This window comes from Solanum lycopersicum, chromosome 1 (genome assembly GCF_036512215.1).
Source record: "Solanum lycopersicum chromosome 1, SLM_r2.1".
Lineage (NCBI taxonomy): Eukaryota > Viridiplantae > Streptophyta > Magnoliopsida > Solanales > Solanaceae > Solanum > Solanum lycopersicum.
In genome coordinates, this window is record NC_090800.1 from 35,997,669 (window position 1) to 36,069,757 (window position 72,089).

Here is a 72,089-nt window from a genome sequence, read left to right on the forward strand (position 1 = left end):
ATAAGTATAATTATATCTCTAATTCATATTAACGTAGTTTTATACTCTAAATATGGATTATAGATATTTTTTTATTTTTTCCACGAAGTCTAACTTTTTATTTATAAAAGTATACAAAATTGTTACACTTTTTGAACAATAAGTTTCAAATAAAATTTTGGTATTATGCTAAATAGCAAAATTATGATTAATAGAGATATTTTAAACAAATCAACCTCTGGATGTCACTTTTATTAAAAGAAATTAGATAAATAAAAAATATCGACCTCATGAGGTCGGTATCACATTAATTTTAAGATAAATAATAACTAATCATGTTAATCAAATAATATTGACATTGATATATATATAATTTAATAAATTTAATTTATTGATTAAGTTAATTCTAAAATTTAAATTATACACCTCCTAATTATATAAATTTAATTTTATCGATCAATAAAAGTTTATAATTATCAAATCTAATCTATAAATCTCCTTAAATTGATCATTGATATTTCTTAATTCTTAATGTATTTCATATATAATTAATTAACATATTTTATACTTAGATGAAGTATCGTTTCTATGTCAAATAATTAGGAAATGATCATTACACTTAACATACACTCAAGATCGAAAATATACATATAATAATGCTATCTCGCATTTCATACTCGAATGGATTATATGTTAGCTCTTGATCACCTCTACATCATAACATGAGATATTATGTTCATGATTAGACGACAAGACTGATAGATTTGTACATTACTCTAGAAATATAAGTATAATTATATCCTAATTCATATCAACATAGTTTTCTACTCTAAATATGGACTAAAGATACTTTTTTATTTATTCCACGAGGTCTAACTTTTTATTTATAAAAGTATACAAAATTGTTACACTTTTTGAACAATAAGTTTCAAATGGAATTTTAGTATTATGCTAAATAGCAAAAATTATGATTAATAGAAATATTTTAACCAAACCAACCTCCGGATGTCGTTTTTATTAAAAGGAATTAGATGTAATAAAATAATAATGACATCATGACGTCAGTATCACATTAGATTTTAAAATAAATAAATACTAATCATATTAATTAAATAATATTGACATCGAGATGTTGGTATTTTATATTAATTTATTTTTTGACTTATATAAAACCGTCATCCGGAGCATGATTTATTTAAAGTTAATTGAAAATATATTTTTTTAAAGCACGGTATAAATATTTGAATTAAAATTTATTTAATTTCATAATATTTAATTTTACCGACTTTGGAAAGTTGATAATATAATGTTTTTTGTTTTTCATTTTATGTAAAACCGTCCTCATGGGTCGATACTTGGATGAAATAAAAATACTCGCATCATGGGGTCAGTGTTTATATGATGTAATGTCACGACCCAAAAATGGACGTGATGACACTCGTCTTATCACAACAAGACAAGTAAGCCTAAAACATAAAACCATTACACTAAAATGCAGAAATTCTATAACAAACTCAAAAATACCACCAAAATCTGATTGTCACGTGTACAAGTCTCTAAAGTATTACAATTGATTCAAAAGAAAACACATGTCTCACATGACCTTGTTTCTAGAATAGAACAAGATCATAATTAAGAAGAAAGAAGGTCCGCTGAAATGACAAGCAACTACCTCACAAACCTCCAAAAGAAGCCTCGGACAAGGAGAAAAGGAAATATCACAAAGGTTCGTGCTTGTAACCTACAAAAACTTGTAGAAGCAACGGGTGAGTACGAAATCACGCAGTACTCAACAAGCAAACCTCTAAACACAAGTTAAGCGAATAAAATACGGGTACAACTTAATCCCCATCCAAACCCCCACAAATACAACCTGAATAAAACCAACTAAACCCAACACCTCAAAGTTTACATAACATTTTAGCTTAACATCAACAGTTAACAAATTACATATCCTCAACATCAATACTTTAACAAATTATGTGTCCTCAACAAAAACACTTTAACAAATTATATATCATCAACAACAAACTCAGTATTCATCTATCACAAGTTTCACAAAAGACACTTGCAAGATCCACAACACACAATATCACGTTCATTAATGATAAGTATGCGCAATGCACTAGAATGCAATGTCAAGTATAATGATGCATGTCTGAGCTAGCGATACACACCCGTTGTCTCTTAGTCCAGGACTTATGGGGGACATATCTGTCCATGCATCCATCGCGATGTGCAATATGACCCTGGATAATAGTAACAATCGCGGCGCGCGATTCGTCCCTTGAAATATAGTTTCCATCGCGGTGCACGATACGTCTCTATAAATGGTACATCTTCTTTAATTTATTATTCTTTATCAATTCACATATAAATTTTCACAATCTTGTCTTAGAACAATGCAAATGACATGTTCACAAAAATAACTAGGAGATGACTATTTTCATAACAACATCAACAATGATTGAACAAGTAATTCAAACCCTTCTCCCTTATCAACTAATCACACACAAGCATTTATTCACATTTCCTTTTATTTCCCTTTTTATTTCATCACTAGAATCAATCAATGTGGATAACTCAACCCATCACCAAGTCTGTAACGACCCATTTGGTCGTTTTGAGTACTGAAACTTTTTTTTTAATAAAAAATTTCCAATAGATTCTAAATAGGTATTTTGGTCTATTCGTAATTATAATTAGAAAATCAATGGAGTAGTATAATAATTAATTTTGTTAGTGGTTAAAAAAATACTAAAATTAGTAGGGGTCACTTTTATCCCTTTTATAATTAGTCTTTAAATAATTAGGGTAACGAAATTATTTGTAGAAGAAACGAAAGGAGGCGCATGATTCGACGCCACAAACAAAGCCACTGCATTCAGGTAGGAGCTTCAACTTTGAAATCTTGAAATACGTAATAAATATGTCGTCACGAGAGAATAAGGAGAATTATAGTGATTTAGAAGATATTGCTTCTTTTAATTAAATTATTAATGTTAATAATGTTAATGTACGTGAGTTGTTTGGATTTGGGCCAAGATTTAGTGGGTAATGTGAGGTAATTATTTTAAGGATTATGATCTTTGTCACAAGGTATTGAATTCAATTATTAATTAATTATGGAAAAGGAATTAAGGGTTGCAATTGGCCAGTGATGCTTGGGATTAGTATATAGGAATATATGGTATAGGGTATGAGGCACTCGAATGATTATCATTCCCGTGGATTGTTCATAGTTTGTAGTCATGGGTTCTTTTATTAGAGTTATTTTCTTATAGTTAATATATTATCATTCAAATTATGATATATTGAGATAGATAATTAAATTTTACGTGTATTAGATTATATGAATATTAGTAGATTATGTAATTTGGAAGAATTAGATCTTAACCATAGGTGTGAATTTAAAAAATATATGGTTTAACTTATTAATTGAGATTATGGTTGAAAACTTGATTATAAAGTTAAGTGTGTGTACTTACAAATTATACATACTTTATAGATTGGAAACATTCTGAGGCATTGAGAAAAACGAAAACATTGGGAATGTAGCTTGCTTGACATTGATTCTTCCGTGGAGGTAGGTTATGATTTATGCTATTTGATAGTAAACTCTTAATAGTAATTGATATGCATTGAATGATATTGTGAAGTTTTCTATGTACTTGATTGTGTGGTTGTGTTTGGTTGTGTCTTGTGATTGGTCTGAAATCCTGAGACCGTGAAATCTATATTCTTGAACCCTCTTTATCGAACTGATGCCTTGAATAAAGAAGGCTTGATGAAATATTATCAACGAATTGAAAGTGTTGATAATAAATGATAAATTAATTGTATAATTGGATCGGAGTGTCATGTTCCAACACAGTATTCTTGGATCGGAGTGTCACATTCCGACACAGTATTGTTGGATCGGAGTGTCACGTTCCAACACTGTATAATTGGATCGGAGTGTCACATTCCGACATGGTATAATTGGATCGGAGTGTCACGTTCTGACATGATAGTATTAAAGGAAAAACATATTGAATTAACGGAATGCACTCAATTTCAAAGAACTCAATTCTCAAAATGGTTTGGTTTGGAGGCATGAGTCCTCATAGATAATCTTGATATTTTTTGACTTATTATGTACTTACTTTAATGTTGTTGACACTTGTTCATGTTGTTTGTTGCTTATCACCTATTAAGTACTATAGTTGACTTTATACTATTATTCTTTGTATTTTAGTTACTATTTTGAGTTGACCGATGATACTTACTCAGTACATGTTGCCTCGTACTGAGCCCTACTTGTAATTTTCTTTGTTTTCCTTATATGGAGTGCAACAAGTGTACCGATGAATTTGAATTGGCCTCAGCTCCATCAAGTCTCGGCATATCAGGTTCAAGGGTGAGCTATTCATTTGAGACTGGGTTGGATTCTCTCAGTCATTACCTGATGTCCTTAGTTTCCGGACACAAATTACTTTTTTTCATTTTGATACTCTTAGACGTAGTAATTGGAGATTAGATGTCCTTGTTGTGATAACTTTCAGGTTTTGGAAAAATATATTTAGTAAGTTTTGAGCCTCCGCATTATGCTTGTAGTTTGTAAGTTGGGGTTAAATTCGTTGGTTCTCCCACTTAGGGGTTAAGTGTGGGTGCCAGTCATAACTCGTTTTGGGTCGTGACAAACTTGGTATCAGAGCATTAGTTTCGTTGATCTCATCACACAAGAACAAGTCTAGTAGAGTATTGCGGAACGGTAAAGGGAAATCTTTACTTTTCTTCGAGAAGCTATAGGACTTTGGGAAAGCTAATTTCTTTCTTTTTTTCGTGCTACTACTTGAATCCAATTGGTATCTAGGTGATACAAATTGGTATCTAAACTTCTTCACTCTATTTCAAATATAGGTACTACTAGAGTATTTGAAGTTGAAATAGCAACAGCAGAAAGTGAAAAAAATGTGTCCTTAGAAATAGATATATTTTCTTAATTGAAAAATATGATTGTAGTCTCATGTCGAGTGTCGATTAATAAAAACACTATTATGACTTCATAGAGTGAGGGTATATTAGAGAAAGACATCGATGCTTACTTGGTTAGAGTTAGGAAGTGTGTTATTTTTTTGTATTGAATTGATCTAAGAAGTAAAACAAATTGTTTGGTCTAGAGAGAGAACAAATTCAATAATGTTTTGCAATTATTCAATGGGTAGAAATATATGGGCTATTTGGGTACGATATTATGGATAGGTATGATGTGTTCTAGTGAGTTATCTAATGGACTTTGACGGTGTGGCAGTACTAGGGTTATATGGAAACAGGTACGTCGATTGTCAAGTATCAATACTAATCAGTAAAGGAGTTACCAGTTGTATGACAGGGTCAGATAATAAGATTTAGTGTTGCATTCACATTTGAGAAAACAACTAGTTTATTACTATAGGAACTTAGATTGAGCATTATTTTAAAGGAAAATTTTAGTGGTGGATCTTTGGTACAATATTAATACATTTAGATTGTGAAATGTATCTTGAGGGTTCTGAATGAGTAGTGATGATTTTATTTTAAGCTTCAAAAGGTAGATTGATACTAAAATGACAACCTTATAGGGAAAGAAAGTCCTAGTGGGTAATACTTGGGTGAAGTAAATTGAAGATTTAGCAAGAAAGTACATATAAATTGGGTTAGTCCCTTAAATTTGATTGGTATACCTAAGATTAAGGTGTCAGATCGAGGAAAAGGTTCACTTCATGGTGATAAAAAGGTTAACTGAGCATGATGGAAAAAAATCATGAGAAATTGTAATTGGGATGAAATTATATGATTAGGATTTGTTGGTTAAATAAATTTTGTATGTAATAAAGACTTGCAAGTATGTAAGTTTGTGATTTTCTACTATTTAGTTAGTAATGTGGGTGTATGACAAGTTTTAAGAGATGTTGGGCCAACGCTCGAATAGAATTTAAAGGAGGTGGAATCATAATTAAAATAAGAGAAAACTTGTGCGATGTGTAGCCTTGAGAAAATAAGTGAGAGCAGGAATATTTTCTTTGATTGTAAGAACTAAAAATGTATCTTCGAAGGGGTTGAGGATTGGGTTCAGAAATGCGTGATTTTATCTATTTTGTTTTGGTTAAGGTAATAGCATAACATGTTAATCAACTTGGTTAAAAGTTATTGAATAGAACTTAAGAAAGGAGTGTACAGACGTTCAACTTGAATGAGATGATAAGTTCTGTTGTACTGTTGAATTAGAAATGAGTAGGCTTGGATTTTTAGTGAAGCATATGGTATGGTTTATGGAGAGGCAATCAAATATTAAGCTAAGATAAAGTAATTATAAAAGTCTTCAAAGTATAAGCAAATGTAGATACATAAGGGAATTGGGTTACACAATTGGACTTAAAATTCAAACATTTCATTATAAGTCTCCATTCTTGGTGATATGTTTTTTTTCAAGGTATGAATTTGTAAGGCAATAAATAATTGATTGCATCGATATTAAGCATGTGAAAGAACTTATGCATGTTTTGGATCACAAAGTTTATTACTTTTGATTTTTAAAGGATCTAAGAAGAGTTTCCTTCTGAGTTATGATTTAGAATGTGAAGTAAAATGTCACGGGTTGTTGGTAAAAGGGTGAGATCGATGAGTGAGCTAAAGAAACAAGAATATTGACATTTTGAAGGGTCGAATAGAATTTTGTAGAAGTTTACTTGGGGTTTTCTTTAATAGTTTATAATGATGGAAAGGTACTATCAAATTTTAAATATTGTTAGTAGACTTGTTTGGAACTTGTAATTGTCATGAAATGCTTAAATAGAAAGAGAGATAGCCATAGTTTGAACATATATTTTTATAAAAATACTTTGGTGATTGTGGGTAGTTAGAAAATCAAATAGATAGAGTCAGATGAATGAATATGTTTGACATGGAAACTATTGAAAAAAATATGTATTTGAAGTTATTCGACCTTGGTTATGTACATTCTTACGTTCATTCTGGGTGTGGTTTAGAGTATGATTCATTTTCTACGTCAACATGTGTTTTCGCTTCTATCAGTGATTTCCCTCGTAGTGGATCGGGTGTACCATTTTTGTGATTGTTTTCTTGGCCAGAGGCAATGAGGAATGCATCATATGTCATGAACAAACATCCTCAACAAAGGTTAGGTTTTCTTTCACTTTTTGAGAAATTGTGGAATATGAAAGCTAATGTTAGTTATTTTCGAGTATTTGGATGTGTATGCTATGTTTTTATTCCTAATCAGTTATGTAGCAAATTGGGCAAGATTTTTAAATACATTTTTATACGCTATGATAATCAAATAAAAGGGTGTAAATGAGGTGACCCTACAACTGGAAGATTCTATACATCACGACATGTAGTATTTGATGAAACCTCGTCATAGTGGTCTGCAAAAAGGAGATATTACCAGACCAAACTTGTCACATTCGGGGAGTACCTCCTAGAAGTTTATGTAGACTCCTCGCATAAGAAGCACTACATAGGTTTCTACTTTTATTTCACATACATAATATAACAATATAATTTCATAGAAAGTCCAGGACAAGTCTCACATATAAACCATCTAAATCGAACAGAACAGTCGGGTATAACCCTTGCTTCATTACATCAAAGGCCACATATAGGCAAATATAAAACAATCGTCTTCAAATGAAAAGGACGGAACTAAATGACTTTAAACTAGAGCAACATCAATCTAGATAACAACACTATCCTTGGAAAGTGAGTACTTACCAAACTTGGAGAATGAGAGTCCAAGTTATCTTCAGATGGCCCTTCTAGAAGCTCAACGGCCGGAATCTACATAATAGTAGAAACATTGAAATATGGGTTAATACACCACTTGTATTAAGTATGAAAACATGCATGTAAAACATTTGAAAGATTGCTTGAGAAAAGGACATTTACCTTTTAGAAAACATGCTAAGTCATTTGGAACCTTTTGTGCACATACAAAAGAGCATATACCACATAAGGAATCACAATAGCATAAGTCATGTTCAGAATCAATACAACTAAACATAAGAACCATGTATAACGCAATACAACATCATCAATGCATCACAAAGTCAACTTGTATACTAGCATACTTGAGTACATAGTCAAAAGTACTCTAACATAATGCTATATCAACAAAGCACATATAAGAGTTTATATCATTACCACATATACAAGACCCTCACTCATAACCAATCATCGAGTCTATAAGTACAACGACTAAGTAAAGCCCCATAACCTTACTCAACCAACTAAACCAAATAAAGGATCATACACAGTGCCTAACATTACATAACATAACATCAAGATCATCAACATGTATAGTCAACATATGGATAACATTTACTTTATATGTCATAATAACAACCTTTTAGGAATTCCTTCAAAGCCAACTAGTGCAATGTATAGGTAGAATCCAATACCCTAGATAGACTAAGTCAACTCCTTAAGTAACCCTAGTTAGTGTTCAGTTTATTACTTCATTTTACTTTCGGGAACACTTGCCTTAACCGAAAATGACCACAAGAGCTAAATGTGGAATCTGGTGTCATGAAACCCTACACCGAAAGAAGGTTGACTACTTTCCAAAGTAGTACCAAAATATGAACATAACATTTTAGGTGGATCCACTAGCTAGTATTCCTATGGGGGCAACATAGTTCAAGAACTAGGAGATATAATAGGGACCCTCATTATGAACATTCCATTATAGTATCCAATCTCATGTGTACAATAGTGAACCTAACTTCCCTACTTGGGAAGGGACACTCCTCACTACTAGTTCACTCGGTGCTAAGCTAGAGTCCCTTTTTGAAATAAGTCATCTTTTGACAATCATAACTTAGGTCCATAGGATACTAACCCCTTGTATATTCATAGTCATTTTCTCATTAGGAGTTGCATGAGAATATCCTTTCAATGCAAACCTCATATGTGAGATCAACACATTATCATCATCATGTCATAATAAGGCACATAGGCAATTCATAACCAACCTTATATCATTTAATCTTAAACATATTCTCACATCTTCACATAATGAAGACATTTCAATTGCATCATCAGAGCAACACTTACTTATTATAATCATAAGACGTTCGTCAGTTTAACTTCATCATCAAATACAAGCCATCACAATTGAAATAAAGGTCCAAGATCACAAAGTCTTACCATTTCTCCTTCAAGCCATCATCATTGGTATTACCCTCAACCAATCCAATTTAATCCATCAATAGGTTTAATAACATCTTTCAGTAGTAATTAACACAAGAACTAAGTCAATTGCATCAATACTAATAAATTCAACATGAGGTCATAACCTAGGGTTAAGGAATTTGGTCAATTCATGATCTATTCCGCATACTAGGTTAAATCATCAAGAAGTAGCATAATTAAACAATAATAGATCATAATAACAAAAATAAACCATAAACAATTCAATTAGAATATCAAATTTGGATTAGAAAGAAACCTATATGAAATCATCTTTACGAAAACCAATTTTGGAAGAATCCTTTGGGGAAAGGAATCCCCAAAGGTGAAAGATTATCATAACTTGTTAATCCTTGAAAATGATGGATAAAAGTGACATTCTTGCTTCACTATAACCCTTAGACCTTGTTCTTTTATGGAGTCTTCTTTGAGAGAGAAAGTAGAGAGAAGGCAACACAACTTGGGTTCGGGAATTTATGGGGTGTTAAGTTGAGTTTAAGCTTAGGATATTTTATATAGTTGCTTACCTAACCTATTAAATCACCCCCTTGTACCCTATTAAACACCGAACTAACTAAATTAATCAAATGAACCATTTAAAATAAACAAAAAAAAGTTGCAGGCCTGACTACGAGACTTACGGATCGTAGGCCAGTCGATTCCTTTCCCCCCCAACCGTCCTGCACAATCGTTGTTTTGGTCAGACACCATGTTTTTGGCCACTTCATGAAAATGGATAAGTTTTCATCGATGGAGGCATCAACACCCCGTCGTTCAGCCTACGCCTCATCGAATGCAGGTGTATGTCGACATTGTCTTTGACTAGTTTTTGGCTAACTAGGGAGGGTCCTCCTCAAGGACCCTTAGAGTTGTCCTTGGGGACTCGTACCCAGATGTTTTGAGCCTAAACCTACTGTAATACATTTTTGACACCTTTCCACCAAATTTCATCAAATTTTGACTCCTAAGGCACACTAGCACCTCTTTTACTAGTCTCCAGAACCGATGTTAAAAACCTTAGACACTCATGTGAGGCTCTATATTAGGTCTTAGACTTTCGGAGTGTTACATTATCCCCCTCTTGGGAAACATTCTTCACTGAATGACATTAAAATCTTTTGAAGGGAAAAGATAGAGTCAATACTAGCAGCTCATCCAATCAACAACATATTAAAACATGATTTACAACTCAAATAAACATAAAAACATGACATTTAAACATAGCAATTACTTCATATAAGAGCTCAATATCACAACATAAAGAATTTCCTTATCAGCATCAACATGAGCTCAACAACACATAAGAGTCAGTTATGCAAAAACACATTTCAAAACACATCAACATGCTCAATATCTTATCATTAAGGCAATAACATATCAAATACACAAGTAATTGCAAATCAAGCAAAAGAACATCTCATTTTAGCAAAAAATTACCATATTTAGGCACATATTTACAAAACATGCCAAATTCAATTCTATTCATTATTTTAGTTATTAATAGGAACAACTAACCTCAATTAGTAAAAAAGATGATGATAACGGGAACTTACGTCGGTCTCGACCTCCCATTTTGCTCCCTCAATTAGATTGTTCTTCCATAACACTTTTACGGTAGCCACCTCTTTGTTCCTCAACTTATTCACTTGTCGATCAAGGATTTCCACCGGAACTCTTCATAGGATAGATTCTCATCCAGATTTAGACCTTCAATAGGAAGAATGGATTCGGGGTTATCAATGCACTTATTAAGAATGCAAATACCGGATGATCCAAAGCTAGCTCACTAGGTAATCTCAACTCTTATGCAACCTTACCAACCCTTTGCAAAATTTCATAGGTATACACATAAAGAGGACTTAACTTCCCTTTCTTGTCAAATCCTCATCACCCTTTTCATAGGCAAAATTTTCAAATACACTTTATCACATTTTTCAAACTTTAACTCTCTACTCCTATTGTCAAACTTTTGCGGGATATAGGTTGTTTTCAATCGGTTCCTTATGATATGAATTTTCTCTGAAGTCTTACAGACCAATTTGAGACCAAAAAGTGAAGACTCGCCAACTTTAAACCATCCAATCAGATATCTACATCTCCTAGCATACAAGGCCTGAAAAAGAGCCATGGATATAGTCCAATGGTAATTATTGTTATAAGATAATTCAACCAAAGGCAAGTATCATCCTAACTTCACTTGAAATCAATGACACAATCTCTTAACATATTCTCAAGGATTTTAATAGTACGCTTCGCTTGACCATCCGTTTGGGGATGAAAAATGATGCTTAACTTCACTTGTGTACCTAACCCTTTTTGGAATGACCTCCAAAATTGAGACGTAAATTGAGAACCTCTATCCGAAATAATGGATAAAGGGAAACCATGAAGACTCACAATCTCATTGATATAGATCCTTGCATACTCTTCCACCGAATAAGTAGATTTGACGCGGATAAAGTGTCGGATTTAGTCAACCTATCCACAACCACCCATATAGAGTCATTTTGCCTTCATGTCCGAGGCAAACCCACTGCCAAGTCCATGTGAACGCTTCCCACTTCCAATTGGGAACTTGTATATCTTGACGTAAGTCACCCGGATTTGGTTGCTCGTCTTTCAGTTGTTGCAATTTGAACACTTCACAACAAATTCCGCGATGTCCATTTTTAAGCCATCCAACCAAAATACTTTTCTAAGGTCATGACATAGCTTATTAGAACAAGGATGAATGGAATAACGGGAACCATGAGCTTTCTCTAGGATCCGATTTCTCAAATCATCCATATTGGGCACATACAACCTCTCTTGGTACCTCAAAACACCACCCCCTAAGGAGAATGATTCATTAATCTTACCATGAACTGATTCCTTTAACTCCATCAATGATGGAAAACAATGTTTCTTAGACTTCACCTCAACCACCAAAGACGATTTGGAGTTATGATGAACCATAAAACCACAATTTGGAGAATCTCCCAATCGAACACCCAAATGATCCAAGCTATGGACATCTTTCACTAGGTCTTTCTTGTCCTCTTCCACATAATATACACCACCCATGTTCATACGACTTAGAGTATTCACAACCACGTTGGCCTTGCTGGGGTGGTAGAGAATACTCATGCCATAGTACTTCAACAATTCCAACCACCTTTGTTGCCAGAGAATTAACTCCTTTTGAGTAAACACATATTGTAGACTCTTATGGTCGGTATACACATCAACATGAACATCATATAGGTAATGCCTCTATATTTTCAAGGCAAACACCACGGGCTCTTACTCAAGGTCATGTGTTAGGTAGTTCTTCTCATGAACCTTGAGTTGCCTAGAAGCATATGCTATACAATTCCCATGTTTCATAAGGACGCAACCCAATCCCACTCGAGATGAATCACAATATACCACGAAACCCTTGGTACCTCCGGTAAAGTCAACACCGAAGCAGCGATAAGCCTATCTTTCAAGGTTTGGGAAAATTTTTCACATGCCTCCGGCCACTCAAATTTTACATTCTTTTGGGTCAAAGTAGTCAAAGAAGGTGCAATGGGTGCAAAACTATCCACAAACCTCCTATAATACCCGACTAGACCCAAGAAGCTTCTTATGTCGGTTGGAGACAAAGGTCTAGGCCAATTTCTAACCGCCTCTAATTTCTTTGGATCAGCCTCTACGCCCTCACTAGAGATGATATGACGAAGTAACGCCACCGACCTTAACCAAAACTCACACTTACTTTACTTGGCAAATAGTTGGTTCTCCTTCAAGACTTGTAACACCACTCTCAAATGCCCCATATAATCACTCTCATTCCTCGAATATACAAAAAAATGTCATCTATAAATGCAAACACAATACCATCTAGGAAATTCCATAACATCTTATTCATTAGGTCAAAAAATGCCGCCGGGGCATCAGTCAAGCCAAAAGACAGCACCCTAAACTCATAGTGACCATATCTTGTTCGAAAGTCCATTTTGGGAATATCTTCATCTCTCACCCTAAGTTAGTGATATCCCGACCTTAGGTCAATTTTCAAAAATTAACTCACACCTTGGAGTTGATCAAATAAATCATCAATCCTAGAAAGAGGATACTTGTTCTTTATAGTGACCTTATTGAGTTGACGGTAATCGATACACATAATAAGGGACCTATCATTCTTCTTTAGAAATAGAACTTGAGCACTCCATGGGGAAATACTAGGTTGAATGAAGCCTTTGTATAGTAAATCCTTGAGTTGAGACTTTAACTCTTTCAATTAGGTCGAGGCCATCCTATAAGGAGGACTTTAAATGGGATTTGTATCCGGTAGCAAATCAATACAAAATTCTATTTCTCATACGGGAGGAATTCCGGGAAGATCATTATAAAAGAGTTCTGAAAATTCCCTCACTACGGGGACTAACTCAATGGGAGGAGTTCCGGAGTTTAAACCCTTGACTCTCACAATATGGTATAAACACCCTTTAGAGATTATTTTACAAGCCTTTAGAAAAGAAATAATACGACCTCTAGGCATAGAACTTCCCCCTTCCACTCTGAGATGGGTTCATAGGAAATTAAACTTGACCACTCTTGTCCTACAATCAATGGAAGCAAAACAAGCATGCAAACCACCAATCCATTCCCAAAATGACATCAAAATGAACCATATCAAGTTATACTAATTCAACATGAGTAACTCTATTGGGCAACATTATAGAACAATTTCTATATACCCTTGTTGCAACCACCGATTGACCTACCGGAGTAGTCACTATAAAAGGTTTATTCAAGATATCGGCAAAATATCAAAATTTCTAGCTACCAAGGGTGTAATAAATTACAAGGTATCACCCGGATCAAGTAAATCATAAATATCTATAGAGAAGACTGTAACATACCGGTCACCACATCGGGAGAACTCTCTTGTTCACCCCTAAACGTAGAGCATAAAAACGATTCTTTCTTAGGGCATCAACATTAGTCCCACTTGCTTGTGATTTCTCACTAATATTATCTTTCCCCTTTATATTAGGACAATCCTTGACCTTGTGACCACTTTACCACACCCAAAGCCATTGTACTCCCAACTAGGCATTCACCTTAATGCTTCTTACCACACTTGGAACAAGTAGGCTTCTTGCTTGGTGAACTATTACCTCTTTCTTTTTGAGGCTTAGAATTATATAACCTATCATCACGAGCCTTGGAAAATTTGGAAGGGACTTGATTGGATAACCTCTTGTTGAATATAGGTTTCTCTGGAATTTCCAACCTTCCCTTTGAAGAGACACTTTCAAAATACTTGGCCCTCTCTATTCTTCCTCCTTAGTCTACTTTCTTCTACTTGTTGAGCATGAACCATTGGACGAGAGATATTCATATTATCATGAAGCATAGATGAACGACATTCTTCCACAAAGTCATCAGACACTCCCATAAGAAAATGACTCATCTCATCCCTTGGGTTAGACATAAGGGATGAAGCATACTTAGAAAATTTTGTAAACTTCAAGGAGTACTCAAGTACACTCATACCTCCTTGACGAAGGTTGATTAATTCTTCCACCTTAGATTCCCTCAACTCTCTAGGAAATAACGAATAAAGGAAAGCTCTCTTGATGATCTCCCAAGTCAGCGGACCACCTCTTAGCACCCTCTTATCTCTCTTTGGGTGTACCAAGTTTGCACTCATTATTGAGTTGATAGAAGGACAACTCGGCCTTTTCACCCGTAGTCAAACCCATAGCAAATAGGATATTATAGAATTCATAAAGGAAATCTTGAGGGTCTTCATCCGCTTTTGTACCGTAGAACATAGAAGGGTTCATTCTAGGGAAGTCTCTCAAACGAGAAGCCATAGTGCTAGCATGTGGAGGCATATAGGGTCCAACTTCATAATTCACTTGGGCCGTCATGGCTTGGACTTGAGAATTTATAGCATTAGCCCGTGAAGTCATGTCTTGAGCCAAATTGACAAAGCTGCCCTTATCTCTCCATCGGCCACCGGTGAAGGAAAAACCGAAACTTGATCACCCATAGCAAATTCTTTAAGTGGAGGGACTTGATTGTCTTGCGAAGAAGCTTGGTTATCATGAGCCCCCGCATTAGAAATCCCTTTCTCGGCCCTTCATGTCGTTGCCCTTCGAGTATTCATACCTATAGCCACAATAAAAGTCTTCGGTGAATAGAATACATAAAGTAGACTCTAGAGGCACCACATAGGATTACAAGAAGATGAGGATTTCCTAAGCATTACATAGTCTTTCGTTCATAAGTGTGGCGCTTCACAATAAGGAATAAGAATCTACATAGATGTGTTTTAGTGAGATATCGATCCTAAGGATATTCAACCTCATGCTCTGATACCTAGTTTGTCACATCGGGTAGCACCCCATAGAAGTAACCGGTGTCATCCTCCTCAAAGAGGAATAAGATTAACCTCTTAACATTTGTCATCACATATCATAGGTCATATTGAGGATAATTTAGAACTTTTCATATACCTCTACATTGAGGTTTACACAGACCTCTCACTTACGCATAATATATATATACAGGGAGTTTACATAGACTCATCGCATAGGAAGCATTACATACGGTTTTACATATGGTTCTACTTTTATTTCACTACATAATGTAGAAATATAATCTTATAGGAAGTCCAAGATAAATCTCACATATACACCGTCTAAATCGAATACAATATTTGGGCATAACCATTACTTCATTACAACAACGGCCACCTATAGGCACATACAACAATCATCTTCAAATCAAAAGGAAAGAGCTAAATGTCTTTAAACTATAACAACATCAATAGATAGATAATGACATCAACCTCGGAAGGTGAGGACTTACCAAACTTGGAGAATGAGAGTCCAAGTTATCTTCAACTTGCAAAAGCTCAACAGCTGGAACCTACATCATTGTAGAAACATTGAGATATGGGTTAGTACACCATTTGTACTAAGTATGGAAACATTCACATAAAACATTTGAATGAATGCATGAGAAAGTGACATTTACTTTTTAGAAAATATGCTAAGTCATTTTGAAACCTTTAGTGCATACACAAGAGAGCATATACCACATAAGGAATCCCAATAGCACAATTCATGTTCATAATCAATACAACTTAACATAAGAACCATGTATAACACAAGACCAATATGATCAATGCATAACCAAGTCTACATGTATACTAGCATACTTGTGTACTAAGTCAAAACAACTCTAACAATATGCTATAACAACAAAGCACATTTAAGAGTTTATATCATTACCACATATACAAGACCCTCATTCATAATCCATCATCAAGTCTACAAGTTCAACTACTAAGTAAAACCCCATAACCTTAATCAACCAATTAAACCCAATAAACGATCATAAGCAATGGCTAACATCACATAACATAACATCAAGAGTATTCATCAACATGTATAGTAAACATATGCATAACATTTACTTTATATAACATTAGAACAACCTTCTAGGACTTTCTTAAAACCCAACTAGTGCAATATCTAGGTAGAGTCCCATACCCCTACCTAGACTAAGTCAACCCCTCAAGTCACCTTAGTTAATGTTCGCTTTATTACTTTATTTTACTTTTGGGAAAACTTGCCTTAACCAATATACACTGCAAGAGCTAAATGTGGAATCCGGTGTCATGAAATCCTACACCAAAAGAAGATGGACTACTTGCAAAGGTAGTACCAAAACATGAACATAACATTTTAGGTGGACCAACTAGCTAGTATTCCTATGAGGGCAACATAGTGAAAGAACTAGGAGATATAATTGGGACCCTCTTTATGCATATTGAATTATAATCTCCAATCTCATCAGTACAATAGTGAACCTATCTTTCCAACTTGGGACTGAACACTCCTCACTACTAGTTCACTCGATGCTAAGCTAGAGTCCCTTTTTGAAATGTCTTTAAAACATATTTAACAAACATAACTTAATTTAGGCAATATAAGACCAACCCCTTGTATATTCGTAGTCATTATCTCATTAGGAATTGCATGATAATATCCTTTCAATACAACACTCATATGTGGGATCAACATATTATCATCATCATGTCATAATAAGGCATATAGGCAATTCATAACCAACATTATATCATTTAATCTTAAACATAATCTCATATCTTCACATAATCACAAAATTTCAATTGCATCATCATACCAACACCGTCTAATTATAATCGTAAGACGTGCTTCAATAGAACTTCATCACCAAATACAAGCAATCACAATTGAAATAAAGGTTCAAGATCACAAAGTCTTACCAATTCTCCTTCAACTAATCATCATCATTGGTCTTACCCTAAAAAATCCAATTTAATCCATTAATAGGTGTAATAGCATCTTTCAATAGTAATTAACACAAGAATTAAGTCAATTGCATCAATACTAATAAATTCAACATGAATTCATAACCTAAGGTTAGGGAATTGAGGTCAATTCATGATCTATTCCACATAATAGGTTAAATCCTCAATAAATAGCATAATTAAAAAATAATAAATCATAATCTAATCATAATAACCAAAATAAACCATAAAAAAATTCAATTTAGAAGATCAAATTCGGATTACAAAAAAACCCATATGAAATTATCTTTTTAAGAACAAATTTTGGAAGAACCCTTTGGGGAAAGGAATCCCAAAGGTGATAAGTTACCATACCTTATTATTAATTTAATAATTATGGATAAAAGTGAACATATTGATTCCCTATAACCCTTAGACCCTGGTCTTCTATGGAGTCTTCTTTGAGAGAGGAAGTAGCGAGAAGGAAGAGCAATTTCGATTTTGTAATTTGTGGGTTGTTAAGTTGAGTTTAGACTTAGGTATTCTATATAATTGGTTAAATAACATAATTAACTAACCCCTAATCCCCAATTAATCCCCAATCTAAACAAAACAGAAAACTTGCAGGCCTGACCTGCGAGACCCCGACCTACGGGTCGTAGGTCAGTCAACGCCTCCCCTCCCAACCGTCCTGCAAAACCGTTGTTTTATTCAGGGACCATGCTTTTGGACACTTAATTAAAATGGATAAGTGTTTATCTATGGAGGCTTTGAAACCCCGTCGTTCATCCTACACCCCGTCGATGGAAGGCGTAGGTCGACACTGTCTTTGACAACTTTTTTGCCAACTAGGGAGGGTCCTCCTCAAGGACTCTTAGGGTTCTCCTTGGGGATTTGTACCCGGATGTTTCAACCCTAAAACTACTCTAATACTTGTTTGAAAATTTTTCACCAAAATTTCATCAAATTCCGATACGTAAAACCTCGTGAAATAGGCTAAGGAACATTAGCACCTCTTTCACTAGTCTCCGAACATCATGGTCATTTCTTGACGTCTTGTCTTTTCAACTTTCTACATGAATTATAAGAAATATTTTTGACCTTAAAACAATGTTACAAACCATAGAAACTCATGTGAGGCTCTAGATTGGGTCTTGGACTTTCGGAGTGTTACAAAACTGATCTAAAAAATAAGTTGCAAATTACTTATTTTAGAGCAAGTGAAGACGCCGATGTTGAACAAGGCACAACTAATAATTTTGGGCAATCAATTTTTCACCAGACAATATGTGAAGGTAGTGACACAAAAAAGGAGAAGTACCAGTCATTCCACAATCCAAGACAAGAAGTTTAGAACGGGTTAGGAGGCAAAACCCTGAATATGCCAATGCAACAATAATAAAAGATGAATCTGAAAAAGAACCTAAAAGCTTTGAAGAAGAAGCTCAAAACATAACATGGACTAGAGAAATGGAGGAGGATATCGCCGCACTAGAACAAAATCAAACCTGGGAACTTGTGACGAAGCCAAAAAATGTGCAACCTATATCATGTAGATGGGTTTATAAAATAAAACGTCGCACATATGGGTTAGTGGAGAGGAATAAATCTCATTTGGTAGCTTGGGAATTTACTCAAGAATATGGTGTGGATTATGATGAAACTTTTAGTCCAGTGGCAAAGAATACAACTGTGTGAGTCTTACTTGCACTTGCTGCTAGCATAGATGGGAAGGCGCTTGATGGACTCAACCAATGGGTTTCCAAATTCAAGAGCACCCTGGATATGTTTTTATGTTACGGAAGGGGCTCGATGGGTTAAAGCAATCACCAAGGGCCTGGTATGGTAAATTTGCCGAATTCTTATCTCAAAGTTGTTATTTAATTACACCTGCAGATTCAAGTTTGTTTTTCAGATTCGATGGAGGGAAGCTATCTATAGTGCGAGTATATGTTGATGATTTGATTGTATCTGGGGATAATAAAGAAGAAATAATTGCTCAAGGAAAAATTATCTGTCTGATTTCATATGAAAAAACTTGGATAACTTAATCACTTTCTTGGTTTGGAGGTTGATCGTATATCACATACGGGGAGCACCCCCTAGAAGTAACATGGCGTACTTGACCTATTAAAGGTCTTATACAAGCTTATACTTATCATTCATCGCTTTGTTATAGTAAATTTAGCGGAAAATTTAAATTTTTTCATAGCACATCATATGCTAGAAACATCACTTCATCTATATAAAAATATAAGTCATAATACATATTTAGACTCTAAGTCTCTTTGCCATCTTAAACTCAAAAAAATTAGAGTACATTAGGAATACGACCCTTAAAACATAATACAAAACTATACAATATTTAATAAACTTTACAGTAAGACATGAGTTGGGAATCCTTAGAACTTAACGACCCCTTTCCTTGAGTTTGAGAATCCTCTATCAAGCTCCTCAATCATAGAAATCCTTTTTAAGCATCCATAACCTACAGTTTGTGTAAAAAGTAGAGAAGAATAAGATTAGTACAAGAATGCACTAGGTATGACAACCATGCAAAAACATGCATTTAAAAGTGTCATTTTCTTGAAATCATACTTCAGGCATTTTTGAGTAAATATTTATAAAAACTTTTAGACAATGGAATTTAGATCATTCACATACTTCATATAGACATGTTCAAATGCCAAACATCATAGAAAAACACATATAGAATTTAAGTCATATTTGAGGTCACTTTAGAGTGAGCTTTTTTATGTTACAGTGAGCATTCTTTCCTATTATTTATTAACCTCCGAAGTAACCCTCTAGTGATACTTGGTGCAATGCATCACCTTAGGACCCAAAGGAAAGCATACAAGCAACCTACACAAGTCATCACATATCATCATATAAGTATAGCACATGATAGACACATTTTAGTCAAAACCTTAGGAACATCACAATAAGCTACATCAACTTACACATATAATGACTTCACTTCACACACATCATTATTAGACCTTGTTCATGACCCCGATCTTTGTATAATCGTGCAATGAAAATATGAAGCCCCATAGCACCATATATTCTTCGTAAACCCTTCATGAGACCAGAAACTTTAGCATTCAATTCCTACCTCAACATATTAAGTGAATACCACTCCATTCATATCAATAATCTTCATCATATAATCATCACGACCCACATATTACATATAAGAATAAGACCATATCACATAGACTCATACCAGGGACATCTTCATGACAAATAGACAAATACTACCATACCATGCATAGAGATATACTCATCAACATACACATTGGGTCACATTCCTAGGACTTCCTAAGGAGCTACTTGTGCAATTTCTAGATGAGTTCATTACTTACACCTATCCTAAGTAGTCTCCCTTAAGCCCTCCTAGGTAAGATCCTATTCATTTACTTTCATTGTCCATTTTACTTTAGGGAAACTACAGCCTTAACTGACACTAAGATCATAGGTGCTAAACATGGAATTTGGTGTTGTACCCTTACACAAAAAATAAGGCATATTACTTTCAAAGGTAAGACATGAGTATCATACTAGCATATTAGGTAATATCACTTGCTATATCCTATGTGGAAAACATAGTTTATGAAACTAAGTGATAGGTATTGTCCCTCTACATACCACTTGGAAATTGGGGCCTCTTATCATGGGAATCCATTGGATGAGTATCCCTCTTTGGGGAGTTAATACCCCTTGTAGGATTATAGGCTGAACCTTCCTCTATGGAAAGTCATCACCTCCCATTGTCAAGTTCACTCAGTGCTAAGCTAAGTTCCTTTATTGAAAAACCATTATTACATTACTTTATAAAATATAGGCTTAGGAGTGTCTCCCCTCATATGCTTAGCTCATGGGTCATAGATGAGTTCATCAACCTAAATCTTGTGAAAAATCCTTTCACATGGACATAACCTATGTATTAGCACTATCTAATTTAGGATACACTTGAGCACACCTTTCAAGGATCCTCAATTGACTAGATCATCATTCATGTATGTGTGTATACATATATGTGAGCAAACATTTCACATAATGCATTAAGGTCACACATGTTCATTCAATCATATTCATACACATAGAAACCAAAACTAGAAACCATTCTAACATGGCAGACATGTGCAATGCATAGGCAAAGTCCCATACCCTTGACCATACTAGTACATCTATCAGGTCATTCTAGTTAAGGAAACACACATTTCATACTTTCATAGACATCATCTTAACATGCATAGTAGTAGAAACTATTGAATATTAGAACTACCTTTCATTTAGACACCATGACCTAGACTACTTGTAAGGATGCATAATGTGTGAGTATGTGTACTTTGGTCAACATGATCACATAATGGATATAATTAACATCTTGAGGAAGCCACCATCTTGAGATCATAATGCACAACAAAACATATACCACGCAACACCATTTAGCATAGGAGACAAGTCAACTTAATATTACACTGAAGACTCCTAACTTTTACTGTTCATACATTCACATAGGGGTACATAAGTAAGTAATTACTAACCATTTTAACTCATCAATGGAAGCACCTATACTTTATCCTAACATAGATATACACATGCTTATACAATAGTCATACAACCTAAATCACAACTACAATAGGAAAATAGGCATAAGCTTCACATAGTGTGATCATCATAACTACATATTCATATATTCATAAATTTTCCTTCAAGGCCATAAACAACACGTATATAATCACAACAAAGCAAAAACCGTCACCATAACTAGACCATACCACACAATGTCATCATCAACTACATTAATATAGAAAAGTAGAGGGATGAGCCATTCTTACCAATTCATCCATGTTTGATAATCATTGATCAATGCACCTTTCTCATCATTATACATTATAGAGATGTAGCTATATTTACTTAAATCATAAATGAAACCATGTACAAGTCGTCACAAGATGCACTATATTACATATATGGTAGAAATTAGAGAGTTATAGATCATCAAGTAACTTCCCTATTTTTGCTCATCAATCATCATGTATAAATAGTATACATTTAGGAAATTAGCTACATAGATATAAATAAAATCTAAATCATGCTTCATCAACCGTAGAATTAAAATCACATAATGTTCATTACAACATTCATATTGAAGGCTAGAAGAACCTATATCAATTTATGCTAGGACACCTTTTCTTTGATCATCAAAAATTCATTCCCATAATTAATTAATAATATCATCAATATAATGCAGTAGTTAAGGACAACATAACCTAAATGAAATCCTACTACTATTGCCATAACCTTTAGATCATAGTGAACATGCTACTTTAGAAATCAATGAAATATAGAAGAATCATAGGCTAATCTACTTTGATCCACATGAATCACTTATTTAGAATTCATCAATAACATCTATGTAATACAGTAGACACAACCATCCCTACACAATCGAATTCCACATTCATGCCTAATAGAGGCAAGGTTACAGTGAATCATGGAAATCTAAGCTAAACACATTCAATTCTTCATACATTTATCTACATGGATCCTCCATCATCAATTCACTTATATAAAAATAGATATAGACAACTAAACGTAAGAGAACCGCAATTCAACCATTAACAAGCCATGATCACAATGCCCATGCAAGAGCTAAATCGATTTAAGAAAGAAACATGGGTTCATCATGCAATTGGATTAAAATCATGTTAAAACCAATACATTAACATAAATTAGTCATGATTTAACCATTAAAAACATTTTTAGAAAGAACTCATAGATAGATTCAAGTAGAAGAACTTTGATCATGAAACTTTCTTTGCAAACATTGATTAGAACTCTCCAAGTGAAAGGTTACTTAGATATGAAGGATCACCATAACTTTGTATATTTGAGAACATATAAAACATGGTGAAGAACTCATGATAATCCAATCTACAAGCTGTTCTTGATCTTCGACAACAATGGAGGTTTCTAGAGAGAATTGGTTTTTGGAGGGAAGGTAAGGGGATTGGGAATGGGTTGTTAACGTTTTAGATTAATTATATACACCCAAAAGTAGGTAAATGAGTCAATTATACTCAGGTTAGTATGTGGGGTAAATTTCCCATTCACCCCTTAATAAAATATATACACCCAAAAATAGGTAAATGAGTCAATTATACTCAGGTTAGTATGTGGGGTAAATTTCCCATTCACCCCTTAATAAAATAGTGCACAATGCAGCAGTTATAGGCCACAATCGACTGGGCATTGGTCCATCGACGGGCCGTTCTGTGCCCTCCTTCGATTGGGTATGAGAATGTAAAGTGGCCAAGTATTCCCCATGATAAGTTACCATCGACGCCTCCCTATCAACGGGGCGTCAGTCAACCCACAGAGCGTGCATTGGTCTCATCAATTGACAGTGCGAAGGCAGTGTCTGGGCAGCCTTGGGTCCTTGTTATGTGCCCTTTTGCGGGGCCCTATAAAAGTCGTACCGGGACATTTCCATTGTAAATACAAACCTTAAAAATATATACACCTCCCACATCCATTTCACCCAAAACAAATACACGTAACACGTCCAAACAGGTTAGGCCCCATCAAGACACACTTGAGCATCTTAAGGGATAAGTTTTGAACGTCTTTGACGTTCTTAAACATTTGACCTCCAAACTTCACGAAACTCCATATACTTACTATAAACATCATTATAACTCATTTTAAGTCTTCAAAAGCACATGACATACAATATATAAGCACACATAGACATATTAGACACATAGATGACTAGTCATCGAACGTCTTTGTTGACCCTTGACGTTTGACTTCCAAATCACCTAAAAATTTCTGCCTCAATACCTTATTATAAGACATTTTAGGACCTTATAACCTTAAGATGATCATGTTAGGATTAGACACCCTAACTCAATTTTGGGGGTCTTACATCGTACTCGAGGACAAATTTTTCTTCATCAGCGAAAGTATTCCATAGACTTGTTGAAGAAATTTGGAATGTTGGAATGCAAGCCAATTGAAACTCCTATTGAAACAAATGTCAAAATTTGTGGACATGAAGGAAAATATTTAGAAGATGTGACAAAGTATCGCCAGTTGGTAGGTAGTCTTATATATTTAACTCAGGCTCAATCCAATATTTCTTTTGGAGTTGGTGTAATGAGTCATTACATATACAATCCAAAGAAGCACCATATAGAGGTTTATCGACAAATGCTAACATATGTGAAAAGTACAATTGGTTATGGTCTTCTTTATAGAAGAAGTGAATAATGCAAGTTGGTTGGTTACTGCGACTCCGACTATGCAGGAGATCATGATACTCGTCGTTCAACTATTGGATTCATGTTTAAGCTTGGAAATGGAGCAGATTCTTGGTGAAGAAAAAGGCAGCTAGTGGTGTCGCTATCAACAACAGAAGTTGAGTATCGACAATAGCAGGTGCAACTCAAGAAAGTACATAACTGATGCTGCTGATGAAGGATTTAAAGCAACCAGTTGGTGCAGTTTCCTTGTTCTGTGACAATCAGTCAGCAATCATTTTAGCCAAAAAATCCTTCTTTCAAGCAAGGACTAAGCATGTGGAAATACATTTTCACTTCATCAGAGAAAAAGTGTTACAAGGAGAGATTAACTTGGATCATATTCAAGCAAATCAACAAATAATAGACTTGTTCACAAAAGGCTTGTGCGCCATTAAGCTTGAAAGTTTTCGTCAGGAGCTAAGCATTGCTAAGACTAGAGCTAATGTCAAGAGAAGGTGTTAAAGTCGTGCAACATCAACATATCTGCTTTAGTTTGAGTAAGTCTTGCAGTAGCTCTTTTCTAGCTTTTAGTTGACACTTTGTTATTTAATTAGTTACTGATATTTTTCTAGTAGTAGTTAGAGCAAATTTATTTTCCTAGAGTTTAGGGCAAGTAGTTTAGTGGGATTATGATTCCACAAATTCTGTAAGCTTATATCAAGTCACTGAATGTATTAAATAAAATAACCTACAACTCCTCCGCAAAATAGTTTCACTGTTTTCTCTTCACTTTCTTTTTCCCTGTTATTTGTCGTTTGATTATTGAGCTTCCTTGTCACGTCCCGCTAATTCTCAGTAATATTTTGCATCCGGATAGAGGCAGAAAAGTCTTGAGTTATGGAGAGGTTTATAGAAAACTCTAGAAGCCCCTAGATCTTTCAGGAAGGCTTTGGAGAGTTCTAGAAGAAAGACTAGATATTTTTTAAGAAAGCCTTAGAATTTCCTAGAAAATTTAGACATTTCTAGAGAAAGGACCAAAGTGTAAATAAGTAGGAACTTGTAAAGTAATTATAAATTACACTTTAGCCCCTAGGTGTTAGTATAACTAGAGGTGTCACTCATTTCTAAATCATCCAACAACTTGTAAGCAATCTTCCGAAATTCTCTAACTATTTTCTTTCATTCTCTTAGCGATCTTAGCATAAAGAGCTTACTTGAACTTACAAGATCATGAAAGATTCGTGAATGTTGTCAAGGGCCACGGAGCTTTAGTAAGACTCTAAGTCCGTGACATTGTTGTTGCGTTTAGTTCTTCAGAAAGCTCCTAGGTGTTATGACTTGTAACAAGCTCAGTTTTCGACGGTTAAATTCTATTATAAATTGATTATGCAGTAGTTATTCTGGTTCAGTTTACTATTGGTAGTTATTATCTACTCCTTTGTTTAGTAGATGAATAACTCTCGGATGAGCTCTGTTGGGTTAATATTTTACTCTTCCTATTCTTTTCATTGTAGGTTGAAAAAAGTAGAAAAATACCATCATACCGGTCTGAACTTTGTCTTCTTGTCAGGATTTGATATTCAAACCTTCGGCTCCTGTCGATAATATTGAAATGTTTGTTAAAGAGTTTCCTGGGACCTGATATGCATATCAAGCCAAAAGTTGGAGCAGCTAGAGATATCATCTATTCACTTCTTTTGAAGTCACGATTAAGATTACATGAATATATTATTTATAATGAGCTTATATTTGATGTATGATTCTCTTCCTCCCCATCTCCTGCCCAGTTTCCATGAAAACATTATAGAGGAAAATATTAGAACTAGACACAAATAAATGGATAAAACTTTTGGAGTTGAATGCCAAACTTTAGTTGCTTCTTTTATTGTTACTGGAAATTAGTTGCTGCTGCAATGCTAGATGACATAATACTTGGCAGTAATTTTTTCTCCCTTCCAAACAAAAATGTATTATGATTTTGCAGAGAATATGTTGTAAATAAACAACATGGTGCATATGTCAATGTGCATTGTGCAACCCTTATGAAGTACTTCAAATGCATATGAGGACCATCAACAGTTAAATCATAAAAGATGGTGTAAATGTTCTCTTCTCGTCATTCAACAATATTTCTTAATAATTTTATTAGGGAGTAAAAAAAGTGACTAGGATCAGTAATTCATTCCAAGTGACGACATCAACTATAATAAAATAGTCCATTTTCAGTACCGTCAGTTAAATTGGAAAAAATTATTCCAAAAAGGGGTGTGACTATGTCAAATAGAAAATTTTACCATATATTTAGAACTTTAGAATAATATATTATGATATATTCATACTTAAACTAACAAACAAAGTAAATGTTTTCAAGGTGAGATTAAATCAATAGTTGTTAATAGTATGACCGTTTAACCTGTTCATATGAATATAAAATTTTTGATACGAAGAGCTTATCACTACATGGATTCACAACTTGAGAACACAATCAACATTATTATCATGAGAGATTGCATCAATAAAGATGGTAATTGCAATTAGTGCGACAAATTGTGTACTCTTGTGCATGAAACTAAAGGTTTTTAGCACTATAATTGGTGGGGTGATCCAGGCCAAGACAATAGTGCAACACCAAGGCTACTCTGGAAGGTCCCGATAGCAAGATAATGTAAGAACAGATACTATACTTGATCTAGCCAAAAGGCTGAGAAAGGTCTTAAACCTTTGGCAAAGTCATAATCTTCAGGAAAGATCACAACCTTTCAGAAAAGCCACAACTTTTCATAAAATTTGCAACTTTCATAAAAGTTGCAACTCTTCATAGAAGTCGCAACTATTCATTTTCCATGCACATCTTTTAAAACCCAAAACATAAAATGGAAAAAATTGTGTGCTATTATGAAACAAAAGGTCTTAAAAACTAGAATTGGTGGTGTGAGCCAGGCCAAGGAAGTAATAATGCTACACCAAGGCGAATCTTGAAGGTCCCAATAGCAAGATACCATGGTGGAACTTCGACCTAAAAAATTAGAGTTAATATCGTGTGAGTCGATGACTCACATATCAGATATTAAACTGAAAAAAATACTACACTTGATATTAGCTAAAAGGCCGAGAAAGGTATGAATTTCCATTTGTTATACCATGCTATTTTATATGTTACTTGTTCTATAGTAATCATCTTTATCTGATTTTATATATAAAACTAATTAAATCCCATATAATCGTTTATAATATAGCATTGGTCAAAGAGAAATGAATGAAACAATATTTGTTTTGTTGGCTGCAAAATAGTTTCAACAATGATGCTGAAATTAAGAGTAGATCACTTGTTATGTTACTTGCGTAAACCTAACATTCTGATATGATGGAACAAAGGTTAGCTTTAAGAGGTGATGCACTTTGTAACAAAATCAAGAATGTCACATAAGGTACGCAATTTATGCATGTGATCTAAAAGCTAATTTTTTACCCTCTTTAAACTTGAGGCTTTAGCAGATTGACCTTTTCCTTATATCAAAGGGATTTGCATTGCATTTGCTGAGTGCTAACATGAGTCGTATGGATTATGTTGTAGCTGCATTACTGATGGAGGAGATTTTCAGTATCAAGATGCTCTTCACAAAGAAGTAATTTTTCCAACCTGAGGATCAATATTCAATAGTTATGTCACTTGCCCTCCAACATGACTCGAACCGTCAACCTACAGGTTGATGTGAAGATGCTCAACCACTTGAGCAAGACGTTCAAAAGTTTGCCTTGATGTACTCAAGTGTGTGCTAGTGATACTTTGTATGTTTTATGTGGTGTTTGGAGTTCAAGTTGATGGGTGAGATTCCTAACATCTAGAAGAGCGTCTTTATGGTATAAATGTTTGGGCACAACTCCCCAAGTACCACCCTAAGGGTCCTTGAGGAGGACCCAACCTTTGGCTTGAAACTGCCGAAAACAATCTCAAACCACGATTACCAATTGATGCCTTGCTGTCCAGTGTAAGACCCGTTCATGGGGGTCGTTGCTCCACACTTAGGTGTAGGAGGTGATCCCCCGAAAATGATGGTCTCTGTCACAAATGATGGACTTGTAGGATGGAGCCATCATTCCATCGACGGTCCATCGCTAGCAGTCATCGTTTGGAACCTGCAATTTTCTATAGGTGTGTCGGCCAAGCTTCGGGTATTATGGGAAATTCACCTAGCATACAAACAATATTTTGCGTGATTTTATGGTTTTTCTTGTACTTTAAGTTACTTTGTAAGCCTAGAACCTAGATTAGATTTCATAATTCAAAAACAATCGAAGACCCCAAATAGAAATCTTAAGACTCCATTGAAGCTTGAAGCAAGGTTGAGGATAAGATATTGATTTCTCCATTGATTGCTCATCATTTTCGTAGATTGTCTTCATTGAGGTATGGTGTTTCATCCTTGAATCCTTTTTCTTCAAGCAGCCAAAATTCAAAGGCTTTTCTAAGACTTTCTGAAAGCGTGAAATCTTCTATTTTGACTTCTAGCCATGGGTTCTTGCATAAATTATTTGAATAAATGATTCATGATATAATTGATGTTAATTGAATGATTTTACATCAAAACTATAAACCCATGCAATTCATGAAATCCTAATTTTACCTCTAACATGGGTGATTTGATCATGACTTTATTGTACATAATTCTTGTGTAGATTACATTGGGATATTGAATGATGTATAGATCATGGTAGAATTGTATATAGGCTTCCCTAATTTGATGATTTAATATTGTATCTTTTTGGATCATTGCATAGTTTAATTATTGGTTTAGAATGGTGTATATGGCTATTGGTAAGAGCCTTTATGAAGTGAATTGATTGAGAAGTCTAAGCATTGGTGGTGTTGATGATGGAAAGGTGGTAATATGACCTACTAACTCTATATTGTGTAGTATAGGTATTGAATTTTTTTGATTGGTATGGTCCACTTATGGTGGCAGTGCTTATGTGTTATAATTGCAAAGAACATGGCCTTGTCAGCATTAATATCATAGCTTATATATATGATCAAGGTGAAGTATGATTATGTGTATATATGAGGTTAAAGTATGATTTCTTCTAATTAGTTATATGTGATCATGATAGACTATGATGATGCCTCTAGTTGTGTTGCTAGTGTGTCTTACTACGTAGAATTGATTGTTCCTACATGATACTTGAATATTATTGTATAGGTGATATTAAGATAATGTGTGTCTCTTGATTAATAGACTATGTCCCTCTACTTGAAGCATGGAAGTATGTGAACATAAACATCTTGACTTAGTAGGCTTAAGCACCTTTGTCTTATATGTGTATGAATGAATGTTTAATGAAAGTCTAGGATCGGTAGACTTAAGATGGTACCCTTATAAGTATGACTAGTAAATGACCTTGAACATGTAAAGAAGGTCAATAACTTGTAACTTTCAAACTAAAAGCCGTAATAATATCCTTCTTGTGTGAATGATGGACTTAGGGATAGGTTGGCTAGAACAGCATGAAACCATGTTTAAGGAAGTCATTGAGCTATCCTTATTGACCATTGAGTGGCATTCCTAGTGGACCCATGCTTGGTAAGGTGTATTATCATTTGGTAGTGACTAAAGTATGGTACTTTTTCATATTCCCTTAAGTGATTGATCTTACTCTATGACAACATGGCTAGCACTGAGTGAATATGCTTGTGGTAGTGACTCTACATAAGTTAAGACTAGAGTACAAAGAAACCCTTGATATTCCTTAACCACGTGCCTCCATGGGATGTTTCCCAGTTCTACCGTAGAACATCCTCCATCGAAGTAGGCTAGAATCCAGATTCCATGCCTAGATAGTATGGTCTTGGTTGGTTAATGCCTAATCTCATCATGTGGGATGCATTCTAGTGTTGGAGAAGTTCTACAATGTGTAGGTAGTAGAATGGGCGCTATCTATACATGGCACGGGTAGGGTTTGAAGATGCTAGAACGAGGTTCCCTAGGTCTTCTACAAGACCATTATGTAAAGTCCTTAATTGAGGAATTTCTCTAATATGTCTAAATGAACCTTGTTGACTTAAGCTAATGTATGTGAATAAAATGTACTTATCTAGAGTAGCTTTGAGGATTGCTTAGGTAGGCTTGAAGAAGGTGTATGGGTGGTCTCTTCATGTCTTACTTAGGTGAGTCTTAGAGTAACTTCAGGTAGGAGTTAGTTAATAAAAAGGAAATAATCTTACTTTAGGTAGTCTTAAGGATTGCTTAGGTGTACTTGAAGAGGATGTATGTGTACTCTCTTCTTGTCTTACTTAAGTAAGTCTTAGGATAACATTTGGTAGGAGGTTTATATGCTTACATGGTTTGAAGTGATGTTAATACTATATAGTGGATGACCTGAAATATGTGTTATATGTGTAGATTGATGTGACTATGGTTATTATACTTGTTTCTATAAAGTTTTCTTCAAAAGGGCATACAAAAGCATGCTATGAATAAATGTCTATTTTAGCATGGTTTTATTGCATGTCATCATACTTAGTGCATTAAATGTACTAATACCATTTATTATATTATCTCTAAAGATGTAGGTGACAAGTTAGAAGTTTATTGAAGTGAAGCTTAAAATTATCGTCCTTTCAAAAAGGTCTTGATATGTCCTCACATGATTCGAGGACATAGCTATGTTTAGCAATTTTTTCAAAAGATATTGTATTAGACTTTGATATTTTATATTTTGTTGATGTATGGGCTATGACCCAATATATTTGTGTGTCTAAGATGACTACAAGGAGACTTAGCATCTCCTATGTTTTCTATGAAAGGGACTTTGAACTATTGCTTTATTGTTGTGAAATTTTTTATTCCGCACTACTTTTCATACATATATGTGATGAGTGATGTCTAAGGGCTTGTGCAAGACCTCCGAGAGGTCGAATACACCATGTCCCTACTTGAGGATGCCATTTCTTCTAGGGTATACTCTCGAATCATGACAACTATTATGAAACAAAAGGTTTTCAAAACTAGAATTGGTAGGGTGAGCTAGGCCAAGGCAATAGTGCAACACCAAGGCGACTCTTGAAGGTCCCTATAGCAAGATAGTGTATTAGACTTTCCCCCTCCAAAAATAGAGTTAATAGACTGTGAGTCAATGACTCACATATCAGATATTAAACTGATAAGAACAAATACTAAACTTTATCTTAGCCAAAAGACCGAGAAAGGTATGATTTTTCATGTAATATACCGCGCTAATTTATATGTTACTCGTAGAATAAAATCTCTCTTTCAGTCAGTATGGGACTATAAGAGCTTCTATTTATAATTAAACTAGTAATCATCTTCTCTTGTTTTATATATTAAACTAATTTAATTCCATTTATCATCTATAATTCCATTGATCAAAGAGTAGTGAATGAAACAATTTAGGTTTGTTGGCTGGCAAATAGTTTCAACAATTTTGATGAAATTAAGAGTAGATCGCTTTGTCATGTTAGTACTTTGCTAAATATCTAACATTCTTCTATGAAGAAATTTTTTTTAGCTTTAAGAGGTGATGCGGTCAGTAACAGAATCAAGAATGTCACATAAGGTACGGATTTATGCATGTGATCTTAAAAGTTATTTTGTGAGTGCTAACATGAGTCGTATTGCCTATTACTAAGCTGCATTACTGACAGAGAAAAAGATTTTATAGTATCAAATGCTCTTCACCGACCCCACCCGAGGAGGATCACTATTCAATAGTAGTGTCACCTACCCTCCAACATGACTTGAACCGTCAACCTATAGGTTGATGTGAAGATGCTCCCCCACTTGACCAAGACTACTTATCTTGCAACAAGTTTGATCAATTATACAGATAGCTTATTCAATTTATTGACATAAAATTTTCCACTGCAACGTATCAATCTTGGTAAAAAATGTTAAAGGTTAATAATAACTTCACCAAAATACTAAGTATTAATATCTTTGTCCTGGATCTTGGAGAAACTCCTTCAACAAACATTTGAAAGAAAGGTTTACAATTAGAATTTGTGGGGTGCGCCGAGCTAAGGTAGAAGTGCAACACCTAGGTGACGTTTAAGGTCCTGATAGCAAGCTACTGTGATGGACCTTCCCCTCATATTCCTCTGTTGTGAACAAATATTGAAAACTAATAAGAAACACAAATTATTTTTCATGAATCTTTAAATATTTGTCGATTAACAACACAAATCAAACCTTTTGATCCTCTAGAGATTTGAGAATGTTGAGAATGAGCTTGTATAGTTCCCCGAAAATTGATAAGCAAGAATAAGTGCAATGCCAAAAGGCGCTTTAAGGTACTGCATCTCAATAGCAAGATACCATATGGACATCCCCTCAAAAATAGAGTTTAAGTATTATGCTTGATTTTACCAGATACCACACTTGATCTTACATTAGAGTGATACTTTGGGAGTATGTAGCTAAAATTGTATTCTTAAAACATTAAGCACCAGTGGTCTAGTGGTAGAATAGTACCATGTCACAGTACATACAGGGGTTCTATTCCAGGCTGGTGCATTATTTGAGTGTCAGGAAGATAATTGTTCCATGAAGGCCCCAATAACAAGCCACCATGGTAGGCCTTCCCCCTCTAAAATAGAGTTAATATCGTGTGAGTCAAGCTGCCGTGATGGACCTTCTCCCTTGAGAAATAGAGTTAATATTGTGTGAATCGATTAATCACATATTATAAATTAAACTGATAAAAACAGATAGTATACATGATCTTAGCTAAAAGGCCGAGAAAGGTATGGTTTTCCATTTTTTATGCTGGGCTATTTTATATGTCACCTGTTAAATTAAATCCCTCTTTCTAGGCAGTGTGGAACTTGAAGAACTTATTATATATTTCTCTCCAAACACAAATGCTTAAAATATTATTTTTTTAATGTGCATTCACTAATCTCTTCAAGCTGATCTAAACATTCATATAAATACAATTTATCATACATATTTCTGGGATAAAAGTGTCTGACTTGTTACACCCCTTTTTCGCGCATCAGCGGCGGAGGTAGGGTTTTTTCAATTTAAGTGACATTATTGACTTAGGGATTCCTTTTTTTTCCAGAGTTTCCACTTGGAATTGAGTTATGGTGTTGAGTCACCTTTTTTTTTTGTTTAATCCTTAATAAAAAAAGGAAATGACTATTTTGTTTGGTTTGCAAACCAGAAGTTCGGGTAAGTATTAGGCATCCCTCGAGTCTTGTGGTTCTAACACGGTCACTTTTATTGACTTATACTTATTTTAACTATTTTTTTAGTATACTTTATATACTACAGGTTCTCTCATATTTTTATTGTTGAATTTTTATTAGTCTTAAACTGGATGAATAAATGTATTCTCGATCTTGACATTTAGAGACATAACTGTTTACTTCACATTTCACCTAATCATATATTTATATAAAACAAAACCCTATGCCCGCCTATATGGTGCAACCACAAACCAGAATTCTCTTTTAACTTATTTATTTTCAAAATAAGTTTCCCCTTTTATGAAAAGTTGTGTTTTGGCTAAGAGTTGCGACTTTGACAAAAAGTGTTGACTTTTTATGAAAAGTTATGACATTTACGAAGAGTTAAAATTTTTACGAAGAGTTGAACTTTTATAAAAAAATTGTGACTTTTATGAAAGATTGTGACTTGACCAAAGAGTTATGACCTTTTTGACAAGTCACAATAATCATTTATTCACACTACTTTTGTTGTCTATAACTAGATAGATTTTTTCTAATTTTAACACAGTGAAATTTCTGAACTTCTTCTTCTTCTTCTTCTTCACAATTAAATATTTTTAAATTTACCTCCCGTTGGGTGGCTCACTGACACCATAATTCTTGTATCAACACACTGGTGTATAGAATCAATCTGTCCTGAGAGGATCTATTCTTTTAAGTCTTGGGTACTAGAATGAAATAATTTTCTTAAGGGGACAATGTGCATTGAGGGGGATCAACATTTTCTTTATGTTTCATTTAATTATTGAAGATCCTGTTATGCTTTTTACAGTCATTAATTTATGCTTATTTTATTAATTTTTATTTTTTAGTACATGTTTAAAACTTTGTTGTTTATGTTTATGTTTTTTATCATTATGTTGAAGTAAAGATATGTTAATCAAGAGTTTAATGTAATCATTAGACTATTGGTGTCATGTATATTAAAATTCTTAAACTTGTAAAATAGATGACTTTGATCTTTGTAGAGTTTTCAGTGGCTAAAAGATCCATGGGATATCCAAGAAGGGAATTTAGTGTTCAAAAGATATGTGGTTCTACTACCTTGGAGTTTATTTATTCAACTTTTTATCTTATCGAGTCATTTAATCTATTAGTGACATCCAAAAAATAAAGGAATGTAGCGGGATGGTAAATATTGTACTCAACCTTGGTCAAACCTTTGGGGTTCAAATGTTGGTTTGGAGTCAATGAATTACCCCTCAAAGTAGGATGAATCTACAGTAATCAAATATTAAAGAAATAATTATCTCCTTATAAACATTTTATTAAAAGTCCCAAAAAAAAGTTTTAACCATATTGATCGAAACATAAATGCCAAAATATGTCTTTTGTCTATCAAAGTAGTGTCATTGACTTTGTGTGATTTTGAATGAGGGACTTGCGAATACATCATTTAATCCAATTTCGAGCAACATACGTTATTTCATTGAAATCTAAGACATGTGTTTTTATATTTTAATAAAGTTATTAAGTACACAACAAATTATATAAGATATATAATATTCAGATTATGTATGTAGATGCCTTGAATAGGAGGAAAACTCTCGCAGTTGATAAATAAAATGTTTGTAACATCTTTTTAAAAAGAAAAATATAGAAAATCAAATAATTACATATATTTTTGAAAGACTTTGATAATGAACAACTACAGTAAAAAGAAGAATTAATAACAAAATCAATAAACACGTAGAATCAATTTATCATAGGGTTGTACCCTCTCGAAAACACTTACATTATCAAATGTTAGAAGTAGATTATTGACGTAGTTCACCACCGCGTGAAGCGCAGACAATTTACCTAGTAATTGTCTATAAGTGTTACTTTAAATTAATAAAAGTTTTTTACTTTTTTATACAAAGTGTGTCGCTGCATCTTGCATTTCTTTTACTGTCTCAAAAAAAGATGTGTATCCACATTCTTAATTGAAACAAATATTTATTAATATGCCTAAAACTCATCTAGTCATTTAAACAAATATTATTCCTTCATTCATAAAACTAAATAATGTAAAATAAATCTAAATGTTGAGGATACATTATATACTTCTGATATTATTTCTATATCGTTTATTTTTATATGTTAATATTTTATATTTTTATTAATCTTTAAGTTATTGTCAAAATTAAGTATTCACTTTCTAATAAAATAAAACAATAAAGAATTGTTAAAAACAAATCTCATTTTGTGTTTGATAAAATATAATAATAATAATTTATTTATTTATTTATTTTTGTCTTATTGTACCAACTTTGTCATTATTACCTAAATCAAGACAAAAACAATGTTATAATCCATTCATTTTTAAGAGGTCACAACAAAAAAATAGAAATAAATAAAATAAAAAGTAATCATTTTTAAAGCTACCATCATTTATTTAACTGATATATAATAGCTAACAATCTGTTCATTTGACTCAAATTACATTAAATTTCATGATAAATCAAAGAGATAAAGTAAAATTGAACCTTAAATCAAGAAGTAAGAACCGCAAAATCTTGACCAAAATTAAATTAGAACGCTCATCTATTTTATTTTTTTGGTGTGGATGTGTGTTTGTATTTTTTCTTGTTTTGCTCATGGTTCTTGGTGTTTGTGATTTTTTTTTTTTGATGCTGCTGATTTCTTTTTTCTGATTTTCTGTATGTCTTTTTGGGTGTATCTTTCTGCATGTGTTGTGTTTCTGTAGGTTGGGAAAATACGTCTGTGTATGTAGGTGTACGTGGGTAGAAAGGGAAGTGGGGTGGAGTGAATTTTAATTTTTTAATAATATAATATAATATAATATAATATAATTGTTTTTTCAAAACTAACAAAAATTGAGAAGTTAATAATAAATTATAATTAAGAAATACTAGCTTATTTATTAAACTAAAATAATATATAATACTTTTTTGTTATTTTTCGAATCTTTTAAAATAAACTCACCAAAATAAGATGAAATTAAAATATCTAATTTAGACTTATAAAACATTTAAGAATAAAATAATGTAAAACTTATGTTCGGTCAAAAATTACGTATCTACATTACTGACCAATTAGAAGGACGCTAAGAAGTTCATCTATTAAAATTAAGGCCATTGGAACAAAGTTTTTGATTTTTTTTTCTTTATTTATTGATAAAAATCATCGGTGACTAAGTTCAATGTCTTCCAAGAAGAAACGTACTCAACTGATTACTTTTCATTTTCTTAAGTTTTTGGTGAATTCAGTTATCCAATATTGGTTGGTAGAGCTTCATGATTGTGGAATTGACCGAAAACCACAATCTATCTTGAAAACCACCAATATGTAAGTTTGTTGCATTGTACAAATTATTTAGTTTGGAAAAATATTGGTGAAGATGGAAAAAAATGGATGTTGAGAATTTATATGCAAAACCCAACTTATTTTCGATGGAGGTGTCATTGCAATTGTTGAATTGCTATTTTTGTATTATAGCATTTTATCATAAAGGAAAAAATCAATAAATGTGCTAGACTGATCTTATCTCTATCATTTTCATGATCTAAATAGGATAGGAAATTATAAAACAGTCAGTAGCATTACATGTGAAAGATAACTTAGTTTCCTTTGTTCTAGTCTAGATTTAATGTCACGCTCCGAGTCTACACCGTGGACGTGGTCAGCACCCAAATGACCATTTTCGACCTTGAGCAGACTCTTGGCCTGACTTACTTAACTCAACAGAAGATTTAACTCTATACAAGAAACATTCTCATAAAAACAACTTGAATTAAATATATAGCCAAAATGACACTTAAGTCTCACAATAATATCTGTAATGCAAATAATGAGAGACTCAAAACTAAACTATCTAACCCAATCTATCTGTCTATGAAGCCTCTATAATTCTAAGATGGATATTAGGACAGACTCCACAACATCCTATAAAATAAAGACAGAAAAACATCTAAATGTGTCCTTTAGAATGCAAGGAGACTCACCACTGACTCCGAGTGCTCAGCTGGATCAACGAGGCGCTGGATGATGTTGATCCTGGTTTCTTGCATCTGCATTTTGATACGATGCAAGACAACTGGTATCAATACATTGAATGTACGAGTATATCAAGTTGAAATGCTAATAAAACTTAAGCGTGAAAAGAGTAAGAAGAAACCCTTACATTGGCTCTACCCAACTCATGATAACTTGACTAAATATAAAGCAATAATACACATACAATATATAAAAGCTTGTAAAACAAGTAAACACTTAGTTCGTTAATGAAAATGCAATAACAAATTCAAATTTAATTATATATGAAGTAATATAGCTTCTGTGGAGTTTCTCTAACCGACAACCACATTATGAGCCTATGTGATAATACATCATTTCATCCACGCTGTCAGAATAGTCCTATACTTTGTCGTCGCATAGAACTACTTAACTTAGTAGATCCATTAATTTAACTTACGTGATCATCTAAAAAGTATGACCCGTTAATACCCATGATGGATACATAGATTTCATGTAGACTTGAGTTAATATGAACTCTCATCCCCACATCGGTGCTCAATACTACTCTCAAAATATAATTTACCTCATGCTTTTAAAACACCTTCCTTCTTTGGGTTGAGATAATTGCTCAACACTTAGCTTTAAAATGCTCTCTTAAAATCAACGTTCCTTTTTCTTGCTCAAACCTATTTTGGAAATCTTAGTTTCCTTTTAACTTAAATGTGAAAACATTTATAAACATTCAAGGAATACTTAATTCCTTATAACTTTTTAGAAATGAACTCAACTCTTTTTATTCTTTAATTAACTTGAATGTTAAGCCTTAAATCAAATCTTAGGGAATATTTAATTCCGTTATATTTCGTTGAAGAAGTGACTTTAACTTTTTACTCTTTAATTTAACTTGGAACTTGAGCCTTCAAACGAAGTTAAAACGTTTAGTCAAGACTCTTGAAATCCTTTAAGAACTTTGCCTTGACTTAGTTTTAGACTTAACTCTTAACTTCTTTGACTTTGATCTTAACTTTCCTTGAATTGGATTATGGATTCAAGGTTATGATTCCTGTTCTTTGGTGATTCCTAGGTGTTCAGAAATCAATTGAAGTAATTAGAATCACTGGAGAATGTTAATATACATTAGAAGGACTTAAAATGGACAAACTATTAAAACTGGGCGAAAAATGTTGATTTAAGCACGTTCGGGGCGCTCGACACTAGATCATTTGGTCTGAGACACCATTCTAGCGCACTGCTTGCGCGCTGCCCCAGGCTTTTTGGTGCAGATGGGGCATGCAGCGCCTGGTGCTACCCAGATGTGTTTTTACAGTTTTCTTCTCTTGTTTTTTTACCGTAAAATGCCTAACCCTCCGTAGTTATTTTTCAAAACCCTTATGATCATCAATACCTTTAATAGACAATAGATCTAACTTGAAAAACAACTTGGATATTACGAATCAACATCAATGGGCATTCAAACAACTCAACCAATAGGAATTCGATAAGATTCATCAAGAACTCACACTTAATTGAAACAAGTTTGGTGTCTGGATGAATTAAACCAACAAGAAAGATCTCACATACCTTGATGGGGATCACCACAGACTAATCCCACCACGCAAATCCTTGACGGTCTTGGCAAATCCTTGTCTTATCTCTTTTTTCTTCTTCTCGTCTCTCTTCTCCAAGACTTGAGCGTAAAGTTAATTTTCTAATCTCAAATAAACTTGTTTTTACCCCAATTAAATTCCTAAAACAAAATTAGAAATTAATTGCTGAAAATACTAGTTTTTCCTTGCTTAAATCAGGATTAGGACCTTCATCAATCCAACAGCCTAACTTTCGATATGCATATCTCTCTCATACGATATCGAACATGCAAAAACTCGAGGGTGTTGAAAAAAATCTTTCCAAGGAATTTTAAACCATATCATGAACTACCTTTAAATCATCCTGAGATAAGAGTTATGATCGATTAAAAATGACCAAAAATGATTATTTTTTAGATTCTTAGATTATTCTTAGCTATTTAGAGTTACGAGATGTTATGCTTAAGTTTAGAACTCTCTATCTCATGAGGCAGTTACAACCAGTGTTTTGAAAAGTGGGGGCGTGAGACGAGATGTTTTATATAGTACGGGGCGAGATGTAATCCTCGAGACATGGGGAGTAAGTTCCATGGATCTACAGGGCATAGTCTCATGTATATTCAATTTAATAATTTTATTACTAAGAAAATAAAGCAAAAGCAAAATTTAACTTTCAATGGTTTTACAAGTAAATTTTCATATATAAACTATAATAATATAGAAAAATAATTATGACTTTTATTTGAGATAGATATTAATAACCAATAATGAAAAACAAAAAGTATTATAATTACTATTTGGGAAATATCACTACAATAAAAAAAATATGATTTAAAGCAAAAATAGTAATAATAATAATTAAAAACACTAAGGCATAAATTTTTTACGCCCAGAACTTATGGATTTATGCTTAGAGCTTACACCTCAAATTCTAGGACTTATCAATTTGCGTCTGAAGCATTTTTGGTACTCCCCGCCCTCAGACTCACCCAAATTTTTTTTTGAAAACACTGATTACAACTCTATAAATAGCTACAACTGATGGTAATTATAATGATGTTTAGTTTCTTTCCTTTTGTTTTCTCCGCCATTTAAGAATCCGATGATATCAGTATACTTCTATTTTTTCCTTAAAAATATTAATTATATCTTGATATCAATATACTTCCATTTTTTCCTTAAAAACTATTAATAAAATCTTTACTAATGAAAATTCTGATTATGGGAGCAAGTATCATTTGTCTGATGGATCTCAAGAAATCATGAACCGAAAAACCTACATGAGGACCTGTTTTCTAGAAGGTGATAAACAGTTGTTGGACACAACCTCTTTTGTTTCTCTTGTTGATGTAGGTGAAAAGGATTCAACTACTAAATCGAATTTGACAAATTTCAACGAATCACATTAATGGGAGTTTAGATATATTAGCGATATAATTAGAAGCCCAAACTTGATAAAGGAAGATTTGTGTTGAGTGAGACTCAATGTATTATTGTTCTTGATCTCTTTGTCCAATTAGAGAATCAGAAGGCTTGAACTAATAATGCAGAAGAGCAACTGAATATTAGGAGAACAATATTGTTTGATTCAGTAGCAGAATGTATTGAATTCAGTTGATTTTAAACTGAATTCGGGCAGAGGTTTAAAGCTTGGAAAAAGTGGACAACCACTCCTTTATTTTGATCAATATTGTCCAGTTTGCCCAAGCTTCATAACCTCTATCAAAACTCTGTTTACATTTGAATTCCAAACATTCAACCACCTATCAAACAACAGTCCTCCTAATCTTCACCTGCTCTTTTGTATTTTTGTCAACCCCAACCTTCTAACTCTCCAATCGGAAAAATAGAGATCAAGAGCAGTAATACGTTGAGTCTCACTCAACACAAATCCTGCCATTATCAAGCCTAAGCTTCTAATATATCTAAAATTCCAATAAGGTGACTAATTAAAATTTATGCGAGTCACTGTAGTATTTGAATCCTTTTCACAAGGATTACCAAGACAAATAAGAAGTTGAATCATACAACTCTGCATCACTTTCCACCAAATAGGTCCTCACGAGGTTTTTCCAATTTATAATTTCATGAGAGCCTCCAAACAGATGATACTTGCTCCATGATTCTTATGTTTCATTAGTCAAGATTTAATTGATATGTTTTCAAGGGAAAATAGAAATATGTTGATAATGACAACATTCAGTTCTTCATTCAATGTAATGACTTGGCAACATCTTTAAAGTCCACAAGCAATTACTACATTTGTTTTGCAGTCTAAGTGCACCCCTTATGCTCTTATGATTTTTAGTTAAATGAGCCTTATGAAATGTCTTTTCATTGACAATGAAATTAAGCAAATTAAACTACCTTCTTACTATAATAATTTATAGAAGAAACTCTATGCATCCAAATTAGAGAACAATGACTAAAAAGGCATAAATCAAGTAGGCGTAGAAAGAAACTCGACAGAAAAGTGGACACCGAATGAATCCATTTCAACATATATCATCATAATCTTACATTGGAAAAAATAGGATGAAACTAAGTATTAGTATTATTACTATTAGTAGTTAAACTTTTTTAGTTATCCAAGAAATGCAACTGCATTCTGGAATAGAAGGTTCCACTTGAGGTTAGACTAGAAAAGAGAGTCTGAATTCTCTTTCACTCGTAACGCAACTGACAGTGTTAGGATATTTTACTTTATTTTGGATCTTGAAAAATTGATGCAAATAATTAGATTGGCCTAGCTAGAACATTCTATTGTTTTTTTCCTTTCTAAGAAAATGCAGTATAGTAATAATATAGGAAAATAAATTCAACAACGACAATAATACCTCAATTTTGAATTACTTGGATTTTGCATACAAATTCTCAACACAAATTTTATTCCATCTCCATCATTTTTCTCAATACTTAGTAATTTGTAGTACACCTTCATACAAGAAAACAGAGTTAGTTGAGAAACAAAAAAAAAAATGAAGAAGCCATATGGCTAAGAAAAAGAACCTTTGAAAATTGATCTCAACAGCAACAACATCAGGGTGGGAATCTTAATCACCCATAACCAAAGGGTAAGGAAGCTACAGCTAGGGAGAACAAGAGATAACATCTCCACAAAAGGCAAGAGAACAAGGATAAGAAGAGGCGGAGAACACAAAATAGAAAACCCTATCATTTAGGATTCTTTTGTATTCACTAGGTCTAACCACTTTTGGACCGATCAACTCTTTCTTAGATATATTATGTGTGGATCCGTTTAGGAGCCCGTTTTTAATTAAATAAAATGGACCATTAGTCTAAATTTAAACTTAAAAAAGTTAGGATATTGGTGGTTTTTAATTCCAATTGTGGTTTTCCGGTCCATCCCGCAGTGGTTAGGGTTGCCATAATTTGGTAAAAACCAAAAAGAATGATCAAACTAATTTTTTCTTAATTTCAGTCTTGGTTTTACTGTTTGATCGTTCGTTTTCAATTTTCAGTATTGAAATTTTGGTGATTTTGTTTTCAGTTTTAAGTATTTTTTTGGTTAATGAAAAAATCGAATTTTATATAATACATTACCACATTTATAGCATTTATGCAATTACTTAACTGAAAAGCCCAATAAATAATACGGGAAATTTTCATAATGTTATTTTGTCATTTAATAGGACTCCTTAGCCACACTTTCAATATTTCTTAAAATGTCAATATTTTAGTTATTTATATATCCGATTTATGTAATTTTTTTTATTTGTTTGATTTTGCAAGAATACAATTATTTAATAACAAAAAGGAGAAAACCAAGGAAGAGGGCATTTATATAAAAAAAAAAACTTCACTTCAAATTTTCATCAGTTACTATTTCAAAATCGCTTTCTCGTTTGATTGGATCAACAATTTCATTCTCCATTTTTCTCCCTTATCACTATCTTAATCATGGATGGTGAAATCAAGATCTTGATCATGGATGGTGAAATTTATATCATCAAGAAGTGGAATATACATGACTGTCAAATATATTTTTCTTTCATTTGTATTACAAAAATATTACTCAATGTATCACAATAATATAATTTATGAAAGGATACAAGATTCTAGATCAAAAAAAACATACATGGTGAAAATAATATAATTGTTAAAAATGATACAATATTTTAATTAAAAAATACAAATTGATTGTCAAGGAAATTGAGATACAAGATTTTGTGGAAAAAAAAAGTTGCATACATACTAGAAATAATACAAGACGTTGAGGCCGGATACAATATTCTAAAAAAATATATGGATATAATATTGTAAAAATATATATGGATACAACATTAAAAAAAAAGTATATAAATTGACATTGAACATAAAGAGAATACATTTATGCTTAAAAATACAAATTCATTTGGCATGCCTATTGAAATAACTACAAACTAAAAATGAAATTTAATGTTTTGAGTAAAGATACAAATTTTTAGTTAAAAAAATAATTAACAAACAAAAATAAGTATGAATAAAATTCTAGTATGAATATAATTTTTGCAATTTTCTTCTTTGACTATCTCTTTCTTCTTCTTTTTCTTCATCTGCTATGTTCTTTTTTTTTTGATTTTTTTCACCAAACTCACATATTCACTTATGCATTAGTAACCCTATAAGCAAAATTTGAAATTATTAAATATGAACTTATGAAAAAGCAAACTATATATGATATATGAATGCCAATGCAGATTACTACAATCTACTAAATCTCAAATATGGAAAAAAATTACAAAAAAATCAAATAATAGTGTAAAAAGATGAAATACATAAACGAGGAAAATCTCACGAAATACTTGGTGAATATGAAAACAAGCTTATAAAAAATAGAATATTATTGTTTAAAATATAAAAAATCCGAAATATAAATACTTAGTGAATATGAAAACAAAATCACAAAAATCTCATAAAATAGCGGTTGACTTTGAATTTTACCTTTTATCAACGAGTTAAGAATCTTTTGAATTGATTGCAAGATTTCTTGAAAAAAGTATAGTAAATTCGAAGAGTTGATTTTCTTGAACAAGGAAAAGAGATGACAATGGTTTAAAAAGGAGGAGAGAAAAATGAGTGATTTGAGATAAAACCTAAAAAGAGGGGTAACTGAGTAATGGGTGTATTTATGTTTTAAAAACTTGTAGTACAAATGAGTAAAAAATTGTTCAATGTGGATCAGATTTGAGAAATAAAAGGAAAGAAGGTTACTTATATTAGGATACAATTTATTTTCAAAAATATTGACAGCTTTATTAATTATTTTAAAGTATAGATATTTTATTAAATATGTTAGAGATTGTGACTAGTTAACTAATTTTCTCTAAATAATAACAAATAAAGCCTATTACTTTATATGTATATGACTATATCCACCCAAAGTCAAATCTCAAAACCCTAATCCGCACCAAATTCACTTTTCACTTCTCCACTCTCAGTTCTATAGAGTGAAGAAGAGAGTTGCGACACGCGAGCCATCGTTCCCGATTCTCAACTTTTCACTTCTTTGTTCCATCTCGTTGACTCTTGAGTCTTGACTGTCTATCGACTTCACGAATCACAACTTTGTCTCAAGAATAAATTTCTTCTTTATTTTTATTTTTTTGGTTTTTTGTATAGTTAAATGGTAATGGAATAATAAAAATCAAAACTCAAGAGGATTTGGGAATGACAAATATTGTTTTCTTTTATGTTTAATTGAAAATTGAAAATTTACTTTTTTGGTATGGGTTCTCAGTTCTCACAATATTGTTTTTTTCTTTTTTGCAAATGACAAATTTGAAGTAAGATAAGTCAAGGTGGAGCTTCAAATTAAAGCATTCTTAATACTTCTTCTCTGAATGAAGTTGAAGCAGATGGCATTAAAGTTTCAAAGAAAAGAAAAGTCCAGTTATGACTAAAAAAGGGCCCAAAATGATATTCGAACAAAAAAAAATAAACCGAGCCGAAATTGCAAAAATCTAATTGAACCATATTTATTTCAATTTAGTTTGACTTCATATTTTTGTCAAACCAAAATCTAAAAAATGGAACCAAATTTTGCAAATCGAATTAACTGATCGAAGCCTAGTCCTAACAATGGTAGAGTTTCATCATATCGGTGTACAAAATCGAATAAGAAAACAAACCAAACCACAAGTAAATTTAATCAGAAAAAATCAAATAATTTGATTTGATATTGGAAAAAAAGAAGAAAAAAAGTAAACTCGTGATCAAACCAACCCAACATTAAATATATAATTTTTCACTTTTTGTATATTTAGAAGTATTTAATTTGATATTAGTTTTGCTAAATGACCAGAAAATTCAAAAGTTTGTATTATCTTTTTTATTTTAAAATAAAATGAATTTTCCTTTCATTTTTTACCTAAAAATTAGTAAAGTTAAAAGGATAAAAACGTTCAAAATGGTAAGATAACATAGGTAAAATATCATCCCGGCCAAAATAATTTTCCCTATTTTAAAATATATTTTCTTTTACTTTTTTTTTATATAGTTTTTACTCCCTCGGTCCAGAAATGTTTATCATGTTGCGCTTATCGAAAGTCAATTTGATTAATTTTTAAAGGTTAATTAGATCACATTAATTCGATATTTTAAACAAAAAAATTAGATATTCTAAAACTATATAAAAAGTACTATAAATTACAATTTTTTCATATTAATATGATGAAAAAATGTATTATAAAATGTTAGTAAAATTTTGTATAGTTTGACTCTAAAAATAGAAACAATGACAAACAATACCGGATGGAGGGAGTATATTTTATCATATTATTTCATGTTTTTGAGACTTTTGAAAATTTGAATGGTCTAATAAATGTTATAGTCCCTAGATATTAATAACTCTAATAAATCTCAACAAAAATTAAACCAATATTAGTGGGAACAAAAAAAATTACTTCAACACTAAGAACCATAATAATATTTATTCTTTCAATTTTTAGATAAGTTAACCCATCCGTTTTTCGCGCGATCATATCAAAACACAAATTATACACTAAATATATTAGGTTTGTTTATTATAATTAATATACTTTTAATGTAAATAAGTAATGATTGCAATTAAATAACGTATAATATTTTAATCGTGACTTCTAAATACCTATTTATACATACAATGTATGTTTGACTACATACACAAACATCATCTTCTTATTTTAAATTCTTGTGATTAGTCTAACACTAATTTATAATCCCCTCAATAGAAAACAAACTAATATTAGTCAATACTTTATATCATTCTTTGGTGTTATTAAATTTGACTTTATTCATTTCGATTTTTTCCACCCTATTCTAACTAAATATGAATCGTAATTATGTTTAATGAATTAAATTTTTTAGGTAAATAATAAACAATTTATGGAGTCATATGAAATTAATACAACTTGATCTTATGATGAAAAGGTATTATACCCTTTCTTTATAATATCTTTGACAATGATCACGTCTCAATTATTTTAAATAATATAAATATTTCTTGTATCATGTAAATAGTTGTTTTTTTAAAAGTTTTCACGCAGGTATATTTCTCGATAGTTTTTATAACTTACCTAACAAACACCAATAAATAATATATATTAATCATTAAGATTTATTTCTCTTAAGCAATCAATTTTAAATTGAAAATTTTGATTAGTAATTAGCAGATTTTTAACATTTTTAAGTTACTAATTTGAAACAAGAGAAAATAAGTATAAATTTTAAATTTGATTTACACTTTCAACCGTAATTAAGATAAATTCATGAGAAAGTGGTATATCTTTAGGATCTACTCCATCATTTTAAAATACTAATTTAAACAAAAAATTTTTTATAAACTTACAACAATGAAAAGTTCGTATAAAAATTAAACTTAAGAGACATCATAAAAATACACAAGCAAAAAAAAAAAGAGAAAGAAATAATTTTAATCGTTAAAATACAAGAAAAATAAAATTAATACATGATTGTCTAAGATCTTGTCTTTATCCATTTCGCAAGCCTATCAACATTCATGAGTTGTCTTCTTAAACAAAAGTAGAGAGTGGTCACTCTTGCTGATATCCACTTCAAGTCTATCACTATTCAAAATCTTTCTTCGTATAAAAAAGTGCAGTTGGACAATTCTTGCATCTATGCCTTCTTCTTTTTTGTTATTCTTCATTCTTTCCTGTTATAAATGTTGTATAGCGTTAGTTATTCACTAAAGCTCTATTATTAAACCTTTTAAATTTAAATCACACATATGACCAAGTCTTTATGTGTCTCGATTATAATACAAACAAAGAAACCAAAGAAACAAAGGGCAGTATACCAAAATTAAAGAAAACATAGGGGGAACTAGATCCAGAATATGTTAGGATTATGTAAATGCGACTTCTTGATTTCATTTTCCTTACCTTGAGCACATAATAAAAAGATGAGATCTCCATTGGTAAGCATGAGATAGAAAGAATACATAAAATATCAAAAGTGGTCAATAAAATTTGAATTACTTGTAACAACATTAGTACTTAGTGCAATCTATAGGCAAAAAAATCTTTATTCTCCACAAGATCATATCTAATTAGGAAATTTCCCTATGCCATGTTTCCAAATATAGTAATTTCATCTGCAGGTAATATTGTAAGACAAACCAAACCTTTCTCCACTTGTGCAAATGTGCTTGAAGGCAACAACTTTAATCCACATTTATAAAATGTGCACCGATCGTTGGCGCATCGATTGTTAAATTCTAAGACTCATCACATAGATGAGAGAAGTCTTTGATGGATCATTCTTCCTAGTAGAACTAATTGAATCAACCAATGTTGATTCCATATTCAACAACGGATAGTTTTAATATTAAGCACCAGTGGTCTAGTGGTAGAATAGTACCCTGCCACGGTATAGACCTGTGTTCGATTCCTGGCTGGTGCATTATTAGAGTGCTGTGAAGATAAATTGTGGAAATGTGTGAATACTTTGGGTCTTTCACCTTGGCTGATAAATTAGGCGATAATGGCACATCTGAGCCTCTTTTTGTTTATACCGAAAAACAATCATCTCGAAAAACATTCTATGATGTAGTATGGAATGGTTTCAAGTCATTATCAATGTTTGCACCGTATGAGTCCTTTTTTTTTATACTGAAAAAAAAATCATCATAAAAAATATTCTAAGATGCAGTATGAAATGGTTTCAAGACATCAACAATGTTCTCACCATATGCATCTTTTTTGTGAAGATAAATTGTGGAAATGTGTGAATACTTTGGGTCTTTCACCTTGGCTGATAAATTAGGCGATAATGGCACATCTGAGCCTCTTTTTGTTTATACCAAAAAAAAATCATCTCGAAAAACATTCTATGATGTAGTATGGAATGGTTTCAAGTCATTATCAATGTTTGCACCGTATGAGTCCTTTTTTTTTATACTGAAAAAAAAATCATCATAAAAAATATTCTAAGATGCAGTATGAAATGGTTTCAAGACATCAACAATGTTCTCACCATATGCATCTTTTTTGTTTTTGATACTGAAAAAAATTAACATCATCAAAAACATTCTAACGTATAGTATGGAATGGTTTCAAGTCATCAACAATGTACGCACCATATGCATGTGTTGTTTCATTTAGGAGGGTAGAAAATTAACATGATACTTGTTATTTCAATTGAGGTTCAACATCATGACAACAAAAATATTTTGTAGATTCATAGAATTCTTTACGAAAGAAACTTATTATATATCAATTGAGATAATCTAAATTTTGTAATATAATTGGTGGGGTGCACCAGGACAAGGTCATAGTGAAAGCTACCATGATGGACCTTGCCCTAAAAAATAGAGTTAATATCGTGTGAGTCAATGACTCACATATTAAACTAATAAGAACAAATACTACACTTGATCTTAGCCAAAAGGCCGAGAAAGATATGTTCTACAGTTGCTATGTCTGTTGGGTTTTAAAAGAAGTGAATCGAAAATGAAGGTTGCAATTTTTATGAAAAGGCGCGACTTGTATGAAGAGTTGCTATTTTTATGAAAAGTTGTGATTTTTATGAAAAGTTATAATTTTTATTAAAAGTCGCGTCTTTTATGAAAAGTCCTGACTTTTATGAAAGGTTGTGATCTTTTCGAAAGATTGTGATATTTTCAAAGATTTGTGACCTTTCCAGTAAGGCAAAATAAGAACTTTTTCACACTATCCTTTGTTTTCTATAAATTGAGGGGCTTCCTTTTATTTTATTTTTTTTGCAAAAAGAATGAATTTATGACTTCTTCTACTACTACTAAATTTAGTATTTTAAGTGTACTTTACTGCCGTTGAGTGGCTTGTTGTGAATACACTAATGATTGAGATCATTCTATCCTGGAAGGACGTATTCCAAATCAAACCTCGAATACTAGAAGGGAATAATTTTCTTAAGAGACATTGTGCATTTAGTGTGCTTGATCTTCTTTGTGTTTTTCCAGATTCGAGTATGTGATATTGAGTTTAGATTTGTTTATGAATTTCTTTTCTTCTGTTCTTCACTGGTTCATTAAACTTTGACAACTTCATGTTTCTACAAAGTCTATTGGAATCAACAAGATTCTTTAAACACAGATTGCCAACAATTCTTTTTGGGAAAAGGGTATGATATACCCCTCAACTTTGTCATTTAGAGCTGATATACCCCTTGTTATGAAAGTGGCTCATATATACCCCTACTTGTAAACAAATGGCTCACATATACCCTTTTCCTCTAACGGAAATGGAAAAAAATTAATCTAAATTTTTATTTTTTTTTCTAAAAACTATAATCCCATATGAATAAATTTAATACTCGTCAAATATATTTTTTTTTGACTTTTTTTTATTTCAATGACTAATTTATAATTATTATTTTGATAACCAAATTTATTTATGTTTCACTAATATTCTTGTAAAACTTATTGTAGATGACCAAATTTTTTCTTCGAATACGAAATTAAATTACAATACACACAAAAAAAATAGTTTATTTTTTTTCTTTAAACTAAGGAATGAAAGAAAAAAACAAAATAAGACTAAGAAACTCAAATAATTATAATAAAAGAAGTCAAAAAATAATTTATGTAAGAAAAAAATTAAATATACCTTGAACTTTGATAAAAGAATCATAGATACCCCTAAATAATTTTTAAAAAAAATTACAAGGAATAAATATAAATATAAAACTAATTTTTTAACTTTCGTTAAATAAAGGGTAAATGTGAGCCATTTTATAACGACAAGGGTATATGTGAGCCGTTTGTATAACAGTAAGGGCATATATGAGCCACTTTTATAACGAGGGGTATATCAGCTTTAAATGACAAAGTTGAGGGGTATATCAGACCCTTTTCCCATTCTTCTTTATGAAAAATATTTCGTATATTTTTCCTAATATGTTTCTGATACTAGTTTATCTACTAGTTTTAATTTTCTAGTTGTGATTAAACTTTATTATGTCTTATCAAGTTCTTCAAAGTTTTGTTCTAAGTATCTTAGGAATACAAGATGACCAACAATCTTAAGGCAATTGTGATACTTTTGGTATTTCTTGTATTCTACTGAATTGAGAGAAACAAATCACGGAAATAGAAGATTAATGCATTACTTCTTCATAATTTAGTGCTTTGTTTAGCAAGGTCAAAGTGAGAGTGTACAGAAAATTTTTTTGTGGTATTCCGGTTAAAGATTACACCGGGTAACCTTCTTATTATTTTGACTAAGGAGGAAATTAGTTTGTAAGAGTCAACAACTTTGATTTTTTATCATGTGTATCTTTGGAAAAAGATTTGTAAACCATATGTTGTGGAATCAATTTTCTAGGAAATTAGTGTTGCCTTTAAATTTCTTTAGTTTGCAAAATGAGATATACATAATATTTGTTTGATAAAATAGTATGTCAAAATTGTATAGTAGGAAGGCTATTGAAAAGAAAAACATTTCTTTGTGAAAAAAATATGTTTAATTTTGTTTGGAAACTAAAAACTTTTGTAGTTTTGTACTCCATGTGAAATTTGATTGTGCCTGATATTTGTAGACTAAAAACATTCGTAGTCTTTACTATAGATAAATCAGACTATGCACTTGGTTTATTTGAAAACATCACATAATAAGTTAATGTGTACTTTTGACTTTCTATAAACTTCACCGGTATATAAAAACAAATTACACAATTTTTGTTTTTCTTGTTAGTATTCTAAATAGTAGGTGATATGTCTATTTGTGATAGAGAAAAATATATCAGTGACTTAGAGCTTGTGAATTTGTGCCTATATGTAATGAACTTTTACACTATGTAAAGATTATCAAAGAGAACTGAAGAAATATAGTTCTTTTTGTAGACTAATATTTCCAAAAGAAGTTTCATACTTCCAATGACATTTTGATAGTATGGGAAAATAGGTGAAAAAACTATTTTCAAATACTTGAAAAATATTTTTGAGATCACATTTAAAATATGGAGGTTCTTTTCTTATGACAAATATAAAATCTACTTGGTGTCTAATTTAATTTTGGAGTAAAATATATGAAATTCAGTTATACTTTTGCATTATGTTATACCTACAGAATTCTTGGAGTATATTTGATATTGTGGTTGTTGAGTTTCTCTATTACTAGTATATAGTGTGACTAGAATGAAACTACCAAATTATATATATACTTGTTCAAAATAATTGTGTTCTTTTATGAAAAAGTGTCACTTAAAATGTTATGATTTTTCAAGATAAGAAATGTATGTTACAATAAAAGTATTTGCATAGACTATATTGCCTTTATAGGACTCGATAAAACTTTGTTCATGGATAGTTCTATAACAATCAAATTGAAAGTTATGGAGAAGTCCTTATGAAAAGAACATTTGACAAGGTGATGACTCTAGAAAATATTTGTATCACACAAAATTGTAAGAAATCAGAATAAAATATTAGTGAGAAAAAAGCTATCTCGGAAAGAGCTTTTCGAACTCAATATTTTTAACTGTTCTTACTTGCTTGAGTCAAAGTTTGTGACATGAAAACTTGGGGAATGTCAATTACAAAATCTTTTATGCAAAACTAATCAACTTAAAAGTTTGTCTAACTTTGAGTGCATTAAATAAAAATATCAAGTTTGTGTGGAATCTAAATATGCTGAGCATTCTTATAAATCGGTTGAAAGTAATTCTAATCCCTTAGAGTTGATTTTACACTGACATTTGTGATGTGAAGTTCTTGAAAAAAAATATCTCATAACTTTCATCGACAATTGCATTAAAAAGGACTATGTCTATTTGCTGAATGATAAGGATGAAGCAATAGAAATATCTAGACAATATAATATCAAATTTGAAAAATAGTTAGAAAAAATAAGAAGTCATAAAAATGGAGAGTATAAATCTCCTGATGCAGAAATATGTTTGCAATGTGAAATTATCCATCAAAATGCTTCCTTATTCACCTTGATCTAATGAAAAATTGAACATTGAAGGAAATGTTGGATGCATTATTTATAAGTTCGGGTTCACCACAAAACTTATGTGGAGGAACAATCCTTACAACAAAAGGGAACAACAAAAGTTTTATCTTTGTAGAAAGAAAGCAATTTTGTTTGTTCGGGACACAATCTATTCCATATGAGTAATAGAAAGGAAACAAAATTCAACTTGAAATATTTCAAAGTGTGGGGTGTATGTATCCAAAGTCCAAGATCGTATTCCTAAAATGATTAAAATAGGACCTAAGACTGTAGACTGTAAACTTAGACTTGAATAGTCTAGTGAAAGGTGTAAATGACCTTGGAAAGAACAAGAGGAGAATATACTTAATAAAGAGATTAAGAGGCGTACTAAATGTCAAATGATTTTAACTTCCTTCAATATGATTTTTTAACATTTCTTGTCTCTTTTGTAGATTCATCCTTTTGGACAGATGGTGTCAACCGTGAGATTTGTTCAATCTTAAGCAATTATATTTGAAGTTGGTTGATCTTCCTCCTGAAATAAACCTTTGGGTTCAAAGTGAATCCTCAAAAGAAAATGAAAGTCAATAGAACGACTTACAAATATAAAGCAAGACTTTTTGTCAAAGATTTTAGACAAAAATAAGGTCTTGATATTTTCGACAGATACTCCCCAGTAACTAGAATTTCATTTATTTGGATGTTAACTATGTTACCTGTGGTATATGACCTCCAAATTCATCAAATAGAAATGAAAACAATTGTCTTAAACGGAGAATCGGAGGAAGAAATTTACATGGAACAACTCGAGGTTTTTATGGTTCCTGATAAATACAAGAAAGTGTGCAAACTTATCAAGTTGCATTATGGACTATAAGATCAGCACCCAAACAGTGCCACAGAAAATTTAACCAAACCATGTTGGCAAATGGATTTAAGAATGATGGAAGTGATAAATATGTTCACATTAAAATCACAAGGTCATGGTCTGTTTGTATATACGTGATATATTGATCATCACTAGAGACATTAATGACATAAATGTTACTAAACATATGCTAGAAAACAAATTTGGAAACAGATATCTTTGAGTTGCTGATGCAATCTTAAGTATAAGAATCCTTAGAACTCCATAATGTTTAGCATTTTTACGGTCTCGTTGCATTGACTAGGTACTTGACTAGTTCAAATATTTTGTTTTCAATATTGTCAAGTCTCCAATAAATTTGAGCTATGCATTTCAAAATAATGAAGGCAAAAGTGACTAACAATTGAATTGTGCTAGATTATTGGGAGGATGATGTATATCACGAAGTGTGCGCGATCAGATATATCATTTGCTATTAATGAAATGAGTCAGTTCTTGAGTGATACCACTAGAACTCATTAGATGGCAATAAATAGAGTTTTGGAGTATTTTGAAAATACCTGAAACTATGTCTTCCATTACAACAAGATTCGGTATTATGAAAAGGATATAGTGATGCAAATTGGATCATTGAACAAATGAAGTAAAATCCACGAGTGAATATATATTTACTCTTTGTAGAGGAGAATTATCTTGGAAATATTTCAAAAAGAGACATGTATTGCTAGTTGTACAATGATCTTTGAGCTAGGTGCTCTAGATAAGGTCTGTGAATAATTTGAAAGACTCTGACATTTCTTGATAGATATTCTTTTCGTCCCAACCCATTAACACTTGTATGAATACATTTTGACAGTAAAGGTGCAATAGATTGGGTATGAAGCATGATGTATAACAGAAAGTCTCTTCATATAGGAAATAAACATGATACCATTAGAAAACTACTATTTAGTGGAATTATCATAATTGACTATATAATGTCAAAGGATAATATGTAATATCAACTTACAAAAAGGCCTAACTGGAGAAAAAGAAGTAAAGATAATCTAAACACCATTCAATTATTATAGTCACTTTCACTTTCACTAAAGTATGTGCCTTTATTAACAATTGGTGATAATATAAGGTACATCAACAGATAATTCACAGTCCTCAGTAGCCAACAAATGGATAGATTTATAATCAGTAAAGATAAAAGATTTTAAGGACCTAACTCTTTCAGCACCCACTATTTCAAAAAATTTCCCAATTGGAGTAAATATAATAAGTTCTTGCACACCAACAAAACCTAACTTATTTGTGTACTCATTCACTAAGTCAAAAAAAGATATAAGATCAGGATACCCTCTCCAGTAATGAACCCATCTTTTGTCATAATGTGGTCCTAGACTGGTTAGTCACTCACCACCATTATGAAAGAATATGGTAACTTTAACTATGTTAATGACCTACAAAGATTTAGTAAATAACACAAGTAAGTTACAATAGGAAATAAGTAAGTTTAAGTCACATTAGTAAGCATTAGGCAGTGACATAGTTAGCAGTCACATTAGGATTACAGGAAAAAAATAAAAAGACACATTTCTAAGTACTCCTAGTAGTATAAGTAACATTACATTATTAAGTCATATAAGAAAGTTACATTAGGAAATAAGTAAGTTAGTCACAAAGTCACAGTTAGTAAGTTATATAGGTAAGTCACATTAGTTAGTTATTAAGTCACTTAAGTCAATTAGCTAATAAATAACATAAGTCACTAATGTCACTTACTTATTGTCACATTCGGGGAGCACCCCCTAGACGTAATCGGCGTCGGCGTCCTCTTTGAGGACTAAGACAAGCCTATTAGCTTACATCATTACATTCATAGGTCAAACATGTGGAAATTTCAAAAACTTTTCTATATCTATCTCGAGGTTTACATATACCTCTCGCATACACATAATATAGTCACATCGAGTATACATAGACCCTTCGCATAGGAAGATTACATAGACTTCTATTTTTATTGCACATAGATATAGAAGATATAAGATAGTCTAAAACCGGACGTCTCATCTCATAACCATCTAATATAACAGTATGTCAATTGGTCATACCCGATACATCAATGTAATAAATCCATATATAGGCTATACAATGTTTAGTACTCAAATGAAAAGGAAAGAACTAAAAGTCTTTTAACTAGAACAACATCATATGATTGATAGTGACATTGCTCTCGGAAAGTGAGGACATACCCAACTTGGATGAGTGAGAATTCCAAGTCTTCCTTCAAAGTCGTCTGAAAAGCCCTTCAACGACCGAAACCTAAAATGTTTGGAAAAAGAGGATATAACGAGGATAGTGCACAACTTGTACTAAGTATGAGACCATATGTACACACATTTTAAAATCGTGCTATAAACAGACATTTCATTAAAGTATGCAAATTACTTTGAAAAGCTTTATGCACATTCAAGAAGACCATACCAATAAATAAGACATACTCATAAATTCAAGAGCATGTACATCACAAGACCAACAATACTAAGTCTAGTCAAGCCAACATGTATATCACAAAATTGAACACTTAGTCAAGACAATGCTATCACCAAGTTATAATAGAAACAAGCATGGATAAGAGTTCATGACAACATAACCAAAGTAAGACAATTACGCATGAACCCTCATTAAGTCCACTAGTGCAATGACCAAGCAAAGCCCCACCACTTTGGCTTCCCTCTTCTCCTTAGGAAAGAACCTATCAAGAAAAAGCCTTCTTGAAAATCTCCCATAGCATAGAGGATATTATAGGTTTCATCAATAAACTTGGGGTCTTCCTCAACCTTGGACCCATAAAAATTAGGGGGATTCGTCCTAGTGAAATCCCTCAAATGGGAGGCCATGGTACCAACATGTTGGTTTGCTCGTGGTACAACCTCTCGATTAGCTTGGGCCGTCATGGCTTGAGCTTGGGAAGTGATGGCTTGTGCTTGAGTAGTAATGGCTTGGGCCATTTGGAGAAAATCAACCCTTATGTCACCACCCGTCAAATAAGGAGTACTGACCAGATTTCTGTCATCATTAGCTACTTCTTCAAGAGGAGGGACTTGATTGCCTCGGAAAGGAGCACCCGCATTGGCAATCTCTTTATCAAGTCTTCAAGCAGTTGTTCCTCGAGTATTCATGGCCTATAATCACAATAAAACGATTATATGCTAAGGTTACATAGAGTCAAAACTCTAGAGGCACGATGTTGGATTTCCAAGAATGTGAGTTTCCTAAGCGTCTTATAATTTCCTATTCATAAGTGTGGCGCGCTTCATATTTATGAATAACAATCTACATAGACGTGGTTAAATGATATATCGACTCTAATGATATTCAACCTCATGCTCTAATACCAAGTTTGTCACATCCGGGGAGCACCCCCTCGACGTAACCGGCGTTGTCGTCCTCTTTGAGGACTAAACTAGTCTCTTAGCTTAGATCATTACATTAATAGGAAAAAAATGCAAAAATTTTAAAAAAACTTCTATATCTATCTTGAGGTTTACATAAACCTCTCTTATACACATAATATAGTCATATCGAGTATGCATAGATCGTTCGTATAGGAAGATTATATAGTCTTCTACTTTTATTGCACATAGATATATAACATACAATATAGTCTTAAAATTGGATATATCATCTCATAACCATAAAAAATAAGAGTATGTTAATTAAGCATATCCCAAACATTAATGTAATAAAACCTCATATAGTTTATACAATGTTTAGTACTCAAATGAAAAGGAAAGAACTAAAAGTCTTATAACTAGAACAACATCATAAGCTTGATAGTGGCATTTCCCTCGGAAAGTGAGGACCTACCCAACTTGGATGAGTGATAATTCTAAGTCTTCCTTCGAAGTCGTCTGAAAATCCCTTCAACGACCGGAACCTAAAATATTTGGGAAAAGGAGAGAAAAAGGGGTTAGTACACAACTTGTACTAAATATGAGACCATATGCACACACATCATAAAACCATGTTAGAAAAGGACATTTCATTAAAGTACGTAATTTACTTTGAAAAGATTTATGCACATTCAAGAATACCATACCAATAAATAAGACATATTTACAAAGTCAAGATCATGTACATCACAATACCAACAATACTAAGACTAGTCAAGCCTGCATGCATATCACATAATTCAACACAAAGACAACACTATCATCAAGTTATAATAGCAACAAACGTGGATAAGAGTTCATTACAACATAACCAAAGCAAGACAATTACCCATGAACCCTCATTAAGTGCACTAGTGCAATGACCAAGCAAAACCCCATAATCTTACTCAATCAAGTAAACCTAACAAGAACCATGACCAATATCTAGCTTCACATAGCATATCATTAAGAGTTCATATCATCACACTTTAGCAATGGACACCAAACACATATTCATAAGTTAAAACAATCATCATATAGTATCATCAATATGCAAGATTATCATATGCATATCATGTACCATTATAAGTATATACATTTAGAAGAACATCCTCCTAAGACTTCCCTCGAGGCTAACTAGTGCAATGTTTAGGTAGAGTCTCATACCCCAACCTAGAATAAGCTAAACCCCTTAGGTCAGCCTAGTTAGAGTTCATTCCTTAAGTGCATTTTACCTTTTGGGAGCATCTTGACTTAACTCACATAGAACACATGAGTTAATTTGGAATCCGGTGTCATATAACCCTAAACCGAAGGAAGGCGGACTACTTACCAAGGAAGTACAATAACATGAACAAAGCAACTACGTGGATCCACTAGCTAGTATTTCTATGGGGGGAAACATAGTTCAAGAACTAGGAGATAGTTGGGACCCTCATTATGCTACATGCATTATAGTCTCCAATCTCCTGAGTACATTAGTGATCCTACCTTTCCTATGAGATGTCTTTAATGTCTTTATTAATCATCATAGATTAATGTAGGTCATAGGGTCTATTCCTTGTATAATCATCATCATCATAGCTCAATAATAATTGCATGAGTATTGTTATTCATTATAATTCATATAAGTGAGGTTAGCACATTTACATAGTCACATCATAGTAAGGCACATTGGTAAGTTATCACCATCTTTATAATGTTCACATCTTAGCTAACAACTCACAATCCACATTTCAATACATTTTAATTCAACATCATACCAACCCTATCAATCTTAATATAAGGTATAATTCAATACAACATCATCACTTAATCACAAGTAACGACAATTGAAGTAAAGAATAAGGATAACAAGATTTACTCAATCTCCTTCATAATGCCATCATTAAGGTCTTACCATCAATCCTTAAATCAACCCAATAAGTTTTCAATATCATCACAAAATAGTAAACAACATCATAACAAATCCAATTAAATCATTAAACAACAACTCATCAGTAGTTCATAACCTATAATTAGAGACTTAAATCAAGATTATAGTGTACTTCACAATCTATGTCAATTACTCAAGAACTAGCATAATTGGATTACAATGTATCAAAATCTACTCATAATTAGAATAATAACAATATAGGATAGTAATTTACACACTAATAAGTCAATTGAGTCATTACTATACAATTCAATTCAAGATCACAACAAAGGGTTAAGAGGGGTATGCCAACTTCTATAGACTAGACCAATCCATCAAGAAATAACATAACTGAGTTATAATATATGTTAATATATTCATAATATCCAAAATAAATCATAAGCAAAGCAATTCACAAGATCAATTTCAAGATTGGAAAAGACACACATGAAAACTCATCTATTAAAATTAATTTGAAGGAACCCTTTAAGGAAAAAGGTCCCAAAGATAAAAGAAATCTCATACCTTAGTATTTGATGAAGATGGATGGAGAAAATTTGAGTTTTTCAGCCCTATAAACTCCTTGAATTTGACCTTCTATGGAGTTCTTCAACTTGGGAGAGAGAAAGAAAAGAGAAGGAGAAGAATTTGGATTTGGAAATTATGAGGTCTTAGGTTAGTTTAATTAGCTTAGAGTCTTTATACAGTTCATTAACCCACTTAACTAAACCTCCTTAAACCCCTAACTAATTAACTAACCACTTAATTAATTCATTTAACTAAACTAAAACGTGCAGCAAAATCAGTCCCTCACAGATGAGTCCCCGTCAGCGCACCGTTTGTCAACCGACGGACCAAGGGACCAACCATCCTGTTGGTCCATCGTTTAGTTCAGAGACTTGTAAGACAGGACTCCATTTATCTGTCTAAGTTTTCATCGAAGGTGGCCATCGATGCCCCGTCGATTGACACACAATCCGTCGATTGCACTCGTTTGTACACATTGCCTTTCGGCAGGTTTTTCCCAAATTGCAAGGGTCCTTGACAAGGGCCCTTTGTTGGTCCTTGGGGATTCATACCCAGAAATTTAGACTACTAATTAAATCTAATACGTGTTATACACCCTTCCACCAAAATTCATCATTTTCTGACTCCTAAAACTTAGTCAAATAGGCTAAGACACACTAGCACCTCATTGAACTAGTTTCTGGACGTCATGGATATTCCTTGAAATTTTGATTCCTAAACTTCCTAAATGACATATATTCATTACAATTGACTTTAAAACAGTGCCTAAGCCTTTTGACACCTATGTTAGACTCTAGAACACGTCTTAGACTTTCGGAGTATTACATTATCCCCCCTTTAGGAAAATTTGTCCGCGAATGACACTAAAATCTTTTGAAAGGAAGTAATAGACCAAGACTAGCATCCCAACAAACAAAATACATCATAACATGAGTTACATCTCAAATAAATATAACTTCACTCATGGAATTTACACAAAGCAACTCAAAATATACTTTTTCAACTTCAACTCATATAAGTTCAACATTTATTTCATGCTTATTCATTATGTCAAAGCTTTCTTAATTACATATCAACATGCTCAATACAATTCATGAAGGCACCACATACCAAAAATACACCATATGAGCCCAAAACAAGGCAAAGAGCAAAATTGACAATTTTCAAGTTAAATAGGTACATTTCACTATAATGTTACTGTAACACGAACATTTTTGCAACACTTCATCAAAAATCAAACCAACTTCAATTTTAGTCATTATTTTCATTATTAGGAGGAATTACTAACCTTAATTATCAAACAGATTAAGGTAACGGGACTTCATGTCGGCCTCGTTCTCCCATGTTGCTCCCTCAATTGGGTGGTTTCTTCATAAAACTTTTATAGAGCCCACCTCTTTTTTCCTCAACCTCTTCACTTGACAATCAAGAATTTCAACCGGAACCTCCTCATTAGAGAGGTTCTCTTGCACACCAAGACCCTCAGTAGGAAGAATAGACCGGGATCACCGATACACTTTTTAAGCATAGAAACATGGAAAATCGGATGAACCGAAGCCAATTCACTAGGCAACCTCAACTCATATGCCACCTTACTAATCTTTGAAAGATTTCATAGGGACCCACATAAAGAGGATTTAACATCCCTTTCTTGCCAAATATCACCACCCCTTTCATAGGCGAAATAGTTATATACACTTTATCACATTCTTCAAACTCTAATTCCCTTATTCTATGGTTAGCATAAGAGTTTTGCAGGCTATAGGTTGTTTTGAAGCAATTCCTTATAATATGAACCTTATCCAAAGTCTTATAAATCAAATTAGGACCCAAAAGTGAAGGATCACCCACTTCATACCATCCAATTGGAGATCTACATCTCTTACCGTACAAGGCTTCATAAGGGCCATAGATATGGATAAATGGTAGCTATTATTGTAAGCAAACTACACCAAAGGCAAGTGCTTATCCCAATTTCCCTTGAAAAAAATTATACATTCTCTAAGTATATTCTCAAGGGTTTGAATCGTACACTACGCTTAACCATCCGTTTGATAATGAAAAACGGTGCCTAGCTTTACCTTAGTACCCAACCCCTTTTAGGAATGATCTCCAAAACCTAGATATTAATTGTGCACCCCTATCCGATATGATAGATAATAGAATATCATTGCGACACACACTCTCATCTATGAAAATCTTTGCATAATTCTCCGTCGAATAGGTAAACTTGATGGGAATAAAATGAGCAGATTTGGTAAACCTATCCACAACTACCCATATGGAGTCATATTGCTTTTGTGTCTGAGGTAAACCTACCACAAAATCCATATTTATTTCTTCCGACTTCCAAGTAGGAACTTGGATTTTGTTTGATTAAACCACCCGGATTTTGGTGTTCAACTTTCACTTGTTGGCAATTAGGACACTTAGCAACAAATTCCGCTATGTCCTTCTTCAATCCCTCCCACCAAAACACTTTCCTAAGATCATGGTATATCTTCGTAGATCCCGATGAATAGAGTAACGGGACCATGAGCTTTATCAAGAATCTGGTTCCTCAAACCATCTACATTAGGAACACACAACTTTCCTTGATACCTCAAGACACCATCCCCTTAAGGAGAATGACTCATTAAGCTTGACAAGAACCGATTCCTTCAACTCCATCAATGTTTGATCAAGGTGTTATTTGGACTTTACCTCAACTACCAAAGATGACTCAGAGTTATGATGGACCATGAAACCACCATGCGGAGAATCTTCCAATCTAACACCCAATGTAGCCAACCTATGAACATCTTTCACTAGGTCTTTCTTGGCTTCCTCTACATGAGCCACACTACCTATGGTCATACGACTTAGAGCATACGCAACAACATTAGCCTTTCTGAGGTGATAGAGCACAATCATGTCGTACTCTTCTAATAATTCCAACCACCTTTTTTGTCGGAGATTCAACTCCTTTTGAGTAAACACATATTGTTGACTCTTGTGGTCGGTATACACATCTATATGGATACCATACAAGTAATGCCTCCATATTTTCAAGGCGAATACCACGGCGGCAAACTCAAGATCATGAGTTTGATAGTTTTCTTATGCACCTTAAGTTGTCTAGAGGCATAGTATATTACTTTCCCATGTTTCATAAGCACACACCTTAAACCCACTCGGGATGCATCACAATACACAACAAAACTCTTGGTACCCTCTGGTAGAGTCAACATTGGAGCGGAAGTAACCCTATCTTTCAAGATTTGGAAGCTTTTTTCACATGCCTACAACCGCTCAAATTTCATATTCTTTTGGGTCAAAGTAGTCAAGGGAGATAAAATGGACGCAAAACCATCTACAAACCACCAATAATAACCCGCTAGACCCAAGAAAGTCTAATGTCGGTTGGAGTTAATGGTCTAGGCCGGTTCTTGACTACCTCGGTTTTCCTTGGGTCAATCTCAACTCCCTCACTAGAGATGATATGACCAAGAAATGCCACCTATCTCAACCAAAAATCACATTTGCTATACTTGGCAAATAATTGGTTCTCCTTAAGCACTTGTAACACCACCCTCAAATGGTCCTGTGTTCACCCTCATTTTTCAAATATACCAAGATGTAATCAATGAAGACAATGACAAATGAATCTAGGTAACTTTGAAACACCCTATTCATGAGATCCATAAATGTCTCTCGGGAATTAGTGAGACCAAAGGACATTACTAAGAACTCATAGTGACCATATCTAGTCCGAAGTTCCATTTTTTATATATCTTGACCTCTCACCCTAAGTTGGTGATACCTTAAGCTTAAGTCAATCTCAAAAAAGAAGCTTGCCCCCTTGGAGTTGATAAAAAAATTCGTCAATCTGAGGGAGAGGTACTTGTTCTAAATAGTGACTTTATTGAGTTAGCAATAATCGAGGCACATCCTAAGGGACCCATCCTTCTTCTTTACAAACAAAACCGGAGCACCCCGTGGAGAAATACTAGGTCTAATTAAGCCCTTGTCTAGTAAATCTTTGAGTTGATCCTTCAACTCTTTCAATTCAGCCGGAGCCATCCGATAAGGAGGAATTAAAATGGGGTTGGTGTCCGGTATCAAGTCAATACCAAAATCAATTTTTTGTTCGGGAGGGATTATGGGAAGATCATTAGGAAAGACATCCGGAAACTCCCTTACTATGGAGACTAACTCAATGGGAGGGTTTTCGGAGTCTAAATGTTTTACTCTTTCAATGTGACGACACCCTTTTGACCCTATTTTACAAGCCTTAAGACAAGAGATGATACGACCTCTAGGAATAGAATTTCCCCCCTTCCACTCTAAAACATGTTTATTTCAAAAATTGAACTTGACAATTCTAGTTTTATAATCAATGGAAGTAAAACAATCACGCAACCAATCCATCCCCAAAATGACATGGAAATCGACCATATCAAGTTCTACCAATTCAACATGAGTAACTCTATTGGGCAATATTATAGGACAATTTTTATATACCCTCTTTGCAACCACCGACTCATCTACCGGGGTAGTTACCATGAAAGGTTCATTTAGAATATCGGGCAAAATATCAAACTTTCTAGCTATCAAGGGAGTAACAAAAGATAGTGTAGCACTGGGATCAAGTAAAGCATATACATCAATAGAGAAGACTTGTAACATACCAGTCACCACATCGGGAGAACTCTCTTGTTCACCCCTCGAGCGAAGTGCATAAAATTTATTTTTCTTTGGAGGATCCACCTTAGAACCACTAGTTTGAGTTTTCCTGCTACCTTTGTCTTTCCCCTTCACATTTGGGTTATCCCTAACCTTGTGGCTACTTTTTCCACACCCAAAGAAATTTGTTTGTCCCAATTGGGCAATCACCATAATGCTTCTTGCCATACTTTCCACAAGTTGACTTCTTGTTTGGTAAGCTATTACTACTTCCCTTTTGAGACTAGGGTTAGACACCCTATCATCACGAGCCTTGGAAAATTTTGAAAAAACTGTATTAGAAGACCTCTTCTTAAACCTTGGCTTTTCATGGATATCAAGTCTACTCTTTGAAGAAATACCATCAAAAGACCTTGCCCTATTGGCATCTCTACTCTTTCTCTTAGCCCTTGTATGTTCCACTTGTTGATCATGAACCATGAGACGAGAAATATTCATATTTTCATATCGCATAGCCGAATGACATTCTTCTTGCAAGTCATCTGACTCTCCCATCACAAGGAAGGAGCATACTTTGACAATTAGTGAATTTAAAGAGTATTCAAATACACTCATATCACCTTGATGAAGGTTGATGAACTCCATCACTTTGGCTTCCCTCTTTTCCCTAGGAAAGAATCTATCAAAGAAAAAACCTTCTTGAATATCTCCCATGTCACCGGTCCACCTCTTAAGGGCCTATTGTCTCTCCATTGGACGTACCAAGTTTGGGTCACATCTTTGAGTTGATAAGTGGCTAACTCGGCCTTCTCACTAGTATTCAACCTAATAGCATAGAGGATATTGTAGATTTAATCAATGAACTATTGGAGGTCTTCCTCAACCTTGGACCTAATATAAACTAGGGGGATTCATCCTAGTGAAATCCCTCAAATGGGAGGCTATGGTACCAACATGTTGGTTTGCTCGTGGTACAACCTCCCGATTAGCTTGGGTCGTCATGGCTTGAGCTTGGGTAGTGACAGCTTGTGCTTGAGTAGTAATGGCTTGGACCATTTGGAGAAAAGCAACCCTTATGTCACCATCCGACAAAGAAGGAGGATTGACCGCAGCTTGGTCATCATTAGCTACTTCTTCATGAGGAGGGACTTGATTGCCTCGGAAAGGAGCTCCCGCATTGGCAATCTCTTTATCAAGTCTTCGAGAAGTTTTTCTTTGAGTATTCATGACCTATAATCACAATAAAAGAATTAGATGCTAGGTGCACATAGAGTCAAGACTCTAGAGGCACAATATTGGATTTCCAAAAAAGTGAGTTTCCTAAGCATCTTTAGTTTCCTATTCATAAGTGTGGCACACTTCACAATTATCAATAAGAATCTACTAGACATGGTTTTATGAGACATCTACCAATGATATTCAACCTCATACTCTGATACCTAGTTTGCCACATCGGGGGAGCACCCCCTAGAGGACTAAGACTATCCTCTTAGCATTGATCATTACATTAATAGGTCAAAATGCGGAAATTTTAAAAACTTTTCTATATATATCTTGAGGTTTACATAGACCTCTCGTATACACATAATATAGTCATACTGAGTATTCATAGACCCTTCGTATAGGAAGATTATATAGTCTTCTGCTTTTATTGCACATAGATATATAACATACAATATAGTCTTAAAACTGGATATCTCATCTCATAACCATAAAAAATAAGAGTAAGTCAATGGGGCATATCCCATACATCAATGTAATAAAGCCACATATAGGCTATACAATGTTTAGTACTCAAATGAAAAGGAAAGAACTAAAAATCTTATAACTAGAACAACATCATAAGCTTGATAATGGCATTTCCCTTGGAAAGTAAGGACCTACCCAACTTGGATGAGTGAGAATTCCAACTCTTCCTTCAAAGTCGTCTGAAAAGCCCTTCAACGACCGGAACCTAAAATATTTGGGAAAAGGAGAGAAAAAGGCATTAGTACACCACTTGTACTAAGTATGAGACCATATGCACACACATCATAAAACCATGCTAGAAAAGGACATTTCATTAAAGTATGTAATTTACTTTGAAAAGCTTTATGCACATTCAAGAATACCATACCAATAAATAAGACATATTCATAAAGTCAAGATCATGTACATCACAATACCAACAATACTAAGACTAGTCAAGCCTGCATGCATATCACATAATTCATCACCAAGACAACACTATCATCAAGTTATAATAGCAACAAGCGTGGATAAGAGTTCATTACAACATAACCAAAGCAAGACAATTAACCATGAACCCTTATTAAGTGCACTAGTGCAATGACCAAGAAAAACCCCATAATCTTACTCAATCAAGTAAACCTAACTAGAACCATGACTAATATGCAGCTTCACATAGCATATCATTAAGAGTTCATATCATCACGCTTTAGCAATGGACACCAAACACATATTCATAAGCTAAATTAATCATCATATAGTATCATCAATATGCAAGATTATCATATACATATCATGTACCATTATAAGAATATACATTTAGAAGAACATCCTCCTAAGACTTCCCTCAAGGCTAACTAGTGCAATGTTTAGGTAGAGTCTCATATCCCAACCTAGAATAAGCTAAACCCCTTAGGTCAGAGTTAGAGTTCATTCCTTAAGTGCATTTTGCCTTTTGGGAACTTCTTTCCTTAACCGACATAGAAAACATGAGCTAATGTGGAATCCGGTGTCATAAAACCCTACACCAAAGGAAGGTGGACTACTTGCCAAGGCAGTACCAAAACATGAACGTAATAACTACGTGGATTCAATAGTTAGAATTCCTATGGGGGGGCAACATAATTGAATAACTAGGAGATATAGTTGGGACCCTTTTTATGCTACATGCGTTATAGTCTCCAACTTCATGAGTAAATTAGTTATCCTACCTTCCCTATGTGGGAAGGGACACACTTTACACTAGTTCACTCGGTGCTAAGATAGAGTCCCTTTTGAAATGTCTTTATTAATCATCATAGCTTAATGTAGGTCATAATGTCTATCCCTTGTATAATCATCATCATCATAGCTCAATAAGAATTGCATAAGTATTGTCTTTTCATTACAATTTATATAAGTAAGGTTAGTCATTTACATAGTTATATCATAATAAGTCACAGTGGTAAGTTATCACCATCCTTATAATATTTACATCTTAGCCAACAACTCACAATCCATAGTTCAATACATTTCAATTCAACATCATACCAACCCTATCAATCTTAATATAAGGTATACTTCAATACAACATCATCAATTAATCACAAGTAACCACAATTGAAGTAAAGAATAGGGATCACAAGACTTACTCAATCTTCTTCAAAATTCATCATCAAGGTCTTACCATAAACCCTTAACTCAACCTAATAAGGGTGTAACATCATCACAGAATAATTATCAACATGATAACAAAGTCAATTGAATCATCCGTCCATGCCTCGTTTGTCAATTAATGGACCAAGGGACTAACCGTCCTGTTGGTCCGTCATTTAGTTCAGAGACTTGTCAAAACAGGCCTCCCATGGATTTGTCTAAGTGTTAATCCACGGTGGCAATCGACGCCCCGTCGATTGACACACAATCCGTCAATTTCACTCGTGTGTGCACACTGCCTTTTGGCAGCTCCTCAAGGGCCCTGGATTGGTCCTTGGGGAGTCGTACAGAAGTTTCGACTACAAACTAACTTTAATACGTGTTAGACACACTTCAACCAAAATTCATCATTTTCTGACTCCTAAAACTTAGTAAAATAGGCTAAGTCACACTATACCTCATTGAATTAGTTTTTGGACGTCATGGAAGTTCCTTGATGTTTTGATTCCTAAACTTCCTAAATGACATATATTCATTAAAATTGACTTTAAAATAGTATCTAAATCTTTTGACACCTATGTTAGGATCTAGAACACGTCTTAGACTTTCGGAGTATTACATTATCCCCCCCTACTCCCTTTAGGAACATTCGTCCGTAATTATACTAAAATCTTTTAAAAGGAAGGAATAGACTCAAGACTAGCAGCCCAACCAACAACAACACATCATAACATGAGTTACAACTCAAATCAACATAACTTCGCTCATGGCATTTACACAAAGCAACTCAAAACATACTTTTTCAACTTCAACTCATAGTTCAACATTCATTTCATGCTTATATGCCAAAACTTTCTTCAACACATATCAACATGCTCAATACAATTCATGAAGGCACCACATACCAAAAATACACCATATAAGCCCAAAACAAGCCAAAGAGCAAACTTGACAATTTTCAAGTTAAATAGGCATATTTCACTATAGTGTTACTGTAACATGAACATTTTTGCAACACTTCATAAAAAATCAAAGCAACTTCAATTAGTCATTATTTTCATTATTAAGAGGAATAACTAACCTTAGTTATCAAATAGATTAGGGTAACAGGACTTCATGTCGGTCTCAGCCTCCTATGTTGCTCCTTTGACTAGGTGGTTAGGCTCTAGAACACGTCTTAAACTTTCGAAGGATTATACTTATTTAGTTAATAAGTACTTAAGTCAATTAGAGTAAATAACATAAGTCAATGACATAAATTGCACAGCCCCACAACCAACACAAGAGAGTCAGTCTGAATATGCTGCTTCTAACAACTATTTTTCAATAGCTAAGGATGATGATGAAGACCCTAGGCTAAGGCCAAGAACAATCTCAGCAGAAGCTTTTCTAGCAAGACTGAGAAAGAGACCTAACCAATTGGAAGTAGAGTAATAGGCTTCAGGGCTGACAAATATGGTGTTAGTGAACCTACAAATCTTTCCATAGCACCAATTGGCTTAACTTGGAATGGAAAGGATGCAATTACATTAGTCAAATAGACAAGGTAAGTACTCACATTATTATAAGGCTAGTTACTAAGTACTCACATTAGTAATTTAGTATGTCAGATTACATTAATTAAGTTATTAAGTCACATTACATTAGTTAAGTTATTAAGTCTAAGTCACATTACATTAGTTAGTACTTACATTAGGAATAAAGTAGAAATATCAAAAGTGACAGTCAAACGAGGAAAGTTTAAGTGTGTTAAGTATTTGAGCTAACTAAACAATACTAATTAACAAATGAACTAAGTAAAATAATATTAAACTAGTGATCCCTGTTAAAGTATGTGGGATAATTAGACATTACTAATTAACAATTTAGTTGAGTAAATTAAGATTAGATATTAATAATTAACAATTAAGTTGAGTAAATTAAGATTAACTCTCGTGGACCTACAACAAAATAAATATTAATAAAGAAAGGGAATAAAGGCATGAACAAAGGGGATAAAGAAATGAAATAAAGACAGGGGAAACAATCTGAAACAAAAGCAATAGAAAATGACACTACCAAAGCAACACATCTAAACACACACACAAAAAATCTTTAACATAAAACTGCACAAAACCCTAAAAAACATCATAAACTACACTAAAGTAAAACCCTCGAAAACGAAGTTCATTTTTTCATATAAACGTGAATAAACCCCTACATATCACTATAAAAAGTAGATTCTACACAATAATTAAAGAAACAAGTGAAAATCAAAATGCAACAATATATTTCTTCCTAGCTACGAATGAAAACTGAAAAAACTAAACAAGATATGTGAGATGAACAATGTGAATTGTGGGTATCTGTGACCAGACCTCAGTGAATCGAAGAACATACGATGGAATCGACGTACTTTTCATCTGATGAACTAGGCTAGGGTTTGTGAGATGAATGAAAGTGACTTAGGATTTAGGTCTTTTACTTTTGATTTTAGAGGGTATATTTTACCCACATATTGGGTGGGTATTGGGTATGGGGCGAGTTCTTAGAATTTGGGTTTAAGGATTTTGTCAACCGGGTAGTGCCTTAGGATTTTGCCATGTGTACACAAAAAGGGTGTCGTTAGTGGGAGGGGCAAATGCACATCAATAATTGGATGACAAGGGTTGTGATGGACGAAAAATATAACAGATGGCATAGATGTATTATTTATCAAATTTCGGAGCATATTTGTCCTTTTTCCAAAATTTAAATATTCAAAAGCGATTTCATTTTCATTTGAACAACACAAAGATGCTTGTACTAAGATGAGTTACTAGAAAAAGCCAAAACCTAACTCTGTCTTAAACCAAAAAGATTTAATTTTAATAATTGAAAGAAATATGAAGATTATCCTCAAAAGATGAGGACTCAACTAACCTACTGTTGAGCTGATAGAAAGTCCTACTAACTCCGGGCTTAATACTTTGAATGTACTGAGTATGTAAAATATGTATGATAAGACTACTAAATTGAACATGATAAGTCTGAAGTGCTGAGCTGAATAACATGGACTAATGTAATGAGTGAGCAGTAAAAAAAGTAATTGGTAAATGCTGAAAAATTAAGATAACAAACTACAAGGTCATTCAAATTAGACTATGAGAGATACTTATAACCGATACATAACCATGTGAGCCAAACATGAAGTTCGATGTATCATCCACATCGAAGAGGGCCTAAATACACCTTGTTAGGGTGTAGAGGTGGTTTGAGGTTTGTAACACTAAGCTACTGTCCATAAAGGACTAAGGATTCGGTCCTGGTCTAGCGGTGATCCTCATAATCCTATGATAGCACGTAATTATGGGACTTAGGGATTGCTACAAAAGATTCCAGTCCTAACTGACGGGTGACCTTTCATCCCTAAATCTGTTTGGTGCTAAGTAACACTCCCAACTAAATTTAGAAAGGATATTATTATGCAAATAAATTTATAATCAAGGGGGGTTTGACAGTGTAAAATAAAACATGTGTCTTAGGCCCCAAAATTTAATGGTCCTCATTTTTAATAATAATAGGTTATAAGTTATTACTTTTTAACAAATATTGAATACTATTTGTAGAAAAAGTAAACTTTTCATGAAAATGATGGAATCATTTGAAGTAATTTGACATACTTGGAGTACTATATCTCATGAAGATTAATTTAATATAAGAATGATTATATTATCAATTGAAAACTAGTAAAAATCGATTATATAAAAGTTATTAACAATTCAAGTTTAAGATCACATTTAATTTTTGCTTTTGACCATTAATATGCTTGAGCCGCTCCTGTTAATAACAAATACCGAAAGTCGTGTTCAGGAAATCAAGTGCTTCATCGCTTTAAGCGGTGAAGTAAAGCGAAGCGAGGCACGTGGGAAGAAGTGTTCGACTTGAAGCACGATACGACTAGAAGCGGTGAAGCGAGAAAAACAAAGCTATTTTTAATTAATTAGTTATCGATTTTAAAGAATAAAATGAGGAGTGACTTCCCTGGTCCTTAAGAAATCAAAATAGTAAGGTTTCAATGTACTCTTTCCTTCTAGTACCTTTACTCTTTTCTTTCCTCTTCTTTCTGGTGCAGTGGCACTGCTTGTGTATGCTTTTTTCTGATATGTTCGTTACTCTGTTTTGCTTTGCCGTGTTTATTTTGATTATTTAAATTATATGTTATTGAATTTTTTCTTCACAATGATTAAAATATAAATTGCTGAAATGTTTTGTTTCTGAACATTGTCTAAAATGTTGGTAGAATTTTTTTCTTAATAGTGATACTAATATAATGTTTGATTATTTTTCTTTAATATTATTTGAATTAAAAA

The 72,089-nt window shown here is 33.1% G+C and overlaps 1 protein-coding gene, 2 non-coding genes and 3 pseudogenes across 3 annotated transcripts; all 6 read right to left on the reverse strand.

The window, feature by feature from the left end:
* Positions 1 to 27,377: 27,377 nt before the first annotated feature.
* Positions 27,378 to 27,497, reverse strand: LOC112940769 (U2 spliceosomal RNA; annotated as a pseudogene).
* A 212-nt stretch (positions 27,498 to 27,709) lies between these two features.
* Positions 27,710 to 27,904, reverse strand: LOC112940764 (U2 spliceosomal RNA). Its single transcript, XR_003245035.1, has one exon. It is a non-coding gene; the product is annotated as a U2 spliceosomal RNA (small nuclear RNA).
* Positions 27,905 to 31,795: 3,891 nt separating this feature from the next.
* LOC112940761 (U2 spliceosomal RNA) lies at positions 31,796 to 31,991 on the reverse strand. The gene has a single exon (XR_003245032.1). It is a non-coding gene; the product is annotated as a U2 spliceosomal RNA (small nuclear RNA).
* A 1,341-nt stretch (positions 31,992 to 33,332) lies between these two features.
* Positions 33,333 to 33,545, reverse strand: LOC112940767 (U2 spliceosomal RNA; annotated as a pseudogene).
* Positions 33,546 to 49,318: 15,773 nt separating this feature from the next.
* On the reverse strand, positions 49,319 to 49,481 carry LOC112940765 (U2 spliceosomal RNA; annotated as a pseudogene).
* A 14,590-nt stretch (positions 49,482 to 64,071) lies between these two features.
* On the reverse strand, positions 64,072 to 65,109 carry LOC138341885 (uncharacterized). The gene has a single exon (XM_069293982.1). It carries the CDS (start codon positions 65,107 to 65,109, stop codon positions 64,072 to 64,074), a length of 1,038 nt encoding a protein of 345 aa, XP_069150083.1.
* Positions 65,110 to 72,089: the final 6,980 nt, after the last annotated feature.

Excerpts from the sequence above, each read along its gene's own strand:
- LOC138341885 (XM_069293982.1), bottom strand. The coding sequence starts at position 65,109 with ATGGGAGATATTCAAGAAGGTTTTTTCTTTGATAGATTCTTTCCTAGG.